Source organism: Oncorhynchus keta, unplaced genomic scaffold (genome assembly GCF_023373465.1).
Source record: "Oncorhynchus keta strain PuntledgeMale-10-30-2019 unplaced genomic scaffold, Oket_V2 Un_contig_2556_pilon_pilon, whole genome shotgun sequence".
NCBI classification, from domain to species: Eukaryota; Metazoa; Chordata; class Actinopteri; order Salmoniformes; family Salmonidae; genus Oncorhynchus; species Oncorhynchus keta.
This window is the reverse complement of record NW_026284517.1, coordinates 5,626-77,714: the sequence shown is the minus strand read 5'-3', so window position 1 is coordinate 77,714 and position 72,089 is coordinate 5,626. Positions and strand designations below refer to the sequence as shown.

The window sequence follows — 72,089 nt, the reverse complement described above, 5'->3', positions numbered from 1 at the left end:
GTTTATATACAGCATTGTACATGGTTTATATACAGCATTGTATAGGGTTTATATATGTGCATTGTATATGGTTTATATACAGCATTGTACATGGTTTATATATATGGTTTATATACAGCATTGTACATGGTTTATATATGGTTTATATACAGCATTGTACATGGCTTATATACAGCATTGTATATGGTTTATATACACAGCATTGTACAGGGTTTATATACAGCATTGTACATGGTTTTATATACAGCATTGTACATAGTTTATATACAGCATTGTACATGGTTTATATACAGCATTGTACATAGTTTATATACAGCATTGTATATGGTTTATATACAGCATTGTATTATTTGCATATATAGTTTATATACAGCATTGTACATGGTTATATACAGCATTGTACATGGTTTATATACAGCATTGTATATAGTTTATATACAGCATTGTACATGGTTTATATACAGCATTGTTTATATACAACATTAATACGGTTTATATACAGCATTAATACATGGTTTATATAGGTTGTATATACAGCATTGTACATGGTTTATATACAACATTGTACATAGTTTATATACAATATGTTTATATACAGCATTGTACATGGTTTATATACAGCATTGTACATGGTTTATATACAGCATTGTACATGGCATTTATATTTACAGGCATGTATATGGTTTATATACAGCGGTAATATGGGGATTTTATATACAGCATTGTAGTTCATGATATACAGCATTGTGCATGGTTTATATACAGCATTGTATATGGTTTATATACAGCATTGTACAGGGTTTATATACAGGAGCATTGTACATGGTTTATATACAGCATTGTACATGGTTTATATACAGCATTGTACATGGTTTATATACAGCATTGTACATGGTTTATATACAGCATGGCATGATATAACAACAGGGTTATATACAGCATTATTATGGTTTATATACAGCATTGTACATGGTTTATATGCAGCATTGTACATGGTTTATATACAGCATTGTATATGGTTTATATACAGCATTGTACATGGTTTATATACAGCATTGTACATGGTTTATATACAGCATTGTATAGGGCATTTATATACAGCATTGTACATGGTTTATATACAGCATTGTATTGTATATAGTTTATAGGGTTTATATACAGCATTGTACATGGTTTATATACAGCAGGGTTTATACAGCATTGCATACAGCATTGTATATGGTTTATATAAAGCATTGTACATGGTTTATATACAGCATTGTACATGCTTATATACAGCATTGTACATGGTTTATAAACAGCATTGTACAATGCTTTATATACAGCATGTACATGGTTTATATACAGCATGTACATAGTTTATATACGGCATGTAGCTTATATAAACATTGTACATGGTTTATATACAGCATTGTACAATGCTGTTTATAACCCATGTACAGGGTTTAACATACATTGTATGGTTTATATACAGCATTGAGGTTATATACAACTGTATATACAGCAGGGCATTGTACAGGCATTGGTTTATATACAGCATTGTACAGGTTTATATACAGCATTGTACATGGTTTATATACAGCATTGTACATGGTTTATATACAGCATTGTACATGGTTTTATATACAGCATTGTATATGGTTTATATACAGCATTGTATATGGTTTATATACAGCATTGTATATGGTTTATATACAGCATTACTTATATATTTTTATATACAGCATTGTACATGGTTTATATACAGCATTGTATATGGTTTATATACAGCATTGTACATGGTTTATATACAGCATATATATATAGCATTGTATATGGTTTATATACAGCATTGTACATGGTTTATATACAGCATTGTACATGGTTTATATACAGCATTGTACATGGTTTATATACAGCATTGGCCATATTTATATACGCATTGTACATGGTTTATATACAGCATTGTACATGGTTTATATACAGCATTGTACATGGTTTATATACAGCATTGTACAGCAATTGTTTATATACTATGGTTTATATACAGCATTGTACATGGTTTATATACAGCATTGTATTTTTATATACAGCATTAGCATTGTATACATGGTTTATATACAGCATTGTACATGGTTTATATACAGCATTGTACATGGTTTATATACAGCATTGTATAGGGTTTATATACAGCATTGTACATGGTTTATATACAGCATTGTTACATGGTTTTTATATACAGCATTGTATATGGTTTATATACAGCATTGTATATGGTTTATATACAGCATTGTATATTTATATACAGCATTGTATATGGTTTATATACAGCATTGTATAGGGTTTATATACAGCATTGTATATGGTTTATATACAAAGCATTGTATAGGGTTTATATACAGCATTGTATATGGTTTATATACAGCATTGTATATTTATACAGCATTTATATGGTTTATATACGGTTTATATACAGCATTGTATATGGTTTATATACAGCATTGTATATGGTTTATATACAGCATTGTATATGGTTTATATACAGCATTGTATACATATACAGGTTTATATATATACAGCATTGTATAGGGTTTATATACAGCATTGTACATGGTTTATATACAGCATTGTATATTTTATATACAGCATTGTACATGGTTTATATACAGCATTGTACATGGTTTATATACAGCATTGTATAGGGTTTATATACAGCATTGGTATAGCATTGGGTTTATATACAGCATTGTATATGGTTTATATACAGCATTGTATAGGGTTTATATACAGCATTGTATATGGTTTATATACAGCATTGTACATGGTTTATATACAGCATTGTACATGGTTTATATACAGCATTGTACATGGTTTATATATGGTTTATATACAGCATTGTATATGGTTTATATACAGCATTGTACATGGTTTATATACAGCATTGTACATATATACAGCATTGTACATGGTTTATATACAGCATTGTATATGGTTTATATACAGCATTGTATATACAGCATTGTATAGGGTTTATATACAGCATTGTATATGGTTTATATACAGCATTGTACATGGTTTATATACAGCATTGTATATGGTTTATATACAGCATTGTATAGGGTTTATATACAGCATTGTACATGGTTTATATACAGCATTGTATGGTTTATATACAGCATTGTATATGGTTTATATACAGCATTGTTTACATAGGTTATATATACAGCATTGTATATGGTTTATATACAGCATTGTACATGGTTTATATACAGCATTGTATATGGTTTATATACAGCATTGTATATGGTTTATATACAGCATTGTACATGGTTTATATACAGCATTGTATATGGTTTATATACAGCATTGTATATGGTTTATATACAGCATTGTATATGGTTTATATACAGCATTGTACATGGTTTATATACAGCATTGTACATGGTTTATATACAGCATTGTACATGGTTTATATACAGCATTGTATATGGTTTATATACAGCATTGTACATGGTTTATATACAGCATTGTACATGGTTTATATACAGCATTGTACATGGTTTATATACAGCATTGTACATGGTTTATATACAGCATTGTATGGTTTATATACAGCATTGTATAGGGTTTATATACATTGTATATGGTTTATATACAGCATTGTATATGGTTTATATACAGCATTGTATATGGTTTATATACAGCATTGTATATGGTTTATATACAGCATTGTATAGGTTTATATACAGCATTGTACATGGTTTATATACAGCATTGTATATGGTTTATATACAGCATTGTACATGGTTTATATACAGCATTGTACATGGTTTATATACAGCATTGTACATGGTTTATATACAGCATTGTACATGGTTTATATACAGCATTGTATATAGTTTATATACATGGTTTATATACACATTGTACATGGTTTATATACAGCATTGTACATGGTTTATATACAGCATTGTACATGGTTTATATACAGCATTGTATATGGTTTATATACATTGTACAGGTTTATATACAGCATTGTACATGGTTTATATGCAGCATTGTACATGGTTTATATACAGCATTGTACATGGTTTATATACAGCATTGTACATGGTTTATATACAGCATTGTACATGGTTTATATACAATTGTGTAAGCATTGTACATGGTTTATATACAGCATTGTACATGGTTTATATACAGCATTGTATATGGTTTATATACAGCATTGTACATGGTTTATATACAGCATTGTACATGGTTTATATGCAGCATTGTACATGGTTTATATGCAGCATTGTACATGGTTTATATGCAGCATTGTTGGTTTATATACAGCATTGTACATGGTTTATATACAGCATTGTATATGGTTTATATACAGCATTGTATATGGTTTATATACAGCATTGTACATGGTTTATATACAGCATTGTATATGGTTTATATACAGCATTGTATAGGGTTTATATACAGCATTGTATATGGTTTATATATGGTTTATATACAGCATTGTATATGGTTTATATACAGCATTGTATATTTATATACAGGTTTTTATATACAGCATTGTATATGGTTTATATACAGCATTGTATATGGTTTATATACAGCATTGTACATGGTTTATATACAGCATTGTATATGGTTTATATACAGCATTGTACATGGTTTATATATGCAGCATTGTATATGGTTTATATACATGGTTTATATACAGCATTGTATAGGGTTTATATACAGCATTGTACATGGTTTATATAGCATTGTATATGGTTTATATACAGCATTGTACATGGTTTATATACAGCATTGTACATGGTTTATATACAGCATTGTACATGGTTTATATACAGCATTGTATAGGGTTTATATACAGCATTGTATATGGTTTATATACAGCATATGGTTTTATATATGGTTTATATACAGCATTGTATATGGTTTATATATGGTTTATATACAGCATTGTATATGGTTTATATACAGCATTGTACATGGTTTATATACAGCATTGTACATGGTTTATATACAGTTTATATATACAGCATTGTACATGGTTTATATACAGCATTGTACATGGTTTATATACAGCATTGTATATGGTTTATATACAGCATTGTACATGGTTTATATACAGCATTGTACATGGTTTTATATACAGCATTGTTTTTATATACAGCATTGTATATGGTTTATATACAGCATTGTATAGGGTTTATATGGTTTATATACAGCATTGTATAGGTTTATATACAGCATTGTATAGTTTATATACACAACATTATATGGTTTATATACAGCATTGTATAAAGTTTATACGGCATTGTACATATACAGCATTGTATATGGTTTATATACAGCATTGTATATGGTTTATATACAGCATTGTACATGGTTTATATACAGGTTTTTATATACAGCATTGTATATGGTTTATATACAGCATTGTATATGGTATATTGTATATAGTTTATATACAGCATTGTATGGTTTATATATGGTTTATATTTATATGGTTTATATACAGCATTGTACATGGTTTATATACAGCATTGTATATGGTTTATATACAGCATTGTACATGGTTTATATACAGTATAGGGTTTATATACATTGTATATGGTTTATATACAGGTATAGGGTTTATATACAGAATTGTATATACAGGGTTTATATACAGCATTGCATTGTACATGGTTTATATATGGTTTATATACAGCATTGTATATGGTTTATATGCAGCATTGTATAGGGTTTATATACAGAATTGTATAGGGTTTATATACAGCATTGTATAGGGTTTATATACAGAATTGGTTTATAGGTTTATATACAGGGTTTATATACAGCATTGTACATGGTTTATATACAGCATTGTATATGGTTTATATATGGTTTATATACATTGGTTTATATACAGCATTGTTGGTTTATAGGGTTTATATACAGCATTGTACATGGTTTATATACAGCATTGTATAGGGTTTATATACAGCATTGTATAGGGTTTATATACAGCATTGTACATGGTTTATATACAGCATTGTATATGGTTTATATACAGCATTGTACATGGTTTATATACAGCATTGTACATGGTTTATATACAGCATTGTTATATACAGCATTGTACATGGTTTATATACAGCATTGTATATGGTTTATATACAGCATTGTATATATACATGGTTTATATACAGCATTGTATGGTTTATATACAGCATTGTACATGGTTTATATAGCATTGTACATGGTTTATATACAGCATTGGGTTTATATACAGCATTGTATATGGTTTATATACAGCATTGTATATGGTTTATATACAGCATTGTACATGGTTTATATACAGCATTGTACATGGTTTATATACAGCATTGTACATGGTTTATATACAGCATTGTATATGGTTTATATACAGCATTGTACATGGTTTATATACAGCATTGTACATGGTTTATATACAGCATTGTACATGGTTTATATACAGCATTGTATATGGTTTATATACAGCATTGTACATGGTTTATATACAGCATTGTATATGGTTTATATACAGCATTGTATATGTTTATATACAGCATTGTATAGCATTGTATGGTTTTATATTGTACATGGTTTATATGCAGCATTGTACATGGTTTATATACAGCATTGTACATGGTTTATATACAGCATTGTATATGGTTTATATACAGCATTGTATAGGGTTTATATACAGCATTGTACATGGTTTATATACAGTATAGGAGTTTACATGGTTTATATACAGCATTGTATAGGGTTTATATACAGCATTGTATATGGTTTATATATGGTTTATATACAGCATTGTATATTGTTTATATATGGTTTATATACAGCATTGTACATGGTTTATATACAGCATTGTACATGGTTTATATACAGCATTGTATAGTTTATATACAGCATTGTATATGGTTTATATACAGCATTGTACATGGTTTATATACAGCATTGTATATGGTTTATATACAGCATTGTATTGTTTATATACAGCATTGGGTTTATATACAGCATTGTATATGGTTTATATACAGCATTGTATATGGTTTATATACAGCATGGTTTATATACAGCATTGTATATGGTTTATATACAGCATTGTACATGGTTTATATACAGCATTGTATATGGTTTATATACAGCATTGTACATGGTTTTTATATACAGCATTGTATATGGTTTATATACAGCATTGTATATGGTTTATATACAGCATTGTACATGGTTTATATACAGCATTGTATATGGTTTATATACAGCATTGTATATGGTTTATATACAGCATTGTACATGGTTTATATACAGGTATATTTTATATACAGCATTGTATATGGTTTATATACAGCATTGTATATGGTTTATATACAGCATTGTATATGGTTTATATACAGCATTGTACATGGTTTATATACAGCATTGTATATGGTTTATATACAGCATTGTATATGGTTTATATACAGCATTGTATATGGTTTATATACAGCATTGTATATGGTTTATATACAGCATTGTATATGGTTTATATACAGCATTGTATATGGTTTATATACAGCATTGTATATGGTTTATATACAGCATTGTATATGGTTTATATACAGCATTGTATATGGTTTATATACAGCATTGTATATGGTTTATATACAGCATTGTATATGGTTTATATACAGCATTGTATATGGTTTATATACAGCATTGTACATGGTTTATATACAGCATTGTACATGGTTTATATACAGCATTGTACATGGTTTATATACAGCATTGTATATGGTTTATATATGGTTTACATGGTTTATATACAGCATTGTACATGGTTTATATACAGCATTGTATTGTATAGGTTTATATACAGCATTGTACATGGTTTATATACAGCATTGTACATGGTTTATATACAGCATTGTACATGGTTTATATACAGCATTGTACATGGTTTATATACAGCATTGTATATGGTTTATATACAGCATTGTATATGGTTTATATAAGCATTGTATAGGGTTTATATACAGCATTGTATATGGTTTATATACAGCATTGTATATGGTTTATATACATTGTACATGGTTTATATACAGCATTGTACATGGTTTATATACAGCATTGTACATGGTTTATATACAGCATTGTACATGGTTTATATACAGCATTGTACATGGTTTATATACAGCATTGTACATTGTATATACAGTTTATGGTTTATATACAGCATTGTATATGGTTTATATACAGCATTGTACATGGTTTATATACAGCATTGTATATGGTTTATATACAGCATTGTATATGGTTTATATACAGCATTGTACATGGTTTATATACAGCATTGTACATGGTTTATATACAGCATTGTACATGGTTTATATACAGCATTGTACATGGTTTATATACAGCATTGTATATGGTTTATATACAGCATTGTACATGGTTTATATACAGCATATATTGTACATGGTTTATATACAGCATTGTACAGCATTGTACATGGTTTATATATGGTTTATATACAGCATTGTACATGGTTTATATACAGCATTGTATGGCTTTATATACAGCATTGTTTTTATATACAGCATTGTATATGGTTTATATACAGCATTGTATATGGTTTATATACAGCATTGTACATTGTATGGTTTATATACAGCATTGTATATGGTTTATATACAGCATTGTACATGGTTTATATACAGCATTGTACAGCATGGTTTATATACAGCATTGTACATGGTTTATATACAGCATTGTACATGGTTTATATACAGCATTGTACATGGTTTATATACAGCATTGTACATAGGTTTATATATTTTATATACAGCATTGTATATGGTTTATATACAGCATTGTATATGGTTTATATACAGCATTGTACATGGTTTATATACAGCATTGTACATGGTTTATATACAGCATTGTATATGGTTTATATACAGCATTGTATATATATACAGCATTGTATATGGTTTATATACAGCATTGTATATGGTTTATATACAGCATTGTATATGGTTTATATACAGCATTGTACATGGTTTATATACAGCATTGTACATGGTTTATATACAGCATTGTACATGGTTTATATACAGCATTGTATATGGTTTATATACAGCATTACAGCATTGTATATGGTTTATATACAGCATTGTACATGGTTTATATACAGCATTGTATATGGTTTATATACAGCATTGTACATGGTTTATATACAGCATTGTATATGGTTTATATACAGCATTGTATATGGTTTATATACAGCATTGTACATGGTTTATATACAGCATTGTACATTTTATATACAGCATTGTACATGGTTTATATACAGCATTGTATATACAGCATTGTTTATATACAGCATGGTTTATATACAGCATTGTACATGGTTTACAGCATTGTACATGGTTTATATACAGCATTGTATATGGTTTATATACAGCATTGTACATGGTTTATATACAGCATTGTATATGGTTTATATACAGCATTGTATATGGTTTATATACAGCATTGTACATGGTTTATATACAGCATTGTATATGGTTTATATACAGCATTGTACATGGTTTATATACAGCATTGTACATGGTTTATATACAGCATTGTACATGGTTTATATACAGCATTGTATATGGTTTATATACAGCATTGGTTTATATACAGCATTGTACATGGTTTATATACAGCATTGGTTTATATACAGCATTGTATATGGTTTATATACAGCATTGTACATGGTTTATATACAGCATTGTACATGGTTTATATACAGCATTGTACATGGTTTATATACAGCATTGTACATGGTTTATATACAGCATTGTACATGGTTTATATACAGCATTGTACATGGTTTATATACAGCATTGTATACAGCATTGTACATGTTATATGTTTATATACAGCATTGTATATAGTTTATATACAGCATTGTACATGGTTTATATACAGCATTGTACATGGTTTATATACAGCATTGTACATTTTATATTTACAGCATTGTACATGGTTTATATACAGCATTGTATATAGTTTATATACAGCATTGTACATGGTTTATATACAGCATTGTACATGGTTTATATACAGCATTGTATATAGTTTATATACAGCATTGTACATGGTTTATATACAGCATTGTATTGGTTTATATACAGCATTGTACATGGTTTTATATACAGCATTGTACATGGTTTATATACAGCATTGTATATGTTTATATACAGCATTGTACATGGTTTATATACAGCATTGTACATGGTTTATATACAGCATTGTACATGGTTTATATACAGCATTGTACATGGTTTATATACAGCATTGTACATGGTTTATATACAGCATTGTATATGGTTTATATACAGCATTGTACATGGTTTATATACAGCATTGTACATGGTTTATATACAGCATTGTACATGGTTTATATACAGCATTGTACATGGTTTATATACAGCATTGGTTTATATACAGTTGTACATGGTTTATATACAGCATTGTATATGGTTTATATACACAGCATTGTACATGGTTTATATACAGCATTGTATATGGTTTATATACAGCATTGTATATGGTTTATATACAGCATTGTACATGGTTTATATACAGCATTTTTTTATATACAGCATTGTATATAGTTTATATACAGCATTGTACATGGTTTATATACAGCATTGTACATGGTTTATATACAGCATTGTATATGGTTTATATACAGCATTGTATATAGTTTATATACAGCATTGTACATGGTTTATATACAGCATTGTACATGGTTTATATGTACATGGTTTATATACAGCATTGTACATGGTTTATATACAGCATTGTATATATGTTTATATACAGCATTGTATATGGTTTATATACAGCATTGTACATGGTTTATATACAGCATTGTACATTTTATATACAGCATTGTACATGGTTTATATACAGCATTGTATATGGTTTATATACAGCATTGTACATAGTTTATATACAGCATTGTATATAGTTTATATACAGCATTGTATATGGTTTATATACAGCATTGTATATGGTTTATATACAGCATTGTTATAGTTTATATACAGCATTGTACATGGTTTATATACAGCATTGTACATGGTTTATATACAGCATTGTATATGGTTTATATACAGCATTGTATATGGTTTATATACAGCATTATGTGGTTTATATACAGCATTATTGCATTTGTACATGGTTTATATACAGCATTGTATATGGTTTATATACAGCATTGTACATGGTTTATATACAGCATTGTACATGGTTTATATACAGCATTGTATATGGTTTATATACAGCATTGTACATGGTTTATATACAGCATTGTATATGGTTTATATACAGCATTGTATATGGTTTATATACAGCATTGTACATGGTTTATATACAGCATTGTACATGGTTTATATACAGCATTGTACATAGTTTATATACAGCATTGTACATGGTTTATATACAGCATTGTACATGGGTTTATATACAGCATTGTACATGGTTTATATACAGCATTGTACATGGTTTATATACAGCATTGTACATGGTTTATATACAGCATTGTATATGGTTTATATACAGCATTGTACATGGTTTATATACAGCATTGTATATGTTTATATACAGCATTGTACATGGTTTATATACAGCATTGTACATGGTTTATATACAGCATTGTACAGGGTTTATATACAGCATTGTATATGGTTTATATACAGCATTGTACATGGTTTATATACAGCATTGTACATGGTTTATATACAGCATTGTATATGGTTTATATACAGCATTGTTTTTTATATACAGCATTGTATATGGTTTATATACAGCATTGTACATGGTTTATATACAGCATTGTATATGGTTTATATACAGCATTGTATATGGTTTATATACAGCATTGTATATGGTTTATATACAGCATTGTATATGGTTTATATACAGCATTGTACATGGTTTATATACAGCATTGTACATGGTTTATATACAGCATTGTATATGGTTTATATACAGCATTGTATATGGTTTATATACAGCATTGTACATGGTTTATATACAGCATTGTATATATACAGCATTATAGGTTTATATACAGCATTGTATATAGGTTTGGTTTATATACAGCATTGTACATGGTTTATATACAGCATTGTATATATATGGTTTATATACAGCATTGTACATGGTTTATATACAGCATTGTACATTGTATATAGGTTTATATACAGCATTGTACATGGTTTATATACAGCATTGTATATGGTTTATATACAGCATTGTACATGGTTTATATACAGCATTGTATATGGTTTATATACAGCATTGTACATGGTTTATATACAGCATTGTACATGGTTTATATACAGCATTGTACATATGGTTTATATACAGGCATTGTACATGGTTTATATACAGCATTGTATATGGTTTATATACAGCATTGTACATGGTTTATATACAGCATTGTACATGGTTTATATACAGCATTGTACATGGTTTATATACAGCATTGTACATGGTTTATATACAGCATTGTATATGGTTTATATACAGCATTGTACATGGTTTATATACAGCATTGTACATGGTTTATATACAGCATTGTACATGGTTTATATACAGCATTGTACATGGTTTATATACAGCATTGTACATGGTTTATATACAGCATTGTATATGGTTTATATACAGCATTGTATATGGTTTATATACAGCATTGTATATGGTTTATATACAGCATTGTATATGGTTTATATACAGCATTGTATATGGTTTATATACAGCATTGTACATGGTTTATATACAGCATTGTATATGGTTTATATACAGCATTGTATATGGTTTATATACAGCATTGTATATGGTTTATATACAGCATTGTATATGGTTTATATACAGCATTGTATATGGTTTATATACAGCATTGTATATGGTTTATATACAGCATTGTATATGGTTTATATACAGCATTGTACATGTTTATATACAGCATTGTACATGGTTTATATACAGCATTGTACATGGTTTATATACAGCATTGTACATGGTTTATATACAGCATTGTACATGGTTTATATACAGCATTGTATATGGTTTATATACAGCATTGTACATGGTTTATATACAGCATTGTACATGGTTTATATACAGCATTGTACATGGTTTATATACAGCATTGTACATGGTTTATATACAGCATTGTATATGGTTTATATACAGCATTGTACATGGTTTATATACAGCATTGTATATGGTTTATATACAGCATTGTACATGGTTTATATACAGCATTGTACATGGTTTATATACAGCATTGTACATGGTTTATATATTTATATACAGCATTGTACATGGTTTTATATACAGCATTGTATATGGTTTATATACAGCATATATGGTTTTTATATATATACAGCATTGTACATGGTTTATATACAGCATTGTACATGGTTTATATACAGCATTGTACATGGTTTATATACAGCATTGTACATGGTTTATATACAGCATTGTTTATATATGGTTTTATATTGTACATGGTTTATATACAGCATTGTATATGGTTTATATACAGCATTGTACATGGTTTATATACAGCATTGTACATGGTTTATATACAGCATTGTACATGGTTTATATATGCTTTATATACAGCATTGTATATGGTTTATATACAGCATTGTATAGGTTTATATACAGCATTGTATAGGGTTTATATACAGCATTGTATATGGTTTATATACAGGTTTTTATATACAGCATTGTACATGGTTTATATACAGCATTGTACATGGTTTATATATGGTTTATATACAGCATTGTATATGGTTTATATACAGCATTGTACATGGTTTATATACAGCATTGTATATGGTTTATATACAGCATTGTACATGGTTTATATACAGCATTGTATATGTTTATATACAGCATTGTACATAGGTTTATATACAGCATTGTACATGGTTTATATACAGCATTGTATATGGTTTATATACAGCATTGTATATGGTTTATATACAGCATTGTACATGGTTTATATACAGCATTGTACATGGTTTATATACAGCATTGTATATGGTTTATATACAGCATTGTACATGGTTTATATACAGCATTGTACATGGTTTATATACAGCATATGGTTTATATACAGCATTGTACATGGTTTATATACAGCATTGTACATGGTTTATATACAGCATTGTACATGGTTTATATACAGCATTGTACATGGTTTATATACAGCATTGTACATGGTTTATATACAGCATTGTATATGGTTTATATACAGCATTGTACATGGTTTATATACAGCATTGTACATGGTTTATATACAGCATTGTACATGGTTTATGGTTTATATACAGCATTGTACATGGTTTATATACAGCATTGTACATGGTTTATATACAGCATTGTACATGGTTTATATACAGCATTGTACATGGTTTATATACAGCATTGTACATGGTTTATATACAGCATTGTACATGGTTTATATACAGCATTGTACATGGTTTATATACAGCATTGTACATGGTTTATATACAGCATTGTACATGGTTTATATACAGCATTGTACATGGTTTATATACAGCATTGTACATGGTTTATATATGGTTTATATACAGCATTGTACATGTTTATATACATTGTATAAGGCTTTATATACAGCATTGTATATGGTTTATATACAGCATTGTACATGGTTTATATACAGCATTGTATATGGTTTATATACAGCATTGTATATTTATATAGCATTGTATATATGGTTTATATACAGCATTGTACATGGTTTATATACAGCATTGTATATGTTCGTGGTCCCGGTTGAGTGTAGCTGTTCGTGGTCCCGGAGTGTAGCTGTTCGTGGTCTCGGAGTGTAGCTGTTCGTGGTCTCGGAGTGTAGCTGTTCGTGGACTCGGGGTGTAGCTGTTCGTGGTCTCGGAGTGTAGCTGTTCGTGGACTCGGGTGTAGCTGTTCGTGGTCTCGGAGTGTAGCTGTTCGTGGTCTCGGAGTGTAGCTGTTCGTGGTCTCGGAGTGTAGCTGTTCGTGGACTCGGAGTGTAGCTGTTCGTGGTCTCGGAGTGTAGCTGTTCGTGGTCTCGGAGTGTAGCTGTTCGTGGTCTCGGAGTGTAGCTGTTCGTGGTCTCGGAGTGTAGCTGTTCGTGGTCTCGGGGTGTAGCTGTTCGTGGTCTCGGAGTGTAGCTGTTCGTGGTCTCGGAGGTGTAGCTGTTCGTGGTCTCGGGTGTAGCTGTTCGTGGTCTCGGGGTGTAGCTGTTCGTGGACTCGGGGTGTAGCTGTTCGTGGTCTCGGAGTGTAGCTGTTCGTGGACTCGGGGTGTAGCTGTTCGTGGACTCGGGGTGTAGCTGTTCGTGGTCTCGGGGTGTAGCTGTTCGTGGTCTCGGGGTGTAGCTGTTCGTGGTCTCGGGGTGTAGCTGTTCGTGGTCTCGGGTGTAGCTGTTCGTGGTCTCGGGTGTAGCTGTTCGTGGTCTCGGGGTGTAGCTGTTCGTGGACTCGGGGTGTAGCTGTTCGTGGACTCGGGGTGTAGCTGTTCGTGGTCTCGGAGTGTAGCTGTTCGTGGACTCGGAGTGTAGCTGTTCGTGGTCTCGGAGTGTAGCTGTTCGTGGTCTCGGAGTGTAGCTGTTCGTGGACTCGGAGTGTAGCTGTTCGTGGACTCGGAGTGTAGCTGTTCGTGGACTCGGGGTGTAGCTGTTCGTGGTCTCGGAGTGTAGCTGTTCGTGGACTCGGGTGTAGCTGTTTGTGGACTCGGGTGTAGCTGTTCGCGGACTCGGAGTGTAGCTGTTCGCGGACTCGGAGTGTAGCTGTTCTCTGAGTTGAGGCTGTCCGCCAGATAACTTATTGAATGTCAAACTCCTGCTGGTGGTAGGAATTTATAGAGCTGAGGGAAAGCAAAACATATCAAGCAGAGGAATATTTTTCTGTACTGAGCAGTAGACCAGCAGCAGTAGACCAGCAGCAGCAGTAGACCAGCAGCAGCAGTAGACCAGCAGCAGTAGACCAGCAGCAGCAGTAGACCAGCAGCAGTAGACCAGCAGCAGCAGTAGACCAGCAGCAGTAGACCAGCAGCAGCAGTAGACCAGCAGCAGCAGACCAGCAGCAGACCAGCAGCAGTAGAACCAGCAGCAGTAGAACCAGCAGCAGTAGACCAGCAGCAGTAGAACAGACCCAGCAGCAGCAGTAGAACCAGCAGCAGTAGACCAGCAGCAGTAGACCAGCAGCAGTAGAACCAGCAGCAGTAGAACAGCAGCCAGCAGCAGCAGTAGACCAGCAGCAGTAGAACCAGCAGCAGTAGAACCAGCAGCAGCAGTAGACCAGCAGCAGCAGTAGAACCAGCAGCAGAGACCAGCAGCAGTAGACCAGCAGCAGCAGTAGACCAGCAGCAGCAGTAGAACCAGCAGCAGTAGACCAGCAGCAGCAGTAGACCAGCAGCAGCAGTAGAACCAGCAGCAGCAGTAGACCAGCAGCAGCAGTAGAACCAGCAGCAGTAGACCAGCAGCAGCAGTAGAACCAGCAGCAGTAGACCAGCAGCAGTAGACTAGCAGCAGTAGAACCAGCAGCAGTAGACCAGCAGCAGTAGACCAGCAGCAGTAGACCAGCAGCAGTAGAACCAGCAGCAGTAGAACCAGCAGCAGTAGAACCAGCAGCAGCAGTAGAACCAGCAGCAGTAGACCAGCAGCAGTAGACCAGCAGCAGCAGTAGACCAGCAGCAGCAGTAGAACCAGCAGCAGTAGAACCAGCAGCAGCAGTAGACCAGCAGCAGTAGAACCAGCAGCAGTAGACCAGCAGCAGTAGAACCAGCAGCAGTAGACCAGCAGCAGTAGACCAGCAGCAGTAGACCAGCAGCAGTAGACCAGCAGCAGTAGACCAGCAGCAGCAGTAGACCAGCAGCAGTAGACCAGCAGCAGCAGTAGAACCAGCAGCAGTAGTAGAACCAGCAGCAGTAGAACCAGCAGCAGTAGAACCAGCAGCAGCAGTAGAACCAGCAGCAGCAGTAGAACCAGCAGCAGCAGTAGACCAGCAGCAGTAGAACCAGCAGCAGTAGACCAGCAGCAGTAGACCAGCAGCAGTAGACCAGCAGCAGTAGAACCAGCAGCAGAAACCAGCAGCAGTAGACCAGCAGCAGTAGAACCAGCAGCAGCAGTAGACCACCAGCAGCAGTAGAACCAGCAGCAGTAGAACCAGCAGCAGCAGTAGAACCAGCAGCAGTAGACCAGCAGCAGTAGACCAGCAGCAGTAGAACCAGCAGCAGTAGACCAGCAGCAGTAGAACCAGCAGCAGCAGTAGAACCAGCAGCAGTAGAACCAGCAGCAGTAGACCAGCAGCAGTAGAACCAGCAGCAGCAGTAGAACCAGCAGCAGTAGAACCAGCAGCAGTAGAACCAGCAGCAGCAGTAGACCAGCAGCAGTAGAACCAGCAGCAGTAGACCAGCAGCAGTAAGGCTCTAGAATAGTAGAGCGTACTGGATACAGAAGGTGAATCTCCAGAGTGTGTTGTTGATTCCTCAACCACCTCCTCTGTGTGTGGTAGGAGGCAGTGGTGACGGCCTGCTTCAGCCCGCTCAGTCCTGGGACAAGTCTGAACGGTGTGTGGCACAAACCAGTGGAGTGGTTCATTCTGCCCAAGGTGAGGTTTATGTCATGGTAAAGTCTCTAAACAGAGAATACTAATAGGGAATTGTCTGACTGGACTGTCGTGTCCTTCTCTCCTGTCCAGGGCTTTGAGGGGACTCTGGTCTGGGAGAGTCCTGACTTAGCTGGTCTGACTACGGTCAACACATCCCGGGTGAAGCTGAACAACGGGGGAGGAGTCCTCAAGTTTTCCTCTGTACCTTAATAGCTTCCCATTCGTTTTCACAGATATGCTACACTTTGTGTTTGTTCAATAGTCTTTAAAATATGACAATAGCTAAATCTAGCAATATTCCACAGTTAAATCTCCTGCAAATGTTCATGTGACAGAAATGTATCGTCTCCAATCTCTCTCCTGTGTCGACTCTCTCTCTCTCTCTCTCTCTCTCTCTCTCTCTCTCTCTCTCTCCTGTGTGTCGACTCTCTCTCTCTCTCTCTCTCTCTCTCTCTCTCCTGTGTGTCTCTCTCTCTCTCTCTCTCTCTCTCTCTCTCTCTCTCTCCTGTGTGTCGACTCTCTCTCTCTCTCTCTCTCTCTCTCTCCTCCCTGTGTGTCTCTCTCTCTCTCTCTCTCTCTCTCTCTCTCACTCTCTCTCCCTCTCCCTCTCTCTCCCTCTCTCCTGTGTGTCGACTCTCTCTCTCTCTCTCTCTCTCTCTCTCCTCCTGTGTGTCGACTCTCTCTCTCCCCTGTGTGACTCTCTCTCTCTCTCTCTCTCTCTCTCTCTCTCTCTCTCCTGTGTGTCGACAATCTCTCTCTCTGTGTGTGATGTTACAGATCGATGAGGGGACGTTGCCTCACAGGAGTGCTCTGGCTTCCCAGGGTTGGCTGGAGGGTTCACCTTCAGAATCCATGGTGAGTCCAGTCCAATGGCGTGTGACTTCAGAACCAATCAATATATCCATTCATGGTCTTTGTGTTTAGACCAATCAATATATGAGACATGGTGAGAAAGAGAAGAGTTCATGCAGAAAATAAAACAGAAGTAGTGCACTATATAGGGAATAGGTGCCATAGGGCTCTGGTCTAAAGTAGTGCACTATATAGGAATAGGGGTGCCATAGGGCTCTGGTCTAAAGTAGTGCACTATATAGGGAATAGGGTGCCATAGGGCTCTGGTCTAAAGTAGTGCACTATATAGGGAATAGGGTGCCATAGGGCTCTGGTCTAAATTAGTGCACTATATAGGGAACAGGGTGCCATAGGGCTCTGGTCTAAAGTAGTGCACTATGTTTATTTTTATTTAACCTTTATTTAACCAGGTAGGCTAGTTGAGAACAAGTTCTCATTTACAACTGCGACCTGGCCAAGATAAAGCATAGCAGTGTGAACAGACAACAGAGTTACACATGGAGTAAACAATTAACAAGTCAATAACACAGTAGAATAAAGAAAGTCCATATACATTGTGTGCAAAAGGCATGAGGAGGTAGGGGAATAATTACAATTTAGCAGATTAACACTGGAGTGATAAATGATCAGATGGTCATGTACAGGTAGAGATACTGGTGTGCAAAAGAGCAGAAAAGTAAATAAATAACAGTATGTGGATGAGGCAGGTAGATTGGGTGGGCTATTTACCAATAGACTATGTACAGCTGCAGTGATCGGTTAGCTGCTCAGATAGCTGATGCTTGAAGTTGGTGAGGGAGATGAAAGTCTCCAACTTCAGCGATTTTTGCAATTCGTTCCAGTCACAGGCAGCAGAGTACTGGAACGAAAGGCGGCCAAATGAGTTGTTATCTATTCTCTCATTGTTTCTCCTAGACATGGCCTGTCTGTCTGTATGTTATCTATTCTCTCATTGTTTCTCCTCCTAGACATGGTCTGTCTGTATGTCTTCTATTCTCTCATTGTTTCTCCTCCTAGACATGGTCTGTCTGTATGTCTTCTATTCTCTCATTGTTTCTCCTCCTAGACATGGCCTGTCGGTATGTCTTCTATTCTCTCATTGTTTCTCCTCCTAGACATGGCCTCCCTGTGGGAGGTGCTGCATGGCCGACAGGGTCGGATCCAGAGTCACGGCACCAGACTGCAGATGGAGGACAGGTCTCTGGAGCAGGAGGGTCTGCGATATGGAGACATAGTGTTTGTGGATGTAGTAGATACATACAGGAACGTGCCTTCTAAACTACTGCAGTTCTACAAGTGGTACGTACCCAGTGTGACTGGTCTAACTTCGCAACTACACTGCGAGAGTCGCTGTTTCCCTCTGTTATCGTAGTTTTTGTCCTGCTATACCAGTAACATGGAAATGGACAGAAATCGTATAGTTTGGCTCTGCTGCTCGGGGCTGCTCTGGGCTGCTCTGGGCTGCTCGGGGCTGCTCTGGGCTACTCTGGGCTGCTCTGGGCTACTCGGGGCTGCACGGGCTGCTCTGGGCTGCTCTGGGCTGCTCTGGGCTGCTCTGGGCTGCTCTGGGCTGCTCTGGGCTACTCGGGGCTGCTCTGGGCTGCTCTGGGCTACTCTGGGCTGCTCTGGGCTACTCTGGGCTGCTCTGGGCTACTCGGGCTGCTCTGGGCTGCTCTGGGCTACTCTGGGCTGCTCTGGGCTACTCAGGGCTGCTCTGGGCTACTCGGGGCTACTCGGGGCTGCTCTGGGCTACTCTGGGCTACTCGGGGCTGCTCTGGGCTACTCGGGCTGCTCTGGGCTACTCGGGCTGCTCTGGGCTACTCGGGGCTGCTCGGGGCTACTCTGGGCTACTCGGGGCTGCTCGGGGCTGCTCTGGGCTGCTCGGGCTACTCGGGCTGCTCGGGCTACTCGGGGCTGCTCGGGGCTACTCGGGGCTGCTCGGGGCTACTCGGGGCTGCTCTGGGCTACTCGGGGCTGCTCTGGGCTACTCTGGGCTGCTCGGGGCTGCTCTGGGCTGCTGTACATCTATTCTTAAGCCTCTTGCACACCAAGGACGATTTTCTCTTCCAAAAATATTTGCATGAACTTGGTGAGGATTTATTTAAAAATTTTATGATAGTCCTTCGCTGGAAGACAGTTTCTCAATTTCACCATTGATGTGAAAGCAGGAAACAGAGTCCTTCTGGAGCGACACCATTGATGTAAAAGCAGGAAACAGAGTCCTTCTGGAGCGACACCATTGATGTAAAAGCAGGAAACAGAGTCCTTCTGGAGCGACACCATTGATGTAAAAGCAGGAAACAGAGTCCTTCTGGAGCGACACCATTGATGTGAAAGCAGGAAACAGAGTCCTTCTGGAGCGACACCATTGATGTGAAAGCAGGAAACAGAGTCCTTCTGGAGCGACACCATTGATGTGAAAGCAGGAAACAGAGTCCTTCTGGAGCGACACCATTGATGTGAAAGCAGGAAACAGAGTCCTTCTGGAGCGACACCATTGATGTAAAAGCAGGAAACGGAGTCCTTCTGGAGCGACACCATTGATGTGAAAGCAGGAAACGGAGTCCTTCTGGAGCGACACCATTGATGTGAAAGCAGGAAACAGAGTCCTTCTGGAGCGACACCATTGATGTGAAAGCAGGAAACAGAGTCCTTCTGGAGCGACACCATTGATGTGAAAGCAGGAAACAGACTCCTTCTGGAGCGACACCATTGATGTGAAAGCAGGAAACAGACTCCTTCTGGAGCGACACCATTGATGTGAAAGCAGGAAACAGACTCCTTCTGGAGCGACACCATTGATGTGAAAGCAGGAAACAGACTCCTTCTGGAGCGACACCATTGATGTGAAAGCAGGAAACAGACTCCTTCTGGAGCGACACCATTGATGTGAAAGCAGGAAACAGAGTCCTTCTGGAGCGACACCATTGATGTAAAAGCAGGAAACAGACTCCTTCTGGAGCGACACCATTGATGTGAAAGCAGGAAACAGAGTCCTTCTGGAGCGACACCATTGATGTAAAAGCAGGAAACAGACTCCTTCTGGAGCGACACCATTGATGTGAAAGCAGGAAACAGAGTCCTTCTGGAGCGACACCATTGATGTAAAAGCAGGAAACAGAGTCCTTCTGGAGCGACACCATTGATGTGAAAGCAGGAAACAGAGTCCTTCTGGAGCGACACCATTGATGTAAAGCAGGAAACAGACTCCTTCTGGAGCGACACCATTGATGTAAAAGCAGGAAACAGACTCCTTCTGGAGCGACACCATTGATGTAAAAGCAGGAAACAGAGTCCTTCTGGAGCGACACCATTGATGTAAAAGCAGGAAACAGAGTCCTTCTGGAGCGACACCATTGACGTGAAAGCAGGAAACAGAGTCCTTCTGGAGCGACACCATTGATGTGAAAGCAGGAAACAGAGTCCTTCTGGAGCGACACCATTGATGTGAAAGCAGGAAACAGAGTCCTTCTGGAGCGACACCATTGATGTAAAAGCAGGAAACAGAGTCCTTCTGGAGCGACACCATTGATGTGAAAGCAGGAAACAGAGTCCTTCTGGAGCGACACCATTGACGTGAAAGCAGGAAACAGAGTCCTTCTGGAGCGACACCATTGATGTGAAAGCAGGAAACGGAGTCCTTCTGGAGCGACACCATTGATGTGAAAGCAGGAAACGGAGTCCTTCTGGAGCGACACCATTGATGTAAAAGCAGGAAACGGACTCCTTCTGGGCGACACCATTGATGTGAAAGCAGGAAACAGAGTCCTTCTGGAGCGACACCATTGATGTGAAAGCAGGAAACAGACTCCTTCTGGAGCGACACCATTGATGTAAAAGCAGGAAACAGAGTCCTTCTAGAGCGACACCATTGATGTAAAAGCAGGAAACAGAGTCCTTCTGGAAGCGACACCATTGATGTAAAAGCAGGAAACAGACTCCTTCTGGAGCGACACCATTGATGTAAAAGCAGAAACAGACTCCTTCTGGAGCGACACCATTGATGTAAAAGCAGGAAACAGACTCCTTCTGGAGCGACACCATTGATGTGAAAGCAGGAAACAGAGTCCTTCTGGAGCGACACCATTGACGTGAAAGCAGGAAACAGAGTCCTTCTGGAGCGACACCATTGATGTAAAAGCAGGAAACAGAGTCCTTCTGGAGCGACACCATTGATGTAAAAGCAGGAAACAGAGTCCTTCTGGAGCGACACCATTGATGTAAAAGCAGGAAACAGAGTCCTTCTGGAGCGACACCATTGATGTAAAAGCAGGAAACAGAGTCCTTCTGGAGCGACACCATTGATGTAAAAGCAGGAAACAGAGTCCTTCTGGAGCGACACCATTGATGTAAAAGCAGGAAACAGAGTCCTTCTGGAGCGACACCATTGATGTAAAAGCAGGAAACAGAGTCCTTCTGGAGCGACACCATTGACGTGAAAGCAGGAAACAGAGTCCTTCTGGAGCGACACCATTGATGTGAAAGCAGGAAACGGAGTCCTTCTGGAGCGACACCATTGATGTGAAAGCAGGAAACGGAGTCCTTCTGGAGCGACACCATTGATGTAAAAGCAGGAAACAGAGTCCTTCTGGAGCGACACCATTGATGTGAAAGCAGGAAACAGAGTCCTTCTGGAGCGACACCATTGATGTGAAAGCAGGAAACAGAGTCCTTCTGGAGCGACACCATTGATGTAAAAGCAGGAAACAGAGTCCTTCTGGAGCGACACCATTGATGTAAAAGCAGGAAACAGACTCCTTCTGGAGCGACACCATTGATGTGAAAGCAGGAAACAGAGTCCTTCTGGAGCGACACCATTGATGTGAAAGCAGGAAACAGAGTCCTTCTGGAGCGACACCATTGATGTGAAAGCAGGAAACAGAGTCCTTCTGGAGCGACACCATTGATGTGAAAGCAGGAAACAGAGTCCTTCTGGAGCGACACCATTGATGTGAAAGCAGGAAACAGAGTCCTTCTGGAGCGACACCATTGACGTGAAAGCAGGAAACAGAGTCCTTCTGGAGCGACACCATTGATGTAAAAGCAGCCATAAAGGAAGTCTTTGTGTCAATGATTGAAAGGAAACCGAGTCCTTCTGGAGCGACGCCATTGAGGCCCTATAGTCCACTACTGTAGTTAGCTGAAAGGAATCAATTATGAAATTAAGTTCATACGAAAAAATCAGACTTGGTTTAAAAAGCTCTTTACTGGCTCTGCTATTCAGTGAATGTGTAAATTATCAAATAGAAATGGTACGTACCATGCTACTATCCCCAGCCTGACGCTACTATCCCCAGCCTGACGCTACTATCCCCAGCCTGACGCTACCATCCCCAGCCTGACGCTACCATCCCCAGCCTGACGCTACCATCCCCAGCCTGACGCTACCATCCCCAGCCTGACGCTACTATCCCCAGCCTATCCCCAGCCTGACGCTACTATCCCCAGCCTGACGCTACTATCCCCAGCCTGACGCTACCATCCCCAGCCTGACGCTACCATCCCCAGCCTGACGCTACTATCCCCAGCCTGACGCTACTATCCCCAGCCTGACGCTACTATCCCCAGCCTATCCCCAGCCTGACGCTACCATCCCCAGCCTGACGCTACCATCCCCAGCCTGACGCTACCATCCCCAGCCTGACGCTACTATCCCCAGCCTGACGCTACCATCCCCAGCCTGACGCTACTATCCCCAGCCTGACGCTACTATCCCCAGCCTGACGCTACCATCCCCAGCCTGACGCTACCATCCCCAGCCTGACGCTACCATCCCCAGCCTGACGCTACCATCCCCAGCCTGACGCTACCGTCCCCAGCCTGACGCTACTGTCCCCAGCCTGACGCTACCGTCCCCAGCCTGACGCTACCATCCCCAGCCTGACGCTACCATCCCCAGCCTGACGCTACCATCCCCAGCCTGACGCTACCGTCCCCAGCCTGACGCTACCGTCCCCAGCCTGACGCTACCGTCCCCAGCCTGACGCTACCGTCCCCAGCCTGACGCTACCGTCCCCAGCCTGACGCTACCGTCCCCAGCCTGGCGCTACCGTCCCCAGCCTGACGCTCCTATCTCCAGCCTGACGCTCCTATCTCCAGCCTGACGCTACTATCTCCAGCCTGACGCTACCGTCCCAGCCTGACGCTACCGTCCCCAGCCTGACGCTACCGTCCCCAGCCTGACGCTACCGTCCCCAGCCTGACGCTCCTACCGTCCCCAGCCTGACGCTCCGTCCCCAGCCTGACGCTACCGTCCCCAGCCTGACGCTACCGTCCCCAGCCTGACGCTACCGTCCCCAGCCTGACGCTACCGTCCCCAGCCTGACGCTACTGTCCCCAGCCTGACGCTCCTATCTCCAGCCTGACGCTCCTATCTCCAGCCTGACGCTACTATCTCCAGCCTGACGCTACCGTCTCCAGCCTGACGCTACCGTCCCCAGCCTGACGCTACCGTCCCCAGCCTGACGCTACCGTCCCCAGCCTGACGCTACCGTCCCAGCCTGACGCTACCGTCCCCAGCCTGACGCTACCGTCCCCAGCCTGACGCTACCGTCCCCAGCCTGACGCTACCGTCCCCAGCCTGACGCTACTGTCCCCAGCCTGACGCTCCTATCTCCAGCCTGACGCTCCTATCTCCAGCCTGACGCTCCTATCTCCAGCCTGACGCTACTATCTCCAGCCTGACGCTACCGTCTCCCAGCCTGACGCTACCGTCTCCCAGCCTGACGCTACCGTCCCCAGCCTGACGCTACCGTCCCCAGCCTGACGCTACCGTCCCCAGCCTGACGCTACCGTCCCCAGCCTGACGCTACCGTCCCCAGCCTGACGCTACCGTCCCCAGCCTGACGCTACCATCCCCAGCCTGACGCTACCATCCCCAGCCTGACGCTACCATCCCCAGCCTGACGCTACCATCCCCAGCCTGACGCTACCATCCCCAGCCTGACGCTACCATCCCCAGCCTGACGCTACCATCCCCAGCCTGACGCTACCATCCCCAGCCTGAGGCTACTATCCCCAGCCTATCCCCAGCCTATCCCCAGCCTGACGCTACCGTCCCCAGCCTGACGCTACCGTCCCCAGCCTGACGCTACCGTCCCCAGCCTGACGCTACCGTCCCCAGCCTGACGCTACCGTCCCCAGCCTGACGCTACCGTCCCCAGCCTGACGCTACCGTCCCCAGCCTGACGCTACCGTCCCCAGCCTGACTCTACCGTCCCCAGCCTGACGCTACCGTCCCCAGCCTATCCCCAGCCTGACGCTACTGTCCCCAGCCTGACGCTACTGTCCCCAGCCTGACGCTCCTATCTCCAGCCTGACGCTACTGTCCCCAGCCTGACGCTACTGTCCCCAGCCTGACGCTACTGTCCCCAGCCTGACGCTACTGTCCCCAGCCTGACGCTACTGTCCCCAGCCTGACGCTACTATCCCCAGCCTGACGCTACTATCCCCAGCCTGACGCTACTATCCCCAGCCTGACGCTACTATCCCCAGCCTGAGGCTACTATCCCCAGCCTATCCCCAGCCTGACGCTACTATCCCCAGCCTGACGCTACTGTCCCCAGCCTGACGCTACCGTCCCCAGCCTGACGCTACCGTCCCCAGCCTGACGCTACCGTCCCCAGCCTGACGCTACCGTCCCCAGCCTGACGCTACCGTCCCCAGCCTCTCCCCAGCCTATCCCCAGCCTGACGCTACTATCCCCAGCCTGACGCTACTATCCCCAGCCTGACGCTACTATCCCCAGCCTGACGCTATTATCCCAAGCCTGACGCTCCTATCCCCAGCCTGACGCTACCGTCCCCAGCCTGACGCTACCGTCCCCAGCCTGACGCTACCGTCCCCAGCCTGACGCTACCGTCCCCAGCCTGACGCTACCGTCCCCAGCCTGACGCTACCGTCCCCAGCCTGACGCTACCGTCCCCAGCCTGACGCTACCGTCCCCAGCCTGACGCTACCGTCCCCAGCCTGACGCTACCGTCCCCAGCCTGACGCTACCGTCCCCAGCCTGACGCTACCGTCCCCAGCCTGACGCTACCGTCCCCCGCCTGACGCTACCATCCCCCGCCTGACGCTACCATCCCCAGCCTGACGCTACCATCCCAGCCTGACGCTACCATCCCCAGCCTGACGCTACCATCCCCAGCCTGACGCTACCATCCCCCGCCTGACGCTACCATCCCCCGCCTGACGCTCCTATCTCCAGCCTGACGCTCCTATCTCCAGCCTGACGCTACCGTCCCCAGCCTGACGCTACCGTCCCCAGCCTGACGCTACCGTCCCCAGCCTGACGCTACCGTCCCCAGCCTGACGCTACCGTCCCCAGCCTGACGCTACCGTCCCCAGCCTGACGCTACCGTCCCCAGCCTGACGCTACCGTCCCCAGCCTGACGCTACCGTCCCCAGCCTGACGCTACCGTCCCCAGCCTGACGCTACCGTCCCCAGCCTGACGCTACCGTCCCCAGCCTGACGCTACCATCCCCAGCCTGACGCTACCATCCCCAGCCTGACGCTACTATCCCCAGCCTGAGGCTACTATCCCCAGCCTATCCCCAGCCTATCCCCAGCCTGACGCTACCGTCCCCAGCCTGACGCTACCGTCCCCAGCCTGGCCGCTACCGTCCCCAGCCTGACGCTACCGTCCCCAGCCTATCCCCAGCCTGACGCTACTGTCCCCAGCCTGACGCTACTGTCCCCAGCCTGACGCTACTGTCCCCAGCCTGACGCTCCTATCTCCAGCCTGACGCTACTGTCCCCAGCCTGACGCTACTGTCCCCAGCCTGACGCTACTGTCCCCAGCCTGACGCTACTATCCCCAGCCTGACGCTACTATCCCCAGCCTGACGCTACTATCCCCAGCCTGACGCTACCATCCCCAGCCTGACGCTACCATCCCCAGCCTGACGCTACTATCCCCAGCCTGACGCTACCATCCCCAGCCTGAGGCTACTATCCCCAGCCTATCCCCAGCCTGACGCTACTATCCCCAGCCTGACGCTACCGTCCCCAGCCTGACGCTACCGTCCCCAGCCTGACGCTACCGTCCCCAGCCTGACGCTACCGTCCCCAGCCTGACGCTACCGTCCCCAGCCTGACGCTACCGTCCCCAGCCTGACGCTACCGTCCCCAGCCTATCCCCAGCCTGACGCTACTATCCCCAGCCTGACGCTACTATCCCCAGCCTGACGCTACTATCCCCAGCCTGACGCTACTATCCCCAGCCTGACGCTACTATCCCCAGCCTGACGCTACTATCCCAAGCCTGACGCTCCTATCCCCAGCCTGACGCTACTATCCCCAGCCTGACGCTACCATCCCCAGCCTGACGCTACTATCCCCAGCCTGACGCTACTGTCCCAGCCTGACGCTACCGTCCCCAGCCTGACGCTACCGTCCCCAGCCTGACGCTACCGTCCCCAGCCTGACGCTACCGTCCCCAGCCTGACGCTACCGTCCCCAGCCTGACGCTACCGTCCCCAGCCTGACGCTACCGTCCCCAGCCTGACGCTACCGTCCCCAGCCTGACGCTACCGTCCCCAGCCTGACGCTACCGTCCCCAGCCTGACGCTACCGTCCCCAGCCTGACGCTACCGTCCCCAGCCTGACGCTACCGTCCCCAGCCTGACGCTACCGTCCCCCACCTGACGCTACCATCCCCCGCCTGACGCTACCATCCCCCGCCTGACGCTACCATCCCCAGCCTGACGCTACTATCCCCAGCCTGACGCTACTGTCCCCAGCCTGACGCTACTGTCCCCAGCCTGACGCTACTGTCCCCAGCCTGACGCTACCGTCCCCAGCCTGACGCTACCGTCCCCAGCCTGACGCTACCATCCCCTGCCTGACGCTACTATCCCCAGCCTGACGCTACAGCTGAAAACTGTTGTTCTGATTAAAGCAATAAAATTGGCCTTCTTTAGAATAATTGAGTATCTAGAGTATCAGCATTTGTGGGTTCCATTACAGGTTCAAAATGGCCAGAAACAAAGACCTTTCTTCTGAAACCCGTCAGTCTATTCATGTTCTGAGAAATTAAGACTACTCCATGGGAGAAATTGCCAAGAAACTGAAGATCAGGTAGAACACTGTGTACTACTCCCTTCACAGAACAGAGCAATCTGGCTCTAACCAGAATAGAAAGAGGAGTGGGTCGCCCCGGTGCACAATTGAGCAAGAGGACAAGTACGACGAGTGCCTAGTTTGTGAAACGGACATCTCACAAGTCCTCAACTGGCAGGTTTATTAAATAGTACCCGCAAAACACCAATCTCAACGTCAACAGTGAAGAGGCGACTCAGGGATGCTGACCTGCTAGGCAGAGTTGCAAAAAAAAGCTAAATAACAGGAAGATTGGAAAAAAAAGTGTTATGGACAGACAAATCTAAGTTTTTGAGGTGTTCGGATCACAAAGAAGAACATTCGTGAGATGCAGAAAAGATGCTGGAGGAGTGCTTGACGCAATCTGTCAAGCATGGTGGAGGCAATGTGATGGTCTGGGGGTGCTTCGGTGGTGGTAAAGTGGGAGATTTGTACAGGGTCAAAGAGACCTTGATGAAGGAAGGCCATTTTGCAACGCCATGTCATACCCTGTGGACTGCGCTTAATTGGAGCCAATTTCCTCCTACAACAGGACAATGACCCAAAGCACAGCTCCAAACTATGCAATAACTATTTAGGAAGAAGCAGTCAGCTGGTATTCTGTCTGTGCTTGCCACTCCATTATAGTCACTGGATCTCAACCCTATTGAACTGTTGTGGGAGCAGCTTGACCACATGGTACGTAATAAGTGCCCATCAAGCCAATCCAACTTGTGGGAGGTGTTTCAGGAAGCATGGGAGTGGCCAGCACAGACACCGGATCTCAACCCTATTGATCTGTTGTGAGAACAGCTTGACAGTATGGTGCGTAGTGCCCATCAAGCCAATCCAATTTGTGGGAGGTGCTTCAGGAAGCATGGGGTGAAATCTCTTCAGATTACCTCAACACATTGACAACTAGAAGGCCAAAGGTCTGCAAGGCTGTAATTGCTGCAAATGGAGGATTCTTTTACGAAAGAGAAGGTTGAAGGACAAAAATTATTTTATTTATTATTATTTATAACCTTGTCAACTTCTTGACTATATTTCTTATTGGTTTTGCAACTCATTTCATGTATGTTTTCATGGATAACAAGGACATTTCTAAGTGACCCCAAATTTTTGAATGGTAGTGTGGTTATGTTGTCTGACAGGTGAGTTAATTCATGATCTGTTGTCTGATAGGTGGGTTAATTCATGATCTGTTGTCTGATAGGTGGGTTAATTCATGATCTGTTGTCTGATAGGTGGGTTAATTAATGATCTGTTGTCTGATAGGTGGGTTAATTCATGATCTGTTGTCTGATAGGTGGGTTAATTAATGATCTGTTGTCTGATAGGTGGGTTGATAACTCCCTGCTGTTTTACAGGTCGGTGGGAAACGCTGCGTTTGATCTGCTCCTGAAGACGGATGATGATTGTTATATTGACGTGGACAAGGTTTTAATGAAGATCGACCACAAGGGCCTGAAGAGACACAACTTCTGGTGGGGAAAGTGAGTACTGTACAGATACAGTGTGGTAGACTGTGTCTGGATACGTTGACACGGCCTGGTAGACTGTGTCTGGATACGTTGACACGGCCTGGTAGACTGTGTCTGGATACGTTGACACGGCGTGGTAGACTGTGTCTGGATACCGACACGGCGTGGTAGACTGTGTCTGGATACGTTGACACGGCGTGGTAGACTGTGTCTGGATACGTTGACACGGCCTGGTAGACTGTGTCTGGATACGTTGACACGGCCTGGTAGACTGTGTCTGGATACGTTGACACGGCGTGGTAGACTGTGTCTGGATACCGACACGGCGTGGTAGACTGTGTCTGGATACGTTGACACGGCGTGGTAGACTGTGTCTGGATACCGACACGGCGTGGTAGACGGTGTCTGGATACGTTGACACGGCGTGGTAGACTGTGTCTGGATACGTTGACACGGCGTGGTAGACTGTGTCTGGATACGTTGACACGGCGTGGTAGACTGTGTCTGGATACGTTGACACGGCGTGGTAGACTGTGTCTGGATACCGACACGGCGTGGTAGACTGTGTCTGGATACGTTGACACGGCGTGGTAGACTGTGTCTGGATACCGACACGGCGTGGTAGACTGTGTCTGGATACGTTGACACGGCGTGGTAGACGGTGTCTGGATACCGACACGGCGTGGTAGACTGTGTCTGGATACGTTTACACGGCGTGGGTAGACTGTGTCTGGATACGTTGACACGGCCTGGTAGACTGTGTCTGGATACGTTGACACGGCCTGGTAGACTGTGTCTGGATACGACACGGCGTGGTAGACTGTGTCTGGATACCGACACGGCGTGGTAGACTGTGTCTGGATACGTTGACACGGCGTGGTAGACTGTGTCTGGATACGTTGACACGGCGTGGTAGACGGTGTCTGGATACGGACACGGCGTGGTAGACGGTGTCTGGATACGGACACGGCGTGGTAGACTGTGTCTGGATACGTTGACACGGCGTGGTAGACTGTGTCTGGATACGTTGACACGGCGTGGTAGACTGTGTCTGGATACGTTGACACGGCGTGGTAGACTGTGTCTGGATACGGACACGGCGTGGTAGACTGTGTCTGGATACGTTGACACGGCGTGGTAGACTGTGTCTGGATACGTTGACACGGCGTGGTAGACTGTGTCTGGATACGTTGACACGGCGTGGTAGACTGTGTCTGGATACGTTGACACGGCGTGGTAGACTGTGTCTGGATACGTTGACACGGGGTGTGGTAGACTGTGTCTGGATACGTTGACACGGCGTGGTAGACTGTGTCTGGATACGTTGACACGGCGTGGTAGACTGTGTCTGGATACGTTGACACGGCGTGGTAGACTGTGTCTGGATACGTTGACACGGCGTGGTAGACTGTGTCTGGATACGTTGACACGGCGTGGTAGACTGTGTCTGGATACGTTGACACGGCCTGGTAGACTGTGTCTGGATACGTTGACACGGCGTGGTAGACTGTGTCTGGATACGTTGACACGGTGTGGTAGACTGTGTCTGGATACGGACACGGCGTGGTAGACTGTGTCTGGATACGGACACGGCGTGGTAGACTGTGTCTGGATACGTTGACACGGCGTGGTAGACTGTGTCTGGATACGTTGACACGGCGTGGTAGACTGTGTCTGGATACGTTGACACGGCGTGGTAGACTGTGTCTGGATACGTTGACACGGCGTGGTAGACTGTGTCTGGATACGTTGACACGGCGTGGTAGACTGTGTCTGGATACGTTGACACGGCGTGGTAGACTGTGTCTGGATATGTTGACACGGCGTGGTAGACTGTGTCTGGATACCGACACGGCGTGGTAGACTGTGTCTGGATACGTTGACACGGCGTGGTAGACTGTGTCTGGATACGTTGACACGGCGTGGTAGACTGTGTCTGGATACGTTGACACGGCGTGGTAGACTGTGTCTGGATACGTTGACACGGCGTGGTAGACTGTGTCTGGATACGTTGACACGGCGTGGTAGACTGTGTCTGGATACGTTGACACGGCGTGGTAGACTGTGTCTGGATACGTTGACACGGCGTGGTAGACTGTGTCTGGATACGTTGACACGGCGTGGTAGACTGTGTCTGGATACGTTGACACGGCGTGGTAGACTGTGTCTGGATACCGACACGGCGTGGTAGACTGTGTCTGGATACGTTGACACGGCGTGGTAGACTGTGTCTGGATACGTTGACTGTGTCTGGACGGCGTGGTAGACTGTGTCTGGATACGTTGACACGGCGTGGTAGACTGTGTCTGGATACGTTGACACGGCGTGGTAGACTGTGTCTGGATACGTTGACACGGACACGTGGTAGACTGTGTCTGGATACGTTGACACGGCGTGGTAGACTGTGTCTGGATACCGACACGGCGTGGTAGACTGTGTCTGGATACGTTGACACGGCGTGGTAGACTGTGTCTGGATACGGACACGGCGTGGTAGACGGTGTCTGGATACGTTGACACGGCGTGGTAGACTGTGTCTGGATACGTTGACACGGCGTGGTAGACGGTGTCTGGATACGTTGACACGGCGTGGTAGACTGTGTCTGGATACGTTGACACGGCGTGGTAGACTGTGTCTGGATACGTTGACACGGCGTGGTAGACTGTGTCTGGATACGTTGACACGGCGTGGTAGACTGTGTCTGGATACGTTGACACGGTGTGGTAGACTGTGTCTGGATACGTTGACACGGCCTGGTAGACTGTGTCTGGATACGTTGACACGGCCTGGTAGACTGTGTCTGGATACGTTGACACGGCCTGGTAGACGGTGTCTGGATACGTTGACACGGCGTGGTAGACTGTGTCTGGATACGTTGACACGGCGTGGTAGACTGTGTCTGGATACGTTGACACGGCCTGGTAGACTGTGTCTGGATACGTTGACACGGCGTGGTAGACTGTGTCTGGATACGTTGACACGGCGTGGTAGACTGTGTCTGGATACGTTGACACGGCGTGGTAGACTGTGTCTGGATACGTTGACACGGCGTGGTAGACTGTGTCTGGATACCGACACGGCGTGGTAGACTGTGTCTGGATACGTTGACACGGCGTGGTAGACTGTGTCTGGATACGTTGACACGGCGTGGTAGACTGTGTCTGGATACGTTGACACGGCGTGGTAGACTGTGTCTGGATACGTTGACACGGCGTGGTAGACTGTGTCTGGATACGTTGACACGGCGTGGTAGACTGTGTCTGGATACGTTGACACGGCGTGGTAGACTGTGTCTGGATACGTTGACACGGCGTGGTAGACTGTGTCTGGATACGTTGACACGGCGTGGTAGACTGTGTCTGGATACGTTGACACGGCGTGGTAGACTGTGTCTGGATACCGACACGGCGTGGTAGACTGTGTCTGGATACGTTGACACGGCGTGGTAGACTGTGTCTGGATACGTTGACACGGCGTGGTAGACTGTGTCTGGATACGTTGACACGGCGTGGTAGACTGTGTCTGGATACGTTGACACGGCGTGGTAGACTGTGTCTGGATACGTTGACACGGCGTGGTAGACTGTGTCTGGATACCGACACGGCGTGGTAGACTGTGTCTGGATACGTTGACACGGCGTGGTAGACTGTGTCTGGATACGGACACGGCGTGGTAGACGGTGTCTGGATACGTTGACACGGCGTGGTAGACTGTGTCTGGATACGTTGACACGGCGTGGTAGACTGTGTCTGGATACGTTGACACGGCGTGGTAGACTGTGTCTGGATACGTTGACACGGCGTGGTAGACTGTGTCTGGATACGTTGACACGGCGTGGTAGACTGTGTCTGGATACGTTGACACGGTGTGGTAGACTGTGTCTGGATACGTTGACACGGCCTGGTAGACTGTGTCTGGATACGTTGACACGGCCTGGTAGACTGTGTCTGGATACGTTGACACGGCCTGGTAGACTGTGTCTGGATACGTTGACACGGCGTGGTAGACTGTGTCTGGATACGTTGACACGGCGTGGTAGACTGTGTCTGGATACGTTGACACGGCCTGGTAGACTGTGTCTGGATACGTTGACACGGCGTGGTAGACTGTGTCTGGATACGTTGACACGGCCTGGTAGACTGTGTCTGGATACGTTGACACGGCCTGGTAGACTGTGTCTGGATACGTTGACACGGCGTGGTAGACTGTGTCTGGATACGTTGACACGGCGTGGTAGACTGTGTCTGGATACGTTGACACGGCGTGGTAGACTGTGTCTGGATACGTTGATAAGGCGTGGTAGACTGTGTCTGGATACGTTGACACGGCGTGGTAGGCGGTGTCTGGATACGGACACGGCGTGGTAGACTGTGTCTGGATACGTTGACACGGCGTGGTAGACTGTGTCTGGATACGTTGACACGGCGTGGTAGACTGTGTCTGGATACGTTGACACGGCGTGGTAGACTGTGTCTGGATACGTTGACACGGCGTGGTAGACTGTGTCTGGATACGTTGACACGGCGTGGTAGACTGTGTCTGGATACGTTGACACGGCGTGGTAGACTGTGTCTGGATACGTTGACACGGCGTGGTAGACTGTGTCTGGATACGTTGACACGGCCTGGTAGACTGTGTCTGGATACGTTGACACGGCCTGGTAGACTGTGTCTGGATACGTTGACACGGCCTGGTAGACTGTGTCTGGATACGTTGACACGGCCTGGTAGACTGTGTCTGGATACGGTGACACGGCGTGGTAGACTGTGTCTGGATACGTTGACACGGCGTGGTAGACTGTGTCTGGATACGTTGACACGGCGTGGTAGACGGTGTCTGGATACGTTGACACGGCGTGGTAGACGGTGTCTGGATACGGACACGGCGTGGTAGACTGTGTCTGGATACGTTGACACGGCGTGGTAGACTGTGTCTGGATACGTTGACACGGCGTGGTAGACTGTGTCTGGATACGTTGACACGGCGTGGTAGACTGTGTCTGGATACGTTGACACGGCGTGGTAGACTGTGTCTGGATACCGACACGGCGTGGTAGACTGTGTCTGGATACCGACACGGCGTGGTAGACTGTGTCTGGATACCGACACGGCGTGGTAGACTGTGTCTGGATACGTTGACACGGCGTGGTAGACTGTGTCTGGATACGTTGACACGGCGTGGTAGACTGTGTCTGGATACGTTGACACGGCGTGGTAGACTGTGTCTGGATACGTTGACACGGCGTGGTAGACTGTGTCTGGATACGTTGACACGGCGTGGTAGACTGTGTCTGGATACGTTGACACGGCGTGGTAGACTGTGTCTGGATACGTTGACACGGCGGCGTGGTAGACTGTGTCTGGATACGTTGACACGGCGTGGTAGACTGTGTCTGGATACGTTGACACGGCGTGGTAGACTGTGTCTGGATACGGACACGGCGTGGTAGACTGTGTCTGGATACGTTGACACGGCGTGGTAGACTGTGTCTGGATACGTTGACACGGCCTGGTAGACTGTGTCTGGATACGTTGACACGGCCTGGTAGACTGTGTCTGGATACGGACACGGCGTGGTAGACTGTGTCTGGATACGTTGACACGGCGTGGTAGACTGTGTCTGGATACGTTGACACGGCGTGGTAGACTGTGTCTGGATACCGACACGGCGTGGTAGACTGTGTCTGGATACGTTGACACGGCGTGGTAGACTGTGTCTGGATACGTTGACACGGCGTGGTAGACTGTGTCTGGATACGGACACGGCGTGGTAGACTGTGTCTGGATACGTTGACACGGCGTGGTAGACTGTGTCTGGATACGTTGACACGGCGTGGTAGACTGTGTCTGGATACGTTGACACGGCCTGGTAGACTGTGTCTGGATACGTTGACACGGCCTGGTAGACTGTGTCTGGATACGTTGACACGGCGTGGTAGACTGTGTCTGGATACGTTGACACGGCGTGGTAGACTGTGTCTGGATACGTTGACACGGCGTGGTAGACTGTGTCTGGATACCGACACGGCGTGGTAGACTGTGTCTGGATACGTTGACACGGCCTGGTAGACTGTGTCTGGATACGTTGACACGGTGTGGTAGACTGTGTCTGGATACGTTGACACGGCGTGGTAGACTGTGTCTGGATACGTTGACACGGCGTGGTAGACTGTGTCTGGATACGTTGACACGGCGTGGTAGACTGTGTCTGGATACGTTGACACGGCCTGGTAGACTGTGTCTGGATACGTTGACACGGCGTGGTAGACTGTGTCTGGATACGTTGACACGGCGTGGTAGACTGTGTCTGGATACGTTGACACGGCGTGGTAGACTGTGTCTGGATACGTTGACACGGCGTGGTAGACGGTGTCTGGATACGTTGACACGGCCTGGTAGACTGTCTGGATACGTTGACACGGCCTGGTAGACTGTGTCTGGATACGTTGACACGGCGTGGTAGACTGTGTCTGGATACGTTGACACGGCCTGGTAGACTGTGTCTGGATACGTTGACACGGGCGTGGTAGACTGTGTCTGGATACGTTGACACGGCGTGGTAGACGGTGTCTGGATACGTTGACACGGCGTGGTAGACTGTGTCTGGATACGTTGACACGGCGTGGTAGACTGTGTCTGGATACGTTGACACGGCCTGGTAGACTGTGTCTGAACGTTGACACGGCCTGGTAGACTGTGTCTGGATACGTTGACACGGCGTGGTAGACTGTGTCTGGATACGTTGACACGGCCTGGTAGACTGTGTCTGGATACGTTGACACGGCGTGGTAGACTGTGTCTGGATACGTTGACACGGCGTGGTAGACTGTGTCTGGATACGTTGACACGGCGTGGTAGACTGTGTCTGGATACGTTGACACGGCCTGGTAGACTGTGTCTGGATACGTTGACACGGCGTGGTAGACTGTGTCTGGATACGTTGACACGGCGTGGTAGACTGTGTCTGGATACGTTGACACGGCGTGGTAGACTGTGTCTGGATACGTTGACACGGCGTGGTAGACTGTGTCTGGATACGTTGACACGGCGTGGTAGACTGTGTCTGGATACGGACACGGCGTGGTAGACTGTGTCTGGATACGTTGACACGGCGTGGTAGACGGTGTCTGGATACGTTGACACGGCGTGGTAGACTGTGTCTGGATACGTTGACACGGCCTGGTAGACTGTGTCTGGATACCGACACGGCGTGGTAGACTGTGTCTGGATACGGACACGGCGTGGTAGACTGTGTCTGGATACGTTGACACGGCGTGGTAGACGGTGTCTGGATACCGACACGGCGTGGTAGACTGTGTCTGGATACGGACACGGCGTGGTAGACTGTGTCTGGATACGTTGACACGGCGTGGTAGACTGTGTCTGGATACGTTGACACGGCGTGGTAGACTGTGTCTGGATACGTTGACACGGCGTGGTAGACTGTGTCTGGATACGTTGACACGGCCTGGTAGACTGTGTCTGGATACGTTGACACGGCGTGGTAGACTGTGTCTGGATACGTTGACACGGCGTGGTAGACTGTGTCTGGATACGTTGACACGGCGTGGTAGACTGTGTCTGGATACGTTGACACGGCGTGGTAGACGGTGTCTGGATACGTTGACACGGCGTGGTAGACTGTGTCTGGATACGTTGACACGGCGTGGTAGACTGTGTCTGGATACGGACACGGCGTGGTAGACTGTGTCTGGATACGGACACGGCGTGGTAGACTGTGTCTGGATACGTTGACACGGCGTGGTAGACTGTGTCTGGATACGTTGACGCGGCGTGGTAGACTGTGTCTGGATACGTTGACGCGGCGTGGTAGACTGTGTCTGGATACGTTGACACGGCCTGGTAGACTGTGTCTGGATACGTTGACACGGCGTGGTAGACTGTGTCTGGATACGTTGACACGGCCTGGTAGACTGTGTCTGGATACGTTGACACGGTGTGGTAGACTGTGTCTGGATACGTTGACACGGCGTGGTAGACTGTGTCTGGATACGTTGACACGGCGTGGTAGACTGTGTCTGGATACGTTGACACGGCGTGGTAGACTGTGTCTGGATACCGACACGGCGTGGTAGACTGTGTCTGGATACGTTGACACGGCGTGGTAGACTGTGTCTGGATACGTTGACACGGCGTGGTAGACTGTGTCTGGATACGTTGACACGGCCTGGTAGACTGTGTCTGGATACGTTGACACGGCGTGGTAGACTGTGTCTGGATACGTTGACACGGCGTGGTAGACTGTGTCTGGATACGGACACGGCGTGCTAGACAGTGTTCAGTAGGAGTGCTGATCTAGGATCTAGTATCCTTTGAAGTGGTTAGAGAGTTGGGCGGCAGGAGGCCTAGTGGTTAGAGCGTTGGGTGGCAGGAGGCCTAGTGGTTAGAGCGTTGGGCGGCAGGTGGCCTAGTGGTTAGAGCGTTGGGTGGCAGGTGGCCTAGTGGTTAGAGCGTTGGGTGGCAGGTGGCCTAGTGGTTAGAGCGTTGGGTGGCAGGTGGCCTAGTGGTTAGAGCGTTGGGTGGCAGGTGGCCTAGTGGTTAGAGCGTTGGGTGGCAGGAGGCCTAGTGGTTAGAGCGTTGGGTGGCAGGAGGCCTAGTGGTTAGAGCGTTGGGCGGCAGGTGGCCTAGTGGTTAGAGCGTTGGGTGGCAGGAGGCCTAGTGGTTAGAGCGTTGGGTGGCAGGAGGCCTAGTGGTTAGAGCGTTGGGCGGCAGGTGGCCTAGTGGTTAGAGCGTTGGGCGGCAGGTGGCCTAGTGGTTAGAGCGTTGGGCGGCAGGTGGCCTAGTGGTTAGAGCGTTGGGCGGCAGGTGGCCTAGTGGTTAGAGCGTTGGGCGGCAGGTGGCCTAGTGGTTAGAGCGTTGGGTGGCAGGAGGCCTAGTGGTTAGAGCGTTGGGTGGCAGGAGGCCTAGTGGTTAGAGCGTTGGGTGGCAGGAGGCCTAGTGGTTAGAGCGTTGGGCGGCAGGTGGCCTAGTGGTTAGAGCGTTGAGCCAGTAACCGAAAGGTTGCTGGATTCAATCCCCGACATGACAAGGTAAAAATCTGTCGTTCTGCCCCTGAACAAGGCAGTTAACCCACTGTTCCCCTGAACAAGGCAGTTAAACCACTGTTCCCCGGTAGGACGTCATTGTACATAGGAGTTTGTTCTTAACTGACTTGCCTAGTTAAATGAAGGTTTAAACCAGGGGAAAACTGCCTACAGCCTAGATAGTTCTCCAGACTCATTTTGCTCAGAGCAGCTCCTAGTTAGATAAATTCTAAGTGTCTTTCTGTCTGCCTGCCTGTTGGTCTGTTGTTCTTCCTACTGTTAGACAGCTAGGTGGTGGACCACATTGGGAAGTGTGTCTGCCTGCCTGCCTGCCTGCCTGCCTGCCTGCCTGCCTGCCTGCCTGCCTGCCTGCCTGCCTGTCTGTCTGTCGTTCTTCCTACTGTGAGACAGCTAGGTGGTAGACCACATTGGGAAGTGTCTGTCTGTCTGTCTGTTGTTCTTCCTACTGTTAGACAGCTAGGTGGTGGACCACATTGGGAAGTGTGTCTGCCTGCCTGCCTGCCTGCCTGCCTGCCTGCCTGCCTGCCTGTCTGTCTGTCTGTCGTTCTTCCTACTGTGAGACAGCTAGGTGGTAGACCACATTGGGAAGTGTCTGCCTGCCTGCCTGCCGGTCTGTCTGTCTGCCTGTTGGTCTGTTGTTCTTCCTACTGTTAGACAGCTAGGTGGTGGACCACATTGGGAAGTCTGTCTGTCTGATGTTCTTTCTTTCCCAGTTTCCGTCAGAGCTGGGCGGTGGACCGCATTGGGAAGTCTGTCTGTCTGATGTTCTTTCTTTCCCAGTTTCCGTCAGAGCTGGGCGGTGGACCGCATTGGGAAGTGGCAGGAGCTAGAATACGCCAGTCCAGCCTACCCGGCCTTCGCCTGCGGCTCGGGCTACGTGGCCTCCAGGGACCTCGTCCAATGGCTGGCCAGCAATGCAGAGCAACTCAAGGCCTACCAGGTACACGGCACCAAACACTTTCAAAAAGAAAGGAGGACCAAGGCCCTCTTCATATAATTAATTAAAATGCCTTTATTAGTATGGCATGTTCAATAGAAACAAGGTTTTAGAAATCTGGGGGTGATTTCTCACCCTTCCTGTAGGGTTGTGATTGGTCCATTTGCTGTCATCTAGTGGACATTTTGACCAATTGCCCTCAGCTATTTTTTTAAATTTTACCTTTATTTAACCAGGTAGGCTAGTTGAGAACACCTTTATTTAACCAGGTAGGCTAGTTGAGAACACCTTTACTTAACCAGGTAGGCTAGTTGAGAACACCTTTATTTAACCAGGTAGGCTAGTTGAGAACACCTTTATTTAACCAGGTAGGCTAGTTGAGAACAAGTTCTCATTTGCAACTGCGACCTGGCCAAGATAAAGCATAGCAGTGTGAACAGACAACACAGAGTTACACATGGAGTAAACAATTAGCAAGTCAATAACACAGTAGAAAAAAATGGGCAGTCTATATACAATGTGTGCAAAAGGCATGAGGAGGTAGGCGAATAATTACAATATTGCAGATTAACACTGGAGTGATAAATGATCAGATGGTCATGTACAGGTAGAGATATTGGTGTGCAAAAGAGCAGAAAAGTAAATAAATAAAAACAGTATGGGAATGAGGTAGGTAAAATGGGTGGGCTATTTACCGATGGACTATGTACAGCTGCAGCGATCGGTTAGCTGCTCAGATAGCAGATGTTTGAAGTTGGTGAGGGAGATAAAAGTCTCCAACTTCAGCGATTTTTGCAGTTCGTTCCAGTCACAGGCAGCAGAGTACTGGAACGAAAGGCGGCCGAATGAGGTGTTGGCTTTAGGGATGATCAGTGAGATACACCTGCTGGAGCGCGTGCTACGGATGGGTGTAGCCATCGTGACCAGTGAACTGAGATAAGGCGGAGCTTTACCTAGCATGGCCTTGTAGATGACCTGGAGCCAGTGGGTCTGGCGACGTTTAGACTGCTGTTGTTCATGTTTTGCTTTGTTCTAGTGGACTATGGAATATATAGCTTTCTGATTCTTGACACTTCTCCCAGTCATATTTAAGGTTAGAACTACCTTTCTAAGTGTTCTAATACTTCTAGCTTGGAGTTGTATCTTTATGATAACATAGCTACAGTATTTAACTTTTTAATGTGGATAGTATTGCTTACTGGGTGTGTCCATTCAATTTTGTAACCACTCCCTCTTCTAATTAGGGCTAATTGGAAAAGAGGTTCACAAGAGGACATTGTGTTATTTCTTTGTACTCCTGACGAAGGCCATGCAGCCGAAACGCATCGGATTTTTAAAACTTTGTTTCTATTGAACATGACATACTAATAAAGGCATTTTAATTCATTATATGAAGAGGGCCTTGGTCCTCCTTTTCTTTATGATGACCAATTCACCCTTTTACTAAAGAGCACCTTCTGTCTACCACAATGTACTATTGTGTACCTTCCTTCTCTTTCTACCAGAAAAGCAAGGCACCATTGGAGACTCATAATGTGTTACGTTTTGTTTCAGGGGGAAGATGTGAGCATGGGGATCTGGATGGCTGCTGTTGGACCACAGAAATACCAGGTAAAGAACCAGATGACACTAGTATAGTAGAAATACCAGGTAAAGAACCAGATGACACTAGTATAGTAGAAATAGCAGGTAAAGAACCAGATGACACTAGTATAGTAGAAATACCAGGTAAAGAACCAGATGACATGACTATAGTAGAAATACCAGGTAAAGAACCAGATGACACTAGTATAGTAGAAATACCAGGTAAAGAACCAGATGACACTAGTATAGTAGAAATAGCAGGTAAAGAACCAGATGACACTAGTATAGTAGAAATACCAGGTAAAGAACCAGATGACATGACTATAGTAGAAATACCAGGTAAAGAACCAGATGACACTAGTATAGTAGAAATACCAGGTAAAGAACCAGATGACACGACTATAGTAGAAATACCAGGTAAAGAACCAGATGACACTAGTATAGTAGAAATACTAGGTAAAGAACCAGATGACACTAGTATAGTAGAAATACCAGGTAAAGAACCAGATGACACTAGTATAGTAGAAATACCAGGTAAAGAACCAGATGACACGACTATAGTAGAAATACCAGGTAAAGAACCAGATGACACTAGTATAGTAGAAATACCAGGTAAAGAACCAGATGACACTAGTATAGTAGAAATACTAGGTAAAGAACCAGATGACACTAGTATAGTAGAAATACCAGGTAAAGAACCAGATGACACTAGTATAGTTGAAATACCAGGTAAAGAACCAGATGACACTAGTATAGTTGAAATACCAGGTAAAGAACCAGATGACACTAGTATAGTGGAAATACCAGGTAAAGAACCAGATGACACTAGTATAGTAGAAATACCAGGTAAAGAACCATATGATACTAGTATAGTAGACATAGCAGGTAAAGAACCAGATGACACTAGTATAGTAGAAATACCAGGTAAAGAACCAGATGACACTAGTATAGTAGAAATACCAGGTAAAGAACCAGATGACACTAGTATAGTAGAAATACTAGGTAAAGAACTAGATGACACTAGTATAGTAGAAATACCAGGTAAAGAACCAGATGACACTAGTATAGTAGAAATACCAGGTAAAGAACCAGATGATACTAGTATAGTAAAAATACTAGGTAAAGAACCAGATGACACTAGTATAGTAGAAATACAAGGTAAAGAACCAGATTACACTAGTATAGTAGAAATACCAGGTAAAGAACCAGATTACACTAGTATAGTAGACATAGCAGGTAACATAGTGTGGTAGCCTACCTGAAAACAGTCACCCTAACCAACAAGCTCGTGTTATTCTTGTCTTTCACCTTGGTTGTTAACACGAATGCCAGTTAGCATTGATAGACCTTAATAAACCTAACCCTAATTGTCTGACTGTTGTCTGATGGTTGTTGTTGTTGTTGTTGCTGTCTCCCCAGGATGCAGGCTGGCTGTGTGAGAAGGACTGCTACCAGGACATGCTGTCGTCGCCCCAACACTCCCCCGAGGAGCTCCGCTCGCTCTGGGCTAGGAAGAGGGCCTGCGGGGACCCCTGTGGATGTCCCTGGGGACACAGCTAACATTAGCTAACAGTCTGGGCAGGTAGTTAGCTAACAGTCTGGGAAGGTAGTTGGCTAACAGTCTGAGCAGGTAGTTAGCTAACAGTCTGGGAAGGTAGTTAGCTAACAGTCTGGGAAGGTAGTTAGCTAACAGTCTGGGAAGGTAGTTAGCTAACAGTCTGGGAAGGTAGTTAGCTAACAGTCTGGGAAGGTAGTTAGCTAACAGTCTGGGAAGGTAGTTAGCTAACAGTCTGGGCAGGTAGTTAGCTAACAGTCTGGGAAGGTAGTTAGCTAACAGTCTGGGAAGGTAGTTAGCTAACAGTCTGGGAAGGTAGTTAGCTAACAGTCTGGGAAGGTAGTTAGCTAACAGTCTGGGAAAGTAGTTAGCTAACAGTCTGGGAAAGTAGTTAGCTAACAGTCTGGGAAAGTAGTTAGCTAACAGTCTGGGCAGGTAGTTAGCTAACAGTCTGGGCAGGTAGTTAGCTAACAGTCTGGGCAGGTAGTTAGCTAACAGTCTGGGCAGGTAGTTAGCTAACAGTCTGGGCAGGTAGTTAGCTAACAGTCTGGGAAGGTAGTTAGCTAACAGTCTGGGAAGGTAGTTAGCTAACAGTCTGGGAAGGTAGTTAGCTAACAGTCTGGGCAGGTAGTTGGCTAACAGTCTGGGCAGGTAGCTGGCTAACAGTCTGGGAAAGTAGTTAGCTAACAGTCTGGGCAGGTAGTTAGCTAACAGTCTGGGCAGGTAGTTAGCTAACAGTCTGGGCAGGTAGTTAGCTAACAGTCTGAGCAGGTAGTTAGCTAACAGTCTGAGCAGGTAGTTAGCTAACAGTCTGAGCAGGTAGCTAACAGTCTGAGCAGGTAGTTAGCTAACAGTCTGGGAAGGTAGTTAGCTAACAGTCTGGGAAGGTAGTTAGCTAACAGTCTGGGAAGGTAGTTAGCTAACAGTCTGGGAAGGTAGTTAGCTAACAGTCTGGGAAGGTATTTAGCTAACAGTCTGGGAAGGTAGTTAGCTAACAGTCTGGGAAGGTATTTAGCTAACAGTCTGGGAAGGTAGTTAGCTAACAGTCTGGGAAGGTATTTAGCTAACAGTCTGGGAAGGTAGTTAGCTAACAGTCTGGGAAGGTAGTTAGCTAACAGTCTGGGAAGGTAGTTAGCTAACAGTCTGGGAAGGTAATTAGCTAACAGTCTGGGCAGGTAGTTAGCTAACAGTCTGGGCAGGTAGTTAGCTAACAGTCTGGGCAGGTAGTTAGCTAACAGTCTGGGCAGGTAGTTAGCTAACAGTCTGGGCAGGTAGTTAGCTAACAGTCTGGGCAGGTAGTTAGCTAACAGTCTGGGCAGGTAGTTAGCTAACAGTCTGGGCAGGTAGTTAGCTAACAGTCTGGGCAGGTAGTTAGCTAACAGTCTGGGAAGGTAGTTAGCTAACAGTCTGGGAAGGTAGTTAGCTAACAGTCTGGGAAGGTAGTTAGCTAACAGTCTGGGAAGGTAGAACACAAGGCTTGAACACATCGTCTCAGTAGGATTGGTGATCTAGGAACAGGTCACTCCTGTCCGTGTTAACTTATTAATTATGATCTAAAAGGCTAAGCTGATCCTAGACCAGCACTCCGAGACGCTTGACACATACAGCCCTAGGTCTCTACAGAGTACAAAACATTAGGAACACCTTCCTAATATTGAGTTGCACCTGTTCAAAAGCACTTAACATTTTTGTCTTGCCCATTCACCCTCTGAACTGCACACATACGCAATCCATGTCTCAAATATATCAAGGCTAAAAAATCCTTCTTCAACCCGTCTCCTCTCCTTCATCTACATGTCTCCTCTCCTTCATCTACATGTCTCCTCTCCTTCATCTACATGTCTCCTCTCCTTCATCTACATGTCTCCTCCCCTTCATCTACATGTCTCCTCTCCTTCATCTACATGTCTCCTCTCCTTCATCTACATGTCTCCTCTCCTTCATCTACATGTCTCCTCCCCTTCATCTACATGTCTCCTCCCCTTCATCTACATGTCTCCTCCCCTTCATCTACATGTCTCCTCCCCTTCATCTACATGTCTCCTCCCCTTCATCTACATGTCTCCTCCCCTTCATCTACATGTCTCCTCCCCTTCATCCACATGTCTCCTCCCCTTCATCTACATGTCTCCTCCCCTTCATCTACATGTCTCCTCTCCTTCATCTACATGTCTCCTCCCCTTCATCTACATGTCTCCTCTCCTTCATCTACATGTCTCCTCTCCTTCATCTACATGTCTCCTCCCCTTCATCTACATGTCTCCTCCCCTTCATCTACATGTCTCCTCCCCTTCATCTACATGTCTCCTCTCCTTCATCTACATGTCTCCTCTCCTTCATCTACATGTCTCCTCCCCTTCATCTACATGTCTCCTCCCCTTCATCTACATGTCTCCTCTCCTTCATCTACATGTCTCCTCTCCTTCATCTACATGTCTCCTCTCCTTCATCTACATGTCTCCTCCCCTTCATCTACACTGATTTGAAGTGGATTTAACAAGTGACATCAATAAGGGATCATAGCTTTCACCTGGATTCACCTGTTTAGCCCCGGGGACAATGGATACTGGTTTCTGAACAGTGACATTTCCTGTCAAAAGGCAGGATACCGGCGTAACCAAATGTAAAGTGCTGAATGATGTGGGAGAGACACAGATGACCATGTTACGTTTCATTCTACTGGTGTTATTTAGTCAATTATTCTCCCAAGCTACTCCTCATCGCCAAGCCTCGTCACTATTTGTAGATTTCAAACCAACACCGAATTTGTCCCACATGACCCCCTATATTACCCATCTAGTGCGCTAGTTTAGACCAGAGCCCCCTATATTACCCATCTAGTGCACTAGTTTAGACCAGAGCCCCCTATATTACCCATCTAGTGCACTAGTTTAGACCAGAGCCCCCTATATTACCCATCTAGTGCACTAGTTTAGACCAGAGACTCCTATATTACCCATCTAGTGCACTAGTTTAGACCAGAGACCCCTATATTACCCATCTAGTGCACTAGTTTAGACCAGAGACCCCTATATTACCCATCTAGTGCACTAGTTTAGATGTATTTGGGACACGGACAGGGTTTGTGAAACTATGTACAGTACTATACCAACCCATTGGTGGTGTTATTGTATTGTCAGGCACCACATACAGACTGTAATCCAATTTCACCTGAGATCTCAATGAATTTGTTCAACACATTTTTATAGATATGTGGAAGAACTCTAGATGAATGTAATGTGCAGTCTCAAATGGCACCCCAATACCTAGCTAGTGCACTACTTTTGACCAGAGCCCTACTTAATAGAGGGAATATAGTCCCATTTGGGACAGCGATTCAGGATCAATTGAGCACATTCCAGATTGATCAATAAAAAACATCACCTCTCAGAAACAATGGTTTTCTTTGTTCATTAATTTCATGAATGTATATTTGTTTACTGGCCCTGCAATTTAAATCAAGTAGCACTGATGATTGGTGACTGGTGAAAATAAAACCTAATATAACTCAAACGGAAAGCATTTGCATTTTTGCGCATTGGGGACTGGTGATTGGGGACTGGTGATTGTGGACTGGTGATTGTGGACTGGGGACTGGTGACTGGTGATTGGTGACTGGTGATTGGTGACTGGTGATTGGGGACTGGTGACTGGGGATTGTGGACTGGTGATGTGACTGGGGACTGGTGACTGGTGATTGGGGACTGGTGACTGGTGATTGGGGACTGGTGATTGGTAATTGGTGACTGGTGATTGTGGACTGGTGACTGGGGATTGTGGACTGGTGACTGGTGACTGGTGATTGGGGACTGGTGATTGTGGACTGGTTATTGTGGACTGGTGATTGGGGACTGGTGATTGGGGACTGGTGATTGGGGACTGGTGACTGGTTATTGGGGACTGGTGATTGGAGACTGGTTATTGTGGACTGGTGATTGGGGACTGGTGATTGGGGACGTGATTGGGGACTGGTGATTGGGGACTGGTGATTTGGGGACTGGTGATTTGGGGACTGGTGATTTGGGGACTGGTGATTGGTGACTGGTGATTGGGGACTGGTGACTGGTGACTGGGGACTGGTGATTGCTGATTGGGGACTGGTGATTGGGGACTGGTGATTGGGGACTGGTGATTGGTGACTGGGGACTGGTGATTGGGGACTGGTGATTGGGGACTGGTGATTGGGGACTGGTGATTGGGGACTGGTGATTGGGGACTGGTGATTGGGGACTGGTGGCTGGTTATTGAGGACTGGTGATTGGGGACTGGTGATTGGGGACTGGTGACTGGGGATTGGTGATTGGGGACTGGTGACTGGTTATTGGGGACTGGTGATTGGGGACTGGTGATTGGGGACTGGTGATTGGGGACTGGTGATTGGGGACTGGTGGCTGGTTATTGAGGACTGGTGATTGGGGACTGGTGATTGGGGACTGGTGACTGGTTATTGGGGACTGGTGACTGGTTATTGGGGACTGGTGATTGGGGATTGGTGACTGGTGATTGGTGATTTTGGGGCTGGATCCAAATAGTACCCTATCTCCTATATAGTGCACTACTTTTTAAAATATTTTTTTACCAGAGTTGTATGGGGCCTAGTAGTGTACAATATAGGGAATAGGGTGCCATTTGGCTTCTTTGCCTTGCTTAAGGGCTGATGGACAGATGTTTCACCTAGTCGGCTCAGGGATTCGAACCAGCGGCCCTTGGGTTACACCGTGTGTAAACCCCAATGTCGAGAGTCTCTTAGATGATTGTGGTAGTCCGTACTGTCAGGCTACCGCAACTCCACCAGGACACCACTGGGGTCACACTGCCTGACTTCCAGGACACCTACAACACCAGTTGTCGCAGGAAGGGCCAAGAAGATCATCAAGGACCTGAGCCAACGCCGCTTGCATCACTCTGACGCCGGCAGTACAGGAACATCATGGCTAACAGACTGGTCAATAGCTTCTACCCCCCGACCATCAGGTTGCTGAATAGATATACTACTAGCTTCTACCCCCAGACCATCAGGCTGCTGAATAGACACTACTAGCTTCTACCCCCAGACCACCAGGTTGCTGAATAGACACTACTAGCTTCTACCCCCAGACCACCAGGTTGCTGAATAGACACTACTAGCTTCTACCCCCATACCACCAGGTTGCTGAATAGATACTACTAGCTTCTACCCCAGACCATCAGGTTGCTGAATAGATACTACTAGCTTCTACCCCCAGACCATCAGGCTGCTGAATAGACACTACTAGCTTCTACCTCAGACCACCAGGTTGCTGAATAGATACTACTAGCTTCTACCCCAGACCATCAGGTTGCTGAATAGATACTACTAGCTTCTACCCCAGACCATCAGGTTGCTGAATAGATACTACTAGCTTCTACCCCCAGACCATCAGGCTGCTGAATAGACACTACTAGCTTCTACCTCAGACCACCAGGTTGCTGAATAGATACTACTAGCTTCTACCCCCAGACCATCAGGTTGCTGAATAGATACTACTAGCTTCTACCTCAGACCATCAGGTTGCTGAATAGACACTACTAGCTTCTACCCCAGACCACCAGGTTGCTGAATAAACACTACTAGCTTCTACGTCCAGACCACCAGGTTGCTGAATAGACACTACTAGCTTCTACCCCAGACCATTTTTTTTTTTTTTTTTTTTTATTTTTTTATTTCACCTTTATTTAACCAGGTAGGCTAGTTGAGAACAAGTTCTCATTTGCAACTGCGACCTGGCCAAGATAAAGCATAGCAGTGTGAACAGACAACACAGAGTTACACATGGAGTAAACAATTAGCAAGTCAATAACACAGTAGAAAAAAAAAATGGGCAGTCTATATACAATGTGTGCAAAAGGCATGAGGAGGTAGGCGAATAATACAATTTTGCAGATTAACACTGGAGTGATAAATGATCAGATGGGCATGTACAGGTAGAGATATTGGTGTGCAAAGAGCAGAAAAGTAAATAAATAAAAACAGTATAAAAACAGTATGGGAATGAGGTAGGTGAAAAAGGGTGAGCTATTTACCAATAGACTATGTACAGCTGCAGCGATCGGTTAGCTGCTCGGATAGCTGATGTTTGAAGTTGGTGAGGGAGATAAAAGTCTCCAACTTCAGCGATTTTTGCAATTCGTTCCAGTCACAGGCAGCAGAGTACTGGAACGAAAGGCGGCCAAATGAGGTGTTGGCTTTAGGGATGATCAGTGAGATACACCTGCTGGAGCGCGTGCTACGGATGGGTGTTGCCATCGTGACCAGTGAACTGAGATAAGGCGGAGCTTTACCTAGCATGGACTTGTAGATGACCTGGAGCATCAGGTTGCTGAATAGATACTTCTAGCTTCTACCTCCAGACCATCAGGTTGCTGAATAGACACTACTAGCTTCTACCCCCAGACCACCAGGTTGCTGAATAAACACTACTAGCTTCTACGTCCAGACCACCAGGTTGCTGAATAGACACTACTAGCTTCTACCCCCAGACCATCAGGTTGCTGAATAGACACTACTAGCTTCTACCTCCAGACCATCAGGTTGCTGAATAGATACTACTAGCTTCTACCCCCAGACCATCAGGCTGCTGAATAGACACTACTAGCTTCTACCTCAGACCATCAGGCTGCTGAATATATATACTACTAGCTTCTACCCCCAGACCACCAGGCTGCTGAATAGATACTACTAGCTTCTACCCCCATACCATCAGGTTGCTGAATAGATACTTCTAGCTTCTACCCCCAGACCACCAGGTTGCTGAATAGATACTACTAGCTTCTACCCCCAGACCATCAGGTTGCTGAATAGATACTTCTAGCTTCTACCCCCAGACCACCAGGTTGCTGAATAGATACTACTAGCTTCTACCCCCAGACCATCAGGTTGCTGAATAGATACTACTAGCTTCTACCCCCAGACCATCAGGCTGCTGAATAGACACTACTAGCTTCTACCTCAGACCACCAGGTTGCTGAATAGATACTACTAGCTTCTACCCCCAGACCATCAGGTTGCTGAATAGATACTACTAGCTTCTACCTCAGACCATCACGTTGCTGAATAGATACTACTAGCTTCTACACCCAGACCATCAGGTTGCTGAATAGATACTACTAGCTTCTACCCCCAGACCACCAGGTTGCTGAATATATATACTACTAGCTTCTACCCCCAGACCACCAGGTTGCTGAATAGATACTTCTAGCTTCTACCCCCAGACCACCAGGTTGCTGAATAGATACTACTAGCTTCTACCCCCAGACCATCAGGCTGCTGAATAGACACTACTAGCTTCTACCTCAGACCATCAGGCTGCTGAATATATATATACTACTAGCTTCTACCCCCAGACCACCAGGTTGCTGAATAGATACTACTAGCTTCTACCCCCAGACCATCAGGTTGCTGAATAGATACTACTAGCTTCTACCCCCAGACCATCAGGCTGCTGAATAGACACTACTAGCTTCTACCCCAGACCATCAGGCTGCTGAATAGACACTACTAGCTTCTACCTCAGACCATCAGGCTGCTGAATATATATACTACTAGCTTCTACCCCCAGACCACCAGGTTGCTGAATAGATACTACTAGCTTCTACCCCCAGACCATCAGGTTGCTGAATAGATACTTCTAGCTTCTACCCCCAGACCACCAGGTTGCTGAATAAACACTACTAGCTTCTACCACCAGGCTGCTGAATAGACACTACTAGCTTCTACCCCCAGACCACCAGGTTGCTGAATATATACTACTAGCTTCTACCCCAGACCATCAGGTTGCTGAATAAACACTACTAGCTTCTACCCCAGACCATCAGGTTGCTGAATAAACACTACTAGCTTCTACCCCCAGACCATCAGGCTGCTGAATATATATACTACTAGCTTCTACCCCAGACCATCAGGTTGCTGAATAGATACTACTAGCTTCTACCCCCAGACCATCAGGTTGCTGAATATATATACTACTAGCTTCTACCCCCAGACCATCAGGCTGCTGAATATATACTACTAGCTTCTACCCCCAGACCATCAGGTTGCTGAATAGACACTACGAGCTTCTACCCCCAGACCATCAGGTCGGCCACCAATTGTGCAAGTTCTCCCACTTCAAAAGATGAGAGGCCTGTAATTGTCATCATAGGTACACTTCAACTATGACAGACAAAATGACAACAAAAAATCAAATCACATTGTAGGATTTTTTATGGATTTATTTTCAAGTTATTGTGGAAAATAAGTATTTGGTCAACAACAAAAGTTTCTCAATTTTTTTAATTTTTTTATTTCACCTTTATTTAACCAGGTAGGCTAGTTGAGAACAAGTTCTCATTTGCAACTGTGACCTGGCCAAGATAAAGCATAGCAGTGTGAACAGACAACACAGAGTTACACATGGAGTAAACAATTAGCAAGTCAATAACACAGTAGAAAAAAATGGGCAGTCTATATACAATGTGTGCAAAAGGCATGAGGAGGTAGGCGAATAATACAATTTTGCAGATTAACACTGGAGTGATAAATGATCAGATGGTCATGTACAGGTAGAGATATTGGTGTGCAAAAGAGCAGGAAAGTAAATAAATAAAAACAGTATAAAAACAGTATGGGAATGAGGTAGGTGAAAATGGGTGAGCTATTTACCTATAGACTATGTACAGCTGCAGCGATCGGTTAGCTGCTCGGATAGCTGATGTTTGAAGTTGGTGAGGGAGATAAAAGTCTCCAACTTCAGCGATTTTTGCAATTCGTTCCAGTCACAGGCAGCAGAGTACTGGAACGAAAGGCGGCCAAATGAGGTGTTGGCTTTAGGGATGATCAGTGAGATACACCTGCTGGAGTGCGTGCTACGGATGGGTGTTGCCATCGTGACCAGTGAACTGAGATAAGGCGGAGCTTTACCTAGCATGGACTTGTAGATGACCTGGAGCCAGTGGGTCTGGCGACGGATATGTAGTGAGGGCCAGCCGACTAGAGCATACAAGTCGCAGTGGTGGGTGGTATAAGGTGCTTTAGTGACCAAACGGATGGCACTGTGATAGACTGCATCCAGTTTGCTGAGTAGAGTGTTGGAAGCAATTTTGTAGATGACATCGCCGAAGTCGAGGATCGGTAGGATAGTCAGTTTTACTAGGGTAAGCTTGGCAGCGTGAGTGAAGGAGGCTTTGTTGCGGAATAGAAAGCAGACTCTTGATTTGATTTTTGATTGGAGATGTTTGATGTGAGTCTGGAAGGAGAGTTTGCAGTCTAGCCAGACACCTAGGTACTTATAGATGTCCACATATTTTCAAGGTCGGAACCATCCAGGGTGGTGATGCTAGTCGGGCATGCGGGAGCAGGCAGCGATCGGTTGAAAAGCATGCATTTGGTTTTACTCGCGTTTAAGAGCAGTTGGAGGCCACGGAAGGAGTGCTGTATGTATGGCATTGAAGCTCGTTTGAGGTTTGATAGCACAGTGTCCAATGACGGGCCGAAAGTATATAGAATGGTGTCGTCTGCGTAGAGGTGGATCAGGGAATCGCCCGCAGCAAGAGCAACATCATTGATATATACAGAGAAAAGAGTCGGCCCGAGAATTGAACCCTGTGGCACCCCCATAGAGACTGCCAGAGGACCGGACAGCATGCCATCCGATTTGACACACTGAACTCTGTCTGCAAAGTAATTGGTGAATAGCATCACCCCCTTAAACCTTAAACTCCCCAAGAGGCACAGACAATTAATTCGTTCTGCTTACATTTTCAGTAACAGCTTAACCAAAAACTCATACTTTTCATATCATAACATAATAGTATTAGAATAAATGGTTCTAATCAATAATGTATACATAATTAATCATTTCAACTATAATTTCCTCTAACAAACAGTAAACAAGTCATTATATTATAAACTGGTTACCAACATTATTAGAACAGTAAACAAGTCATTATATTATAAACTGGTTACCAACATTATAAACTGGTTCCCAACATTATCAGAACAGTAAACAAGTCATTATATTATAAACTGGTTCCCAGCATTATAAACCGGTTACCAACATTAAAAACTGGTTCCCAACATTATAAACTGGTTACCAACATTATAAACTGGTTACCAACATTATAAACTGGTTACCAACATTATTTGAATAGTAAACAAGTTATTATATTATAAACTGGTTGCCAACATTATAAACTGGTTACCAACATTATTAGAACAGTAAACAAGTAGTTATATTATAAACTGGTTACCAACATTGTTAGAACAGTAAACAAGTAGTTATATTATAAACTGGTTCCCAACATTATAAACTGGTTACCAACATTATTAGAACAGTAAACAAGTAGTTATATTATAAACTGGTTCCCAACATTATAAACTGGTTACCAACATTATAAACTGGTTACCAACATTATTAGAACAGTAAACAAGTCATTATATTATGAACTGGTTCCCAACATTATAAACTGGTTACCAACATTATTAGAACAGTAAACAAGTCATTATATCATAAACTGGTTACCAACATTATAAACTGGTTACCAACATTATTAGAACAGTAAACAAGTCATTATATTATAAACTGGTTCCCAACATTATAAACTGGTTACCAACATTATTAGAACAGTAAACAAGTAGTTATATTATAAACTGGTTCCCAACATTATAAACTGGTTACCAACATTATAAACTGGTTCCCAACATTATAAACTGGTTACCAACATTATTAGAACAGTAAACAAGTCATTATATTATAAACTGGTTCCCAACATTATAAACTGGTTACCAACATTATAAACTGGTTCCCAACATTATAAACTGGTTACCAACATTATTAGAACAGTAAACAAGTCATTATATTATAAACTGGTTCCCAACATTATAAACTGGTTCCCAACATTATTAGAACAGTAAACAAGTCATTATAGTATAAACTGGTTACCAACATTATAAACTGGTTACCAACATTATTAGAACAGTAAACAAGTCATTATATTATAAACTGGTTCCCAGCATTATAAACCGGTTACCAACATTATAAACTGGTTACCAACATTATTAGAACAGTAAACAAGTCATTATATTATAAACTGGTTACCAACATTATAAACTGGTTACCAACATTATAAACTGGTTACCAACATTATTAGAACAGTAAACAAGTCATTATATTATAAACTGGTTACCAATATCACAAACTGGTTACCAACATTATAAACTGGTTACCAACATTGTTAGAACAGTAAACAAGTCATTATATCATAAACTGGTTACCAACATTATTAGAACAGTAAACAAGTCATTATAGTATAAACTGGTTACCAACATTATAAACTGGTTACCAACATTATTAGAACAGTCAACAAGTCATTATATTATAAACTGGTTACCAACATTATAAACTGGTTACCAACATTATTAGAACAGTAAACAAGTCATTATATTATAAACTGGTTCCCAACATTATATAAACTGGTTCCCAACATTATTAGAACAGTAAACAAGTCATTATATTATAAACTGGTTACCAACATTATAAACTGGGTACCGGCATTATAAACTGGTTCCCAACATTATTAGAACAGTAAACAAGTCATTATATTATAAACTGGTTCCCAGCATTATAAACCGGTTCCCAACATTATAAACTGGTTACCAACATTATAAACTGGTTCCCAACATTATAAACTGGTTACCAACATTATAAACTGGTTACCAACATTGTTAGAACAGTAAACAAGTCATTATATCATAAACTGGTTACCAACATTATAAACTGGTTACCAACATTATTAGAACAGTAAACAAGTCATTATAGTATAAACTGGTTACCAACATTATAAACTGGTTCCCAACATTATAAACTGGTTACCAACATTATTAGAACAGTAAACAAGTCATTATATTATAAACTGGTTCCCAACATTATAAACTGGTTACCAACATTATTAGAACAGTAAACAAGTCATTATATTATAAACTGGTTACCAACATTATAAACTGGTTGCCAACATTATACACTTGTTATCAACATTATTAGAACAGTAAACAAGTCATTATATTATAGACTGGTTCCCAACATTATAAACTGGTTACCTACATTATTAGAACAGTAACCAATTAATTATATTATAAACTGGTTACCAACATTATAAACTGGTTCCCAACATTATAAACTGGTTACCAACATTATTAGAACAGTAAACAAGTCATTATATTACAAACTGGTTCCCAACATTACTAGAACAGTAAACAAGTCATTATATCATGAACTGGTTACCAACATTATTAGAACAGTAAACAAGTCATTATATCATAAACTGGTTACCAACATTATAAACTGGTTACCAACATTATTAGAACAGTAAACAAGTCATTATATTATAAACTGGTTACCAACATTATAAACTGGTTACCAACATTATTAGAACAGTAAACAAGTCATTATAGTATAAACTGGTTACCAACATTATCAACTGGTTCCCAACATTATAAACTGGTTACCAACATTGTTAGAACAGTAAACAAGTCATTATATTATAAACTGGTTCCCAACATTATAAACTGGTTTCCAACATTATAAACTGGTTACCAACATTATTAGAACAGTAAACAAGTCATTATATTATAAACTGGTTACCAACATTATAAACTGGTTGCCAACATTATACACTTGTTATCAACATTATTAGAACAGTAAACAAGTCATTATATTATAGACTGGTTCCCAACATTATAAACTGGTTACCAACATTATTAGAACAGTAAACAAGTCATTATATTATAAACTGGTTCCCAACATTATAAACTGGTTACCAACATTATTAGAACAGTAAACAATTCATTATATTATAAACTGGTTACCAACATTATTAGAACAGTAAACAAGTCATTATATTATAAACTGGTTAGCAACATTATAAACTGGTTCCCAACATTATAAACTGGTTACCAACATTATTAGAACAGTAAACAAGTCATTATATTATAAACTGGTTACCAATATTACAAACTGGTTACCAACATTATAAACTGGTTCCCAACATTACTAGAACAGTAAACAAGTCATTATATCATGAACTGGTTACCAACATTATTAGAACAGTAAACAAGTCATTATATCATAAACTGGTTACCAACATTATAAACTGGTTACCAACATTATTAGAACAGTAAACAAGTCATTATATTATAAACTGGTTACCAACATTATAAACTGGTTACCAACATTATTAGAACAGTAAACAAGTCATTATAGTATAAACTGGTTACCAACATTATAAACTGGTTCCCAACATTATAAACTGGTTACCAACATTGTTAGAACAGTAAACAAGTCATTATATTATAAACTGGTTCCCAACATTATAAACTGGTTTCCAACATTATAAACTGGTTACCAACATTATTAGAACAGTAAACAAGTCATTATATTATAAACTGGTTCCCAACATTATAAACTGGTTACCAACATTATTAGAACAGTAAACAAGTCATTATATTATAAACTGGTTACCAACATTATACACTTGTTATCAACATTATTAGAACAGTAAACAAGTCATTATATTATAGACTGGTTCCCAACATTATAAACTGGTTACCAACATTATTAGAACAGTAAACAAGTCATTATATTATAAACTGGTTCCCAACATTATAAACTGGTTACCAACATTATTAGAACAGTAAACAATTCATTATATTATAAACTGGTTACCAACATTATTAGAACAGTAAACAAGTCATTATATTATAAACTGGTTACCAACATTATAAACTGGTTCCCAACATTATAAACTGGTTACCAACATTATTAGAACAGTAAACAAGTCATTATATTATAAACTGGTTACCAATATTACAAACTGGTTACCAACATTATAAACTGGTTCCCAACATTACTAGAACAGTAAACAAGTCATTATATCATGAACTGGTTACCAACATTATTAGAACAGTAAACAAGTCATTATATCATAAACTGGTTACCAACATTATAAACTGGTTACCAACATTATTAGAACAGTAAACAAGTCATTATATTATAAACTGGTTCCCAACATTATAAACTGGTTCCCAACATTATTAGAACAGTAAACAAGTCATTATATTATAAACTGGTTCCCAGCATTATAAACCGGTTACCAACATTAAAAACTGGTTCCCAACATTATAAACTGGTTCCCAACATTATTAGAACAGTAAACAAGTCATTATATTATAAACTGGTTCCCAGCATTATAAACCGGTTACCAACATTAAAAACTGGTTCCCAACATTATAAACTGGTTCCCAACATTATAAACTGGTTACCAACATTATAAACTGGTTACCAACATTATTAGAACAGTAAACAAGTCATTTTATTATAAACTGGTTACCAACATTATAAACTGGTTACCAACATTATTTGAATAGTAAACAAGTTATTATATTATGAACTGGTTCCCAACATTATAAACTGGTTACCAACATTATTAGAACAGTAAACAAGTCATTATATTATAAACTGGTTAAGAACATTATAAACTGGTTACCAACATTATAAACTGGTTACCAACATTGTTAGAACAGTAAACAAGTCATTATATTATAAACTGGTTACCAACATTATTAGAACAGTAAACAAGTCATTATATTATAAACTGGTTACCAACATTATAAACTGGTTACCAACATTATTAGAACAGTAAACAATTCATTATATTATAAACTGGTTACCAACATTATTAGAACAGTAAACAAGTCATTATATTATAAACTGGTTAGCAACATTATAAACTGGTTCCCAACATTATAAACTGGTTACCAACATTATTAGAACAGTAAACAAGTCATTATATTATAAACTGGTTACCAATATTACAAACTGGTTACCAACATTATAAACTGGTTCCCAACATTACTAGAACAGTAAACAAGTCATTATATCATGAACTGGTTACCAACATTATTAGAACAGTAAACAAGTCATTATATCATAAACTGGTTACCAACATTATAAACTGGTTACCAACATTATTAGAACAGTAAACAAGTCATTATATTATAAACTGGTTACCAACATTATAAACTGGTTACCAACATTATTAGAACAGTAAACAAGTCATTATAGTATAAACTGGTTACCAACATTATAAACTGGTTCCCAACATTATAAACTGGTTACCAACATTGTTAGAACAGTAAACAAGTCATTATATTATAAACTGGTTCCCAACATTATAAACTGGTTTCCAACATTATAAACTGGTTACCAACATTATTAGAACAGTAAACAAGTCATTATATTATAAACTGGTTCCCAACATTATAAACTGGTTACCAACATTATTAGAACAGTAAACAAGTCATTATATTATAAACTGGTTACCAACATTATAAACTGGTTGCCAACATTATACACTTGTTATCAACATTATTAGAACAGTAAACAAGTCATTATATTATAGACTGGTTCCCAACATTATAAACTGGTTACCAACATTATTAGAACAGTAAACAAGTCATTATATTATAAACTGGTTCCCAACATTATAAACTGGTTACCAACATTATTAGAACAGTAAACAATTCATTATATTATAAACTGGTTACCAACATTATTAGAACAGTAAACAAGTCATTATATTATAAACTGGTTACCAACATTATAAACTGGTTCCCAACATTATAAACTGGTTACCAACATTATTAGAACAGTAAACAAGTCATTATATTATAAACTGGTTACCAATATTACAAACTGGTTACCAACATTATAAACTGGTTCCCAACATTACTAGAACAGTAAACAAGTCATTATATCATGAACTGGTTACCAACATTATTAGAACAGTAAACAAGTCATTATATCAAACTGGTTACCAACATTATAAACTGGTTACCAACATTATTAGAACAGTAAACAAGTCATTATATTATAAACTGGTTCCCAACATTATAAACTGGTTCCCAACATTATTAGAACAGTAAACCAATGGTGGAACAAACTCCCTCACGACGCCAGGACAGCGGAGTCAATCACCACCTTCCGGAGACACCTGAAACCCCACCTCTTCAAGGAATACCTAGGATAGGGTAAGTAAGGGTAGGTAATCCTTCTCCCCCCCAACAAGATTTAGATGCAAGTGGCTGTTCCACTGGTTGTCATAAGGTGTATGCACCAATTTGTAAGTCGCTCTGGATAAGAGCGTCTGCTAAATGACTTAAATGTAAATGTAAATGTAAAATGTAAACAAGTCATTATATTATAAACTGGTTCCCAGCATTATAAACCGGTTACCAACATTAAAAACTGGTTCCCAACATTATAAACTGGTTCCCAACATTATTAGAACAGTAAACAAGTCATTATATTATAAACTGGTTCCCAGCATTACAAACTGGTTACCAACATTATAAACGGGTTCCCAACATTACTAGAACAGTAAACAAGTCATTATATCATGAACTGGTTACCAACATTATTAGAACAGTAAACAAGTCATTATATCATAAACTGGTTACCAACATTATAAACTGGTTACCAACATTATTAGAACAGTAAACAAGTCATTATATTATAAACTGGTTACCAACATTATAAACTGGTTACCAACATTATTAGAACAGTAAACAAGTCATTATAGTATAAACTGGTTACCAACATTATAAACTGGTTCCCAACATTATAAACTGGTTACCAACATTGTTAGAACAGTAAACAAGTCATTATATTATAAACTGGTTCCCAACATTATAAACTGGTTTCCAACATTATAAACTGGTTACCAACATTATTAGAACAGTAAACAAGTCATTATATTATAAACTGGTTCCCAACATTATAAACTGGTTACCAACATTATTAGAACAGTAAACAAGTCATTATATTATAAACTGGTTACCAACATTATAAACTGGTTGCCAACATTATACACTTGTTATCAACATTATTAGAACAGTAAACAAGTCATTATATTATAGACTGGTTCCCAACATTATAAACTGGTTACCAACATTATTAGAACAGTAAACAAGTCATTATATTATAAACTGGTTCCCAACATTATAAACTGGTTACCAACATTATTAGAACAGTAAACAATTCATTATATTATAAACTGTTTACCAACATTATTAGAACAGTAAACAAGTCATTATATTATAAACTGGTTACCAACATTATAAACTGGTTCCCAACATTATAAACTGGTTACCAACATTATTAGAACAGTAAACAAGTCATTATATTATAAACTGGTTACCAATATTACAAACTGGTTACCAACATTATAAACTGGTTCCCAACATTACTAGAACAGTAAACAAGTCATTATATCATGAACTGGTTACCAACATTATTAGAACAGTAAACAAGTCATTATATCATAAACTGGTTACCAACATTATAAACTGGTTACCAACATTATTAGAACAGTAAACAAGTCATTATATTATAAACTGGTTCCCAACATTATAAACTGGTTCCCAACATTATTAGAACAGTAAACAAGTCATTATATTATAAACTGGTTCCCAGCATTATAAACCGGTTACCAACATTAAAAACTGGTTCCCAACATTATAAACTGGTTCCCAACATTATTAGAACAGTAAACAAGTCATTATATTATAAACTGGTTCCCAGCATTATAAACCGGTTACCAACATTAAAAACTGGTTCCCAACATTATAAACTGGTTCCCAACATTATAAACTGGTTACCAACATTATAAACTGGTTACCAACATTATTAGAACAGTAAACAAGTCATTTTATTATAAACTGGTTACCAACATTATAAACTGGTTACCAACATTATTTGAATAGTAAACAAGTTATTATATTATGAACTGGTTCCCAACATTATAAACTGGTTACCAACATTATTAGAACAGTAAACAAGTCATTATATTATAAACTGGTTAAGAACATTATAAACTGGTTACCAACATTATAAACTGGTTACCAACATTGTTAGAACAGTAAACAAGTCATTATATCATAAACTGGTTACCAACATTATTAGAACAGTAAACAAGTCATTATATTATAAACTGGTTACCAACATTATAAACTGGTTCCCAACATTATTAGAACAGTAAACAAGTCATTATATTATAAACTGGTTACCAACATTATAAACTGGTTCCCAACATTATTAGAACAGTAAACAAGTCATTATATTATAAACTGGTTCCCAGCATTATAAACCGGTTACCAACATTATAAACTGGTTACCAACATTATAAACTGGTTCCCAACATTATAAACTGGTTACCAACATTATAAACTGGTTACCAACATTATTAGAACAGTAAACAAGTCATTATATTATAAACTGGTTACCAACATTATAAACTGGTTACCAACATTATTTGAATAGTAAACAAGTTATTATATTATGAACTGGTTCCCAACATTATAAACTGGTTACCAACATTATTAGAACAGTAAACAAGTCATTATATTATAAACTGGTTACCAACATTATTAGAACAGTAAACAAGTCATTATATTATAAACTGGTTAAGAACATTATAAACTGGTTACCAACATTATAAACTGGGTACCGGCATTATAAACTGGTTACCAACATTATAAACTGGTTACCAACATTATAAACTGGTTACCAACATTATAAACTGGTTACCAACATTATTAGAACAGTAAACAAGTCATTATATTATAAACTGGTTACCAACATTATAAACTGGTTACCAACATTATAAACTTGTTATCAACATTATTAGAACAGTAAACAAGTCATTATATTATAAACTGGTTACCAACATTATAAACTGGTTACCAACATTATTAGAACAGTAAACAATTCATTATATTATAAACTGGTTACCAACATTATTAGAACAGTAAACAAGTCATTATATTATAAACTGGTTAGCAACATTATAAACTGGTTCCCAACATTATAAACTGGTTACCAACATTATTAGAACAGTAAACAAGTCATTATATTATAAACTGGTTACCAATATTACAAACTGGTTACCAACATTATAAACTGGTTCCCAACATTACTAGAACAGTAAACAAGTCATTATATCATGAACTGGTTACCAACATTATTAGAACAGTAAACAAGTCATTATATCATAAACTGGTTACCAACATTATAAACTGGTTACCAACATTATTAGAACAGTAAACAAGTCATTATATTATAAACTGGTTACCAACATTATAAACTGGTTACCAACATTATTAGAACAGTAAACAAGTCATTATAGTATAAACTGGTTACCAACATTATAAACTGGTTCCCAACATTATAAACTGGTTACCAACATTGTTAGAACAGTAAACAAGTCATTATATTATAAACTGGTTCCCAACATTATAAACTGGTTTCCAACATTATAAACTGGTTACCAACATTATTAGAACAGTAAACAAGTCATTATATTATAAACTGGTTCCCAACATTATAAACTGGTTACCAACATTATTAGAACAGTAAACAAGTCATTATATTATAAACTGGTTACCAACATTATAAACTGGTTGCCAACATTATACACTTGTTATCAACATTATTAGAACAGTAAACAAGTCATTATATTATAGACTGGTTCCCAACATTATAAACTGGTTACCAACATTATTAGAACAGTAAACAAGTCATTATATTATAAACTGGTTCCCAACATTATAAACTGGTTACCAACATTATTAGAACAGTAAACAATTCATTATATTATAAACTGTTTACCAACATTATTAGAACAGTAAACAAGTCATTATATTATAAACTGGTTACCAACATTATAAACTGGTTCCCAACATTATAAACTGGTTACCAACATTATTAGAACAGTAAACAAGTCATTATATTATAAACTGGTTACCAATATTACAAACTGGTTACCAACATTATAAACTGGTTCCCAACATTACTAGAACAGTAAACAAGTCATTATATCATGAACTGGTTACCAACATTATTAGAACAGTAAACAAGTCATTATATCATAAACTGGTTACCAACATTATAAACTGGTTACCAACATTATTAGAACAGTAAACAAGTCATTATATTATAAACTGGTTCCCAACATTATAAACTGGTTCCCAACATTATTAGAACAGTAAACAAGTCATTATATTATAAACTGGTTCCCAGCATTATAAACCGGTTACCAACATTAAAAACTGGTTCCCAACATTATAAACTGGTTCCCAACATTATTAGAACAGTAAACAAGTCATTATATTATAAACTGGTTCCCAGCATTATAAACCGGTTACCAACATTATAAACTGGTTACCAACATTATAAACTGGTTCCCAACATTATAAACTGGTTACCAACATTATAAACTGGTTACCAACATTATTAGAACAGTAAACAAGTCATTATATTATAAACTGGTTACCAACATTATAAACTGGTTACCAACATTATTTGAATAGTAAACAAGTTATTATATTATGAACTGGTTCCCAACATTATAAACTGGTTACCAACATTATTAGAACAGTAAACAAGTCATTATATTATAAACTGGTTACCAACATTATTAGAACAGTAAACAAGTCATTATATTATAAACTGGTTAAGAACATTATAAACTGGTTACCAACATTATAAACTGGGTACCGGCATTATAAACTGGTTACCAACATTATAAACTGGTTACCAACATTATAAACTGGTTACCAACATTATAAACTTGTTACCAACATTATTAGAACAGTAAACAAGTCATTATTTTATAGACTGGTTACCAACATTATAAACTGGGTACCACAATTATTAGAACAGTAAACAAGTCATTATATTATAAACTTGTTCCCAACATTATTAACTGGTTCCCAACATTATTAGAACAGTAAACAAGTCATTATATTATAAACTGGTTCCCAACATTATAAACTGGTTACCAACATTATTAGAACAGTAAACAAGTCATTATATCATAAACTGGTTACCAACATTATAAATTGGTTACCAACATTATAAACTGGTTACCAACATTATTAGAACAGTAAACAAGTCATTATATTATAAACTGGTTCCCAACATTATAAACTGGTTACCAACATTATTAGAACAGTAAACAAGTCATTATATTATAAACTGGTTCCCAACATTATAAACTGGTTACCAACATTATTAGAACAGTAAACAAGTCATTATATTATAAACTGGTTACCAACATTATAAACTGGTTACCAACATTATAAACTGGTTACCAACATTATTAGAACAGTAAACAAGTCATTATATTATAAACTGGTTACCAATATCACAAACTGGTTACCAACATTATAAACTGGTTACCAACATTATTAGAACAGTAAACAAGTCATTATATCATAATATAAACTGGTTACCAACATTATAAACTGGTTACCAACATTATTAGAACAGTAAACAAGTCATTCTATTATAAACTGGTTACCAACATTATAAACTGGTTGCCAACATTATTAGAACAGTAAACAAGTCATTATATTATAAACTGGTTACCAACATTATAAACTGGTTACCAACATTATAAACTTGTTATCAACATTATTAGAACAGTAAACAAGTCATTATTTTATAGACTGGTTACCAACATTATAAACTGGGTACCACAATTATTAGAACAGTAAACAAGTCATTATATTATAAACTTGTTCCCAACATTATTAACTGGTTCCCAACATTATTAGAACAGTAAACAAGTCATTATATTATAAACTGGTTCCCAACATTATAAACTGGTTACCAACATTATTAGAACAGTAAACAAGTCATTATATCATAAACTGGTTACCAACATTATAAATTGGTTACCAACATTATAAACTGGTTACCAACATTATTAGAACAGTAAACAAGTCATTATATTATAAACTGGTTCCCAACATTATAAACTGGTTACCAACATTATTAGAACAGTAAACAAGTCATTATATTATAAACTGGTTCCCAACATTATAAACTGGTTACCAACATTATTAGAACAGTAAACAAGTCATTATATTATAAACTGGTTACCAACATTATTAGAACAGTAAACAAGTCATTATATTATAAACTGGTTACCAACATTATAAACTGGTTACCAACATTATAAACTGGTTACCAACATTATTAGAACAGTAAACAAGTCATTATATTATAAACTGGTTACCAATATCACAAACTGGTTACCAACATTATAAACTGGTTACCAACATTATTAGAATAGTAAACAAGTTATTATATTATGAACTGGTTCCCAACATTATAAACTGGTTACCAACATTATTAGAACAGTAAACAAGTCATTATATTATAAACTGGTTACCAACATTATTAGAACAGTAAACAAGTCATTATATTATAAACTGGTTACCAACATTATAAACTGGTTGCCAACATTATACACTTGTTATCAACATTATTAGAACAGTAAACACGTCATTATATTATAGACTGGTTCCCAACATTATAAACTGGTTACCAACATTATTAGAACAGTAAACAAGTCATTATATTATAAACAGGTTCCCAACATTATAAACTGGTTACCAACATTATTAGAACAGTAAACAATTCATTATATTATAAACTGGTTACCAACATTATTAGAACAGTAAACAAGTCACTATATTATAGACTGGTTCCCAACATTATAAACTGGTTACCAACATTATTAGAACAGTAAACAAGTCATTATATTATAAACTGGTTACCAACATTATAAACTGGTTCCCAACATTATAAACTGGTTACCAACATTATTAGAACAGTAAACAAGTCATTATATTATAAACTGGTTACCAACATTATAAACTGGTAACCAACATTATAAACTGGTTACCAACATTATTAGAACAGTAAACAAGTCATTATATTATAAACTGGTTCCCAACATTATAAACTGGTTCCCAACATTACTAGAACAGTAAACAAGTCATTATATTATAAACTGGTTACCAATATTACAAACTGGTTACCAACATTATAAACTGGTTCCCAACATTACTAGAACAGTAAACAAGTCATTATATCATGAACTGGTTACCAACATTATTAGAACAGTAAACAAGTCATTATATCATAAACTGGTTACCAACATTATAAACTGGTTACCAACATTATTAGAACAGTAAACAAGTCATTATATTATAAACTGGTTCCCAACATTATAAACTGGTTCCCAACATTATTAGAACAGTAAACAAGTCATTATATTATAAACTGGTTCCCAGCATTATAAACTGGTTACCAACATTAAAAACTGGTTCCCAACATTATAAACTGGTTCCCAACATTATTAGAACAGTAAACAAGTCATTATATTATAAACTGGTTCCCAGCATTATAAACCGGTTACCAACATTATAAACTGGTTACCAACATTATAAACTGGTTACCAACATTATAAACTGGTTACCAACATTATTAGAACAGTAAACAAGTCATTATATTATAAACTGGTTACCAACATTATAAACTGGTTACCAACATTATTTGAATAGTAAACAAGTTATTATATTATGAACTGGTTCCCAACATTATAAACTGGTTACCAACATTATTAGAACAGTAAACAAGTCATTATATTATAAACTGGTTACCAACATTATTAGAAAAGTAAACAAGTCATTATATTATAAACTGGTTAAGAACATTATAAACTGGTTACCAACATTATAAACTGGGTACCGGCATTATAAACTGGTTACCAACATTATAAACTGGTTACCAACATTATAAACTTGTTATCAACATTATTAGAACAGTAAACAAGTCATTATATTATAGACTGGTTACCAACATTATAAACTGGGTACCACAATTATTAGAACAGTAAACAAGTCATTATATTATAAACTGGTTCCCAACATTATAAACTGGTTCCCAACATTATAAACTGGTTACCAACATTATTAGAACAGTAAACAAGTCATTATATTATAAACTGGGTACCGGCATTATAAACTGGTTACCAACATTATAAACTGGTTACCAACATTATTAGAACAGTAAACAAGTCATTATATTATAAACTGGTTCCCAACATTATAAACTGGTTACCAACATTATTAGAACAATAAACAAGTCATTATATTATAAACTGGTTACCAACATTATAAACTGGTTACCAACATTATTAGAACAGTAAACAAGTCATTATATTATAAACTGGTTACCAACATTATAAACTGGTTACCAACATTATTTGAATAGTAAACAAGTTATTATATTATAAACTGGTTACCAACATTATAAACTGGTTCCCAACATTATTTGAATAGTAAACAAGTCATTATATTATAAACTGGTTCCCAACATTATAAACCGATTACCAACATTAAAAACTGGTTCCCAACATTATAAACTGGTTCCCAAAATTATTAGAACAGTAAACAAGTCATTATATTATAAACTGGTTACAAACATTATTAGAACAGTAAACAAGTCATTATATTATGAACTGGTTACCAACATTATAAACTGGTTACCAACATTATAAACGGGTTCCCAACATTACTAGAACAGTAAACAAGTCATTATATTATAAACTGGTTACCAACATTATTAGAACAGTAAACAAGTCATTATATCATAAACTGGTTACCAACATTATAAACTGGTTACCAACATTATTAGAACAGTAAACAAGTCATTATATTATAAACTGGTTACCAACATTATAAACTGGTTACCAACATTATTAGAACAGTAAACAAGTCATTATAGTATAAACTGGTTACCAACATTATAAACTGGTTCCCAACATTATAAACTGGTTACCAACATTGTTAGAACAGTAAACAAGTCATTATATTATAAACTGGTTCCCAACATTATAAACTGGTTTCCAACATTATAAACTGGTTACCAACATTATTAGAACAGTAAACAAGTCATTATATTATAAACTGGTTCCCAACATTATAAACTGGTTACCAACATTATTAGAACAGTAAACAAGTCATTATATTATAAACTGGTTACCAACATTATAAACTGGTTGCCAACATTATACACTTGTTATCAACATTATTAGAACAGTAAACAAGTCATTATATTATAGACTGGTTCCCAACATTATAAACTGGTTACCAACATTATTAGAACAGTAAACAAGTCATTATATTATAAACTGGTTCCCAACATTATAAACTGGTTACCAACATTATTAGAACAGTAAACAATTCATTATATTATAAACTGTTTACCAACATTATTAGAACAGTAAACAAGTCATTATATTATAAACTGGTTACCAACATTATAAACTGGTTCCCAACATTATAAACTGGTTACCAACATTATTAGAACAGTAAACAAGTCATTATATTATAAACTGGTTACCAATATTACAAACTGGTTACCAACATTATAAACTGGTTCCCAACATTACTAGAACAGTAAACAAGTCATTATATCATGAACTGGTTACCAACATTATTAGAACAGTAAACAAGTCATTATATCATAAACTGGTTACCAACATTATAAACTGGTTACCAACATTATTAGAACAGTAAACAAGTCATTATATTATAAACTGGTTCCCAACATTATAAACTGGTTCCCAACATTATTAGAACAGTAAACCAATGGTGGAACAAACTCCCTCACGACGCCAGGACAGCGGAGTCAATCACCACCTTCCGGAGACACCTGAAACCCCACCTCTTCAAGGAATACCTAGGATAGGGTAAGTAAGGGTAGGTAATCCTTCTCCCCCCCCAACAAGATTTAGATGCAAGTGGCTGTTCCACTGGTTGTCATAAGGTGTATGCACCAATTTGTAAGTCGCTCTGGATAAGAGCGTCTGCTAAATGACTTAAATGTAAATGTAAATGTAAAATGTAAACAAGTCATTATATTATAAACTGGTTCCCAGCATTATAAACCGGTTACCAACATTAAAAACTGGTTCCCAACATTATAAACTGGTTCCCAACATTATTAGAACAGTAAACAAGTCATTATATTATAAACTGGTTCCCAGCATTACAAACTGGTTACCAACATTATAAACGGGTTCCCAACATTACTAGAACAGTAAACAAGTCATTATATCATGAACTGGTTACCAACATTATTAGAACAGTAAACAAGTCATTATATCATAAACTGGTTACCAACATTATAAACTGGTTACCAACATTATTAGAACAGTAAACAAGTCATTATATTATAAACTGGTTACCAACATTATAAACTGGTTACCAACATTATTAGAACAGTAAACAAGTCATTATAGTATAAACTGGTTACCAACATTATAAACTGGTTCCCAACATTATAAACTGGTTACCAACATTGTTAGAACAGTAAACAAGTCATTATATTATAAACTGGTTCCCAACATTATAAACTGGTTTCCAACATTATAAACTGGTTACCAACATTATTAGAACAGTAAACAAGTCATTATATTATAAACTGGTTCCCAACATTATAAACTGGTTACCAACATTATTAGAACAGTAAACAAGTCATTATATTATAAACTGGTTACCAACATTATAAACTGGTTGCCAACATTATACACTTGTTATCAACATTATTAGAACAGTAAACAAGTCATTATATTATAGACTGGTTCCCAACATTATAAACTGGTTACCAACATTATTAGAACAGTAAACAAGTCATTATATTATAAACTGGTTCCCAACATTATAAACTGGTTACCAACATTATTAGAACAGTAAACAATTCATTATATTATAAACTGTTTACCAACATTATTAGAACAGTAAACAAGTCATTATATTATAAACTGGTTACCAACATTATAAACTGGTTCCCAACATTATAAACTGGTTACCAACATTATTAGAACAGTAAACAAGTCATTATATTATAAACTGGTTACCAATATTACAAACTGGTTACCAACATTATAAACTGGTTCCCAACATTACTAGAACAGTAAACAAGTCATTATATCATGAACTGGTTACCAACATTATTAGAACAGTAAACAAGTCATTATATCATAAACTGGTTACCAACATTATAAACTGGTTACCAACATTATTAGAACAGTAAACAAGTCATTATATTATAAACTGGTTCCCAACATTATAAACTGGTTCCCAACATTATTAGAACAGTAAACAAGTCATTATATTATAAACTGGTTCCCAGCATTATAAACCGGTTACCAACATTAAAAACTGGTTCCCAACATTATAAACTGGTTCCCAACATTATTAGAACAGTAAACAAGTCATTATATTATAAACTGGTTCCCAGCATTATAAACCGGTTACCAACATTAAAAACTGGTTCCCAACATTATAAACTGGTTCCCAACATTATAAACTGGTTACCAACATTATAAACTGGTTACCAACATTATTAGAACAGTAAACAAGTCATTTTATTATAAACTGGTTACCAACATTATAAACTGGTTACCAACATTATTTGAATAGTAAACAAGTTATTATATTATGAACTGGTTCCCAACATTATAAACTGGTTACCAACATTATTAGAACAGTAAACAAGTCATTATATTATAAACTGGTTAAGAACATTATAAACTGGTTACCAACATTATAAACTGGTTACCAACATTGTTAGAACAGTAAACAAGTCATTATATCATAAACTGGTTACCAACATTATTAGAACAGTAAACAAGTCATTATATTATAAACTGGTTACCAACATTATAAACTGGTTACCAACATTATTAGAACAGTAAACAAGTCATTATATTATAAACTGGTTACCAACATTATAAACTGGTTCCCAACATTATTAGAACAGTAAACAAGTCATTATATTATAAACTGGTTCCCAGCATTATAAACCGGTTACCAACATTATAAACTGGTTACCAACATTATAAACTGGTTCCCAACATTATAAACTGGTTACCAACATTATAAACTGGTTACCAACATTATTAGAACAGTAAACAAGTCATTATATTATAAACTGGTTACCAACATTATAAACTGGTTACCAACATTATTTGAATAGTAAACAAGTTATTATATTATGAACTGGTTCCCAACATTATAAACTGGTTACCAACATTATTAGAACAGTAAACAAGTCATTATATTATAAACTGGTTACCAACATTATTAGAACAGTAAACAAGTCATTATATTATAAACTGGTTAAGAACATTATAAACTGGTTACCAACATTATAAACTGGGTACCGGCATTATAAACTGGTTACCAACATTATAAACTGGTTACCAACATTATAAACTGGTTACCAACATTATAAACTGGTTACCAACATTATTAGAACAGTAAACAAGTCATTATATTATAAACTGGTTACCAACATTATAAACTGGTTACCAACATTATAAACTTGTTATCAACATTATTAGAACAGTAAACAAGTCATTATATTATAAACTGGTTACCAACATTATAAACTGGTTACCAACATTATTAGAACAGTAAACAATTCATTATATTATAAACTGGTTACCAACATTATTAGAACAGTAAACAAGTCATTATATTATAAACTGGTTAGCAACATTATAAACTGGTTCCCAACATTATAAACTGGTTACCAACATTATTAGAACAGTAAACAAGTCATTATATTATAAACTGGTTACCAATATTACAAACTGGTTACCAACATTATAAACTGGTTCCCAACATTACTAGAACAGTAAACAAGTCATTATATCATGAACTGGTTACCAACATTATTAGAACAGTAAACAAGTCATTATATCATAAACTGGTTACCAACATTATAAACTGGTTACCAACATTATTAGAACAGTAAACAAGTCATTATATTATAAACTGGTTACCAACATTATAAACTGGTTACCAACATTATTAGAACAGTAAACAAGTCATTATAGTATAAACTGGTTACCAACATTATAAACTGGTTCCCAACATTATAAACTGGTTAC

At 40.7% G+C, this 72,089-nt stretch overlaps 1 protein-coding gene across 1 annotated transcript; it reads left to right on the top strand.

Moving 5' to 3' along the window:
• Positions 1–15,891: 15,891 nt before the first annotated feature.
• Positions 15,892–46,138, top strand: LOC127922397 (UDP-GalNAc:beta-1,3-N-acetylgalactosaminyltransferase 2-like). The gene is given in 13 exon segments (XM_052506108.1): positions 15,892–15,911; positions 15,981–15,993; positions 17,577–17,672; positions 17,763–17,873; positions 18,450–18,480; positions 18,483–18,527; positions 19,640–19,823; positions 29,973–30,098; positions 39,931–40,090; positions 41,642–41,698; positions 43,091–44,021; positions 44,066–44,353; positions 44,402–46,138. Coding segments are annotated over 11 exon segments (984 nt in total). The 3' UTR covers positions 43,232–44,021; positions 44,066–44,353; positions 44,402–46,138.
• The last annotated feature ends 25,951 nt before the right edge of the window (positions 46,139–72,089 follow it).